The sequence below is a fragment of the Prorops nasuta genome, unplaced genomic scaffold (assembly GCF_024137725.1).
Source record: "Prorops nasuta isolate Cenicafe-Biocafe unplaced genomic scaffold, Cenicafe_Pnas_1.2 PNAS00007, whole genome shotgun sequence".
In the NCBI taxonomy this organism is placed as follows: Eukaryota; Metazoa; Arthropoda; class Insecta; order Hymenoptera; family Bethylidae; genus Prorops; species Prorops nasuta.
The window spans coordinates 6,513,390-6,585,478 of record NW_027116804.1 but is presented as its reverse complement, the minus strand read 5'-3'; the positions used below and the strand labels follow the sequence as shown (position 1 = coordinate 6,585,478).

Sequence of the window (72,089 nt, the reverse complement as noted above, 5' to 3'; positions counted from 1 at the left end):
AGAATTTTGTCAATTATATTTGTATTGTACCAATCACTAAAACTATCAGTTTTGTATAAAACTGCATTGCGGGTAGAGATTTGTTTAATATCACTTATCTCTTTACAAATAAATTGTCAGTTAAAGATGAAATTTATCTTAACACTTTACCGACCGGTAGCGGTTCGAACATACTATGCCCTTTCACCGCCCGCTCAGCCGCAGATCGTCCGAGACACCGGCTCGGTTTCGGTCTAGAATGACGCGCGGGAATATATGCGCTTTTCTTAAACTCTGGTAAAATTGACCGCTTCGTGTTATTGTAGGGTAACGAAATTTAATAAAATCTTTTACTTTAATTATATTAGTGTTAAACAATATTTATTTTATATATTACAATCGTTTTCAGTTTATTATTTACATAAAATATACCATAATCCATATAACAATATTTGTTGAAAAAAGAAGTTGTTTAATATTTTTTTAAACTATGATAGCGCTCGAAACAGTCACCTTTGTGTAGTGGGACGTTGCAGTATTTACAAGCGAAACCTGTTCTGCTTAGCTTTTTTTTACTTGCACAAACTCTGCATTGTTGTAGGGGTTTTTTACATTTACCGCTGGTCACTATATTTATTAGTTTGTTTTTCGAAATTTGCCAGTCTTCCGGGATAATCAAATCGGGATGTGGTTCTTGAGGTTGTGGATTCGGAATTAGGTAGATCCGTACCTTGTTCTTCAGTTTCGCAATCTTCTATCAATGAAAGTGCCGCTTTGTGCAGAAAATTTTTATATGTAATTTTCTTTCCGTTCAGAGTTGTATATACTCTAAAGGAGTTAAAAAGTGCACAATTAATGAAGAACATTACGACACGTTTCGTCCATTTTTTTGTTTTCCTAAAAATAGAGTAATAGGACAGATATTGATCTGCGCGATCCACGCCCTTCATATATTTATTATAATCTATTATTGAGATAGGTTTCTGTATGCGGCAATCTGATGTCCTGCTTCGGTTTCTAGATTCCGCCATTTGTGCAGAATGTATTGTCGATATAATGTTTACATTTCTTTTGCCATTATTCCATACTTGTAATAAAATATGGCCATTTCTAAGAAATTTATGTTGGCCTCTTGAAAGCTTGACCGTTTGAAGAATTTCAGGAAGACCTCTGTTCTTTCGAATCGTCCCGCACACTCGCAATTTATTTTTTAAAAACATTTTCGCTATGGTGACACTATTATAATAATTATCCTGATATGTATGGTGCCACATGTTCTTATACTGTCCAATGACCGATAATACTGTCTTTTCTAATTTTTTTCCATCAGCAGCATACACACAAAAGTTGGATACGTATCCCGTACGAGCTTCAGACAGTACTCTAACCAGTATTCCGTATTTTGTAATTTTTGCCGGATTATATGTTTTAATCGACAGTCTACCTCTCCACGGAATTATACATTCATCTAGAGACAATTGTTGATCTGGTTTATATACGTTGTTAAATTTTTCCTTGAAATAATCAATGACAGGCTGGACCTTCACCAGCCTATGCGAATTGGGAGAAATATCGTTGTTATTACAAAAATGCCAGCTTTGCATTATTTGTAAAAATCTGTTCCTGCTCATAACCTTCGAGAAGAACGGCGTTTCTATAGATGGGTCTGTAGACCAATAATCGTAGAGAACGTCCTTCTTTACTTGTCCCATAAGAATGATCAGGCCCAAAAATTTCTTCATTTCAGTCACCGTGACGTCTTTCCATTTTTTCGTTTTTGATGTAATTTTATATTTTTCCACAATTTGATAATGATATCTATTAGACTCCCTCACGAAGTGCTCAATCAGGTCACTTCCAATGAATAAATTTACAATATCCATTACGCTTTCGGAGGAACTTGGCATAATTTTTACGCCAGAGCTGCCTTCGAATGGTTCCAAAATTATACTCCTGTCGTTCGTTGACCATGTATCGTTATTGTCTTCAACATTATTGTTCATGTCCTGGTCTTCCGAATCAGTGTATATTAGCGGTACAGGACGTCGCTTTCGAATGACTATATCACTGCTATCACTTTCGTCATCACTAATTGCTGAACGGCAGTCAAGACAATCTGACAGGTTGTCGAGATAAAACTCACCGAGACTATCTTTTCGATTCATTTCTAAGGGCTAAAAAGCTTAGAAAAAAGCACCGATTATTTGAATAACGAATTCGAAATGCTTGCTGCTTGCTACTTGTCAATCTGACCTAACTGAATCTAACAGAAAGATGAAAATCGATTAATCGACGACCGGTCGGTAAGCGCTGGGAAGCACGCGTCGAATAATCGACGGCCGGTCGATAAGCGCTGAGAACAAAACGTCGATTAATCGACGGCCGGTCGGTAAAGTGTTAACTGCGTTCACGTTATTAAACACTTTTTCTTTGTAGGTCTGTACTAAGTCTTTTGCAACTGTTAGAAAATCAAGTGGTTCTATATAATTATAATTTACAACCATTTCGCTACATATTCGAGATTTAAATGAAGACTCGAGATCTTTCCAAATAAACTTTCTCACTCCAATTGATTTCTTATTTTTTGCCGCATGCAGAAGTAGACGCTGGATAGTTGTTATTTCAGTCAGGTTTTTGTGTACTGTATCGGGATCTGCAGATCTATTAGCATCTATTAAACTTCGAATATAATCACGACACTTGCGTACCCACTCATGATAATTATGCTGATATCCTAAATCAGGATTCTTGAGAGCATGATTCAAACAATAACTCTTATCCTTAGCTGCTCTAAGTAGAAGACACTGTATTTGTGCAATTTCTGCAAAATTTTTCTGCAGCGTGCCTATAGGTGCGTTGCGATTAGAGATTCTGAGTTTATGAATATATTCACGACACTCGCGTACCCACTCGCGATATTCTTTTTGCGTTTTCAAAACTCTATTTCGTCGAGACATCTTTTGTTCTTTTCTTTGAGAGGACTAAACAGGAACTGAGGAAAAGTGGGTGGGAAACTGAGCTCTCTTCAGATAAAGGATCTCCGAAACACTTCAGGTGGTAAGAGAACATTGAGGACAGGTAACTACATGTTAGAAAATAGATGCAAGCGTTTTTCAGTTATACATATATTCCATTATTTTTGCTCATACATATATTTCATATAATAGACATTTTTTAAGGCACATACACCTTCATGATTCAAACATGCTGGAAGATGTGAATTATGCAAGCTATCTTCTAAATCAAAATCCCCCCACATAAAATTATCTACATTAGTTATTTCTAAATTACAAATATCTCTTAACCAATTTGTTTTTTCAATTCCTTTAACAAAAATCTTATCCTCATCATCATTGATATACTTCCTTATAATATCTTTATATTTATAGTAAGGTGAGTAGCCATCCGCCCAATTTAAGCCGTGATAATTTAGAAAGAACCAGCTAAGAAGAAACATTATATTAAAGAAAAATAATATATATTTTTTCTTTTTCATATACTTACTCTGTCCGCTTTCGCTCCTCTTCACTTAGCCATGAATATGAATAGGGAAGCGAAAATAAAATATGGAACACTTTTTGTTCTTGTACAACAGCAAATTCTTTGATTATAAATGACTTATCCGTCAAACGGGATCCTTGAATATCAACGAACGTTGGTGCCATTATGCCTACGTTTTTTATACTAAAATAATTCTATTTAAATATGCATGTTTCATGAAAATTTCCCCCTCTCTTCAAGCTAATTGTTCTTCATCCCTCCTACTATCCTGTCGGAAATAGTTAGGCTACGTAAGGTAACTAACCATCGACTTCGAAGGGTGAAAAAACCTTCCCTAAACTAGGGCACCGTAGGATAACTTAGGTCCCCGTAGGATAACTAACCAACGGTACCATAGGGTGAAAAATACCCCCTCCCTAACCAAACTCGGTCCCGCTATAATACCTTCCAACTGTGACATAGGGTGAAAAATACCCCCTACCTAACCAAACTCGGTCCCACTATAAGACCTTCCAACTGTGACATAGGGTGAAAAATACCCCCACCCTCCCTAACCAAACTCGACCCCACTATAAGACCCTTTCCTTCCTCATCCCCACCACTACCATACTAAGAGAGTCTTATCCCCACCCATCCCCCTTCCACACCACAAAACAGCTTCCCCCACTCCCTGCCATCGGAACCGCATTGCTACTCTACTTCTGCAAGTAATTATATTTGATCCTAAACAAAAATACCGGCAACACAAATGATTGAAATCACTTATAAATTCGACAAATAATCAAGCAGTAAAATAAAGCACTGAGATCGAATAATTTAGGGAACTAAAAAAAGTGATTGAATAATTAATTATTATATAATTTTTCTAAACATACTACTTGCCAGGACGGGCCAAATACTGTAATGTATATTTAAATCTTCGTTACAGTTGCATTTTGAAGTATCTACTACTATACACTTTTGGCCCGTCCTGGCAAGTAATATGTTTAGAAAAATTATATAATAATTAATTATTCAATCACTTTTTTTAGTTCCCTAAATTATTCGATCTCAGTGCTTTATGTTACCGCTTCATTACTTGTCGAATTTATAAGTGATTTCAATCCTTTGTGTTGCCGGTATTTTTGTTTTGGGATTTATTGTCTATAAACTTTTTTTTGTTGGTATTTTATTGGGATTACTATTTTTTCAGGTTTTTGTTTAGGGTATATTTTCCGCAATTATTAGTTTTGTTGGGATTTTAGTTGCATTGGGATTACTATATTTTCAGGTTTTTGTTTAGAGTATATTTTCCGCAATTATTGGTTTTGTTGGGATTTTTGTTGGAAATACAATTTTTTTGGAAAGCACTAAATTACTTGCCGTTTTTTTTTACACGAAAGTGTTTTTCGGGGGGATATATATTGACAGCACGTAGAAACTGAATAGCCTTTTTCTATTACACAGATGAAGTGTCATTAAGAGGCTATAATCATTGCAAGATATTTGTTGTCGAATTAAATGTTGGCTTTCAGAAAATATATTATACAACTTATTATGAAAAGGTATTAATAATAAGTTATATAAACATATCAAATAAGTACTTATGTGTATTTATCTTAACGGGATCCCTCACGCCTACTTTATCGATAGTTCTAGTCTATAAACAATTCATTTAATATAAGTCAAATGCGAAGCATATTGAACAATTGGGCGTTTGTTGGACAATGTGCCAGTCATAACGAGTCAAACGAACTTAAAAACACTCAAATTAGTTGAAAAATAACGCTGTACCATTGTGCCGCGTTCTTGAAGAGAGGTTACTTTTGGTTATTTCCACTTCAAGAACGCGGGACAGTGGTACAGCATTATTCTTCTTCCGATTTGAGTTTTATTAAGCTCGATTGACTCGTTAGAATTGGCACCTTGCCATAAAGAAGCCCGTTATTGCAATTTGCTTCGCATTTTACTTTTATTAAACGAATTGTATATTGACTTGTACTGTCGGTAAAGCACGTGTGAGGGATCCCGTTAAGTTCTATAGGTAGTATGCAATTTGGCCCAAAAAATTTTAGTAGTTCATAGCCTACTCTATATATTATGTGAATATGGTGAAATTTGTGGAAATATAATCGGAAATAGCAGAAACTGTGTAGTTGCGCTAAAAAATGCGCTGATAAGTCTGGTTATGTTATGATAATGTCATAGCATAAAAACCTGTCAAAAAATTGGTTAGGAGGAATAAGAAAAATGAGGAAAATGTAACGTTTATAGTAAAATAATAACAATAATAACGTTTCTCAGATAAGTATATTTTTGTTATTAAAAATGTTTTAATTATTTATATATAAAATTTTGATGCTTTGTAAAAACTTTTCAGGCTTGAAATGAAATGATAAAAAATACGGAGCTGCCTGATTGAATTGCACATTGGAATATATTTTTTACATTGTGTCAACTACTTTATTGGTAATTATGTGATTTACAACAGTCTACCTTTCAACATCAGGCATGTCCAAAAGTCTTAATCTACGGTATACGTAAAGAAAAAGAATAGATATAACATGTCACATAAAGTGTTATTTATTGGTAATGATTGTTGCTTCGGTAAAATGTTTCGTTAATCATAATTTGTTAGTATTGTATGCTCGTTGCTCGTTTGAAAATTTGAGATATAACGTACCTAATTTAATGAAAAATCAGCTATTCATATAAATAAACATCATTCGCATTACCCATAGAAAAAACTTTATTTCATATGTGCAAGTGATTTTAACAATAAACACACTATTCCCAAGGAAATTAGTATTATGAATTAAAATAACCTAAATGTAATAAAATGTTTGAAACATTACTACTTTTAAAATAATATGTAATGTTTCTCTACGCAATCATATATATATATATATAATAGTAACGTGATGGAAACACGTTACATAAATGTACATATTTTTTAGTTCTCCTCTCTCCCCCTTAGTGCCTCCCGCGCCCCCCAGTATGCCTGCTGAGGTGTGAGTGTAGAATGATAAACCTTCCGTGGAGCTACCATGTAGTTTTCCGCAGAAGGAATATTGTAAGTGTCGCCCACGGAAGGAGAGTGTATGTTTTTAGGAAATGGTATGATTGGGCGAATGTTTGTAGGATTAGTTGTAAATAGGCTTATTCGAATTAAGAATATTTTATTTTACTTAAAATTAGCCTTAAGAAGTCTCCTCTGCTCTAACATGAGCTAGAGAACTGTTGTTCTGCTATCCTTTACTCTCCCATGCCCCAATGCCTATAATGCCCTGTCACTCTAACCTTCCTGCCGAGCGCGACTGTTTACGCGAGGCTCCTACCGTCTCCCTACCGCATATCCCCGCTGAGCGCCCCACCAGTTCCTTCCCGTTACCGCGCCACTACCGACCCATCATTGCCGACCCCGCACCGCATCGCCCCGCCCGAGCAGCCACCAAGCCAGGTAGCAGACGACGCCGCTGGAAGACAGATTGAGAAACCCAGGGAACAGTGCGAATGCGGATCATAGTCAATATTACATATGATAATTGGCTCGATGATCGAGAGCATGCGCTGTTGCCCTGCTGATTGCTAATGTCCTAGGAATTAGGAAACGGACCCGGACCCTTGGACAAACGAGGAATTAAGGACCGGGCCACTTCTGTCGGCAGTGAGGACTGTAAGATTTTTTCCTGCTATCGTACGAGTCGGTTGGACACCGATTGCGCTGCGTGATTAGCAGACCGCACGTCGAGGACTGTGAGGTTGATTGGGTCGTCGCGGGATTATTGAGGAGTACTAACTTCTCAATCCTGGACCCAATCTTTACATTGGTTTCGTGCGGAGTTTTAGAAGAGTGTCGACGCGGGGGGAGGCCGAGAGACGTCGCCGGAGCGGTTGAGTCCTTTTTCCCCGCTTTTCTCTCTGCCGTCCACCTTCCCAGTTAGTGCCCTCCCTTTCGCTGTCCCTGCCGATCCCTGAATTTGACCCTGCCAACCTCCCTCAAGTCCTCCCTTCCGTCTTTAGTGATAGGACAATTGGGTAACGTATAATAAGTGTGCCAGAGCATCGCGGGAGGCCCCTAATTTGAGTTATTTTATTAGTGTTTGAATAAATTGTTCTGTTCCCGGAATGATTGTTTAGATTATTATTAACCTGGATCGATTCCACCGGTTACAATATATATATATATATATATTGTAACGTTGTGGAAACACGTTACAGAAATGTACATATTTTTTAGTTCTCCTCTTCCCCCTTAGTGCCTCCCGCGCCCCCCAGTATGCCTGCTGATGTGTGAGTGCAGGATATTGAATATTCCGTGGAGCTACAATGTAATTTTCCGCAGAAGGAATATTGTAAGTGTCGCCCACACACGGAAGGAGAGTGTATGTTTTTACGAAATGGTATGATTGGCAATTGGGCGAATGTTTGTAGGGTGTAGTTTATTTAGAATTAAATATAATAATTCCTATGTTAAAATTATAAGTATCTTATAAGAAGGATCCTCTGCTCCAACATGAGCTAGAAAAACTGTTGTTCTCCTGTCCTTTACTCTCCCATGCCCCAATGCCTATAATGCTCTCTCACTCTAACCTTCCTGCCGAGCGCGAATGTTTACGCGACACTCCTACCGTCCCCCTACCGAATATCCCCGCTGAGCACCCAACCAGTTCCTTCCCGTTTCCGCGCCGCGCCGCTAGCGCGCCGAGCTGCGATCTCCCCTGACCGCGCCACTACCGACCCATCATTGCCGACCCCGTACCGCTTCGCCCCGCCCGAGCAGCCTTCAAGCCATGTAGAAGACGACGCCGCTGGAAGAGAGATTGAGAGACCCAGGGAATAGTGGGAATGCGGATCATGGTCAATATTACCTATGATAATTGGCTCGATGATCGAGAGCATGCGCTGTTGCCCTGCTAATTGTGAATGTCCTAGGAATTAGGAAAAGGACCTGGACCCTTGGATAAACGAGGAATTAAGGACCGGGCCACTTCTGCCGAGAGTGAGGACTGCCAGACCTTTTCCTGCTATCGAACGAGTCGGTTGGAAACCGATTGCGCTGCGTGATTAGCAGACCGCACGCCGAGGACGGTGAAGTTGATTGGGTCGTAGCGGGATTATTAAGGAGTACCGACTTCTCATTTCGGGCCCCAGCCTTTACATTGGTTTCGTGCGAAGTTTTAGAAGAGTGTCGACGCGGGAGCAAGCCGAGAGACGTCGCCGGGGCGGTTGAGCCCTTTTTCCCTGCTTTTCTTCCTACCGTCCACCTTCCCATTTAGTGCCGATCCCTGACTTTACCCCTGCCAACCTCCCTCAAGTTCTCTCTTCCCTCTATAGTGATAAGACAATTGGTGTAACGTATAATAAGTGTGCCAGAACATCGTGGGAGGCCCCTAATTTGAGTTATTTTATTAGTGTTTGAATAAATTGTTCTGTTCCCGGAATGATTGTTTAGATTGTTTTTAACCTGGATCGATTCCACCGGTTACAATATATATATATATATATATATATAGGTATGTCAAACGCATAGTTTGGGCCACCCTGTTTTTTTTGGTCTAAAATACGTAAAATTATACCAGAATACTGATTCCAATGTTAATTCTCGTGTCTAAGCGTTAAATTAAGTGAATATGTACATTTCATCAATAAAACGCATGCTCTGAGGACAATCCAAGTGAATGCATAGTTTGAAGACATGACCTCATACTATACACTATGTCAAATATGGCATGTCTTCAAACTATGCGTTTAACATAAACGGTTTCATATATCGGATGCATACTTTAAGACCAAAAATCTATCTAACGCATATTTTGAAACCATAAAATTTATATAAGAAGTATAGTTTGAGGACATACAATTTGTTAAATATTAAATCGGATTCAGATATACATCGTATATTTTAAGACCAGCTTAACCAAAGCGATAGTTTGGGGACATGAGCTCATACTATACACTATATAAAGTATGATATGTCCTTAAACTATACGTTCAATAAAGTACTTATGTACATGTAGCGCATATTTTGAGACCGAAAGTCTATCGAATGCATACTTTGAAACCAAAAAATTGTTTAGAAGAAGAATAGTTTGGGGACATTATTATTTTCTAAATTTTAATCCTGCATGAAATATAAAACATATAATATAAGATTAATTCAATTAATCCGAAAGTTTGGGAACATGAATACATACTTGCTCAGCTCTGTACGATGCTCCGTTCGCGAAATATAACATTTTCAAGTATTTTTTAGTTAAACAATTTGTAACTTAACTAATGGATTTCTCGGCTTCCATACATCCGATTTTGACGAGATTGGTTTCGATAGATTTGTCGTGGCACATATTTTCATCGTCAACCAAAAAATATGACCCACTAATTTTATCGCCTAATCGGTTAGAATACATCGAGACAAGAAAAATGAGACCTCGCTCAGCTCTGTACGATGCTTCGTTCGCGAAATATAAAATTTTCAAGTATTTTTCAGTTAAACAATTTGTAACTTAACTAATGGATTTCTCGGCTTCCATACATCCGATTTTGACGAGATTGGTTTCGATAGATTTGTCGTGGCACATATTTTCATCGTCAACCAAAAAATATGACCCACTAATTTTATCGCCTAATCGGTTAGAATACATCGAGATAAGAAAAATGAGACCTCGCTCAGCTCTGTACGATGCTCCGTTCGCGAAATATAACATTTTCAAGTATTTTTCAGTTAAACAATTTGTAACTTAACTAATGGATTTCTCGGCTTCCATACATCCGATTTTGACGAGACCGGTTTCGATAGATTTGCCGTGGCACATATTTTCATCGTTAACCAAAAAATATGACCCACTAATTTTATCGCCTAATCGGTTAGAATACATCGAGACAAGAAAAATGAGACCTCGCTCAGCTCTGTACGATGCTTCGTTCGCGAAATATAAAATTTTCAAGTATTTTTCAGTTAAACAATTTGTAACTTAACTAATGGATTTCTCGGCTTCCATACATCCGATTTTGACGAGATTGGTTTCGATAGATTTGTCGTGGCACATATTTTCATCGTCAACCAAAAAATAAGACCCACTAATTTTATCGCCTAATCGGTTAGAATACATCGAGATAAGAAAAATGAGACCTCGCTTAGCTCTGTACGATGCTCCGTTCGCGAAATATAACATTTTCAAGTATTTTTCAGTTAAACAATTTGTAACTTAACTAATGGATTTCTCGGCTTCCATACATCCGATTTTGACGAGACCGGTTTCGATAGATTGGTCGTGGCACATATTTTCATCGTTAACCAAAAAATATGACCCACTAATTTTATCGCCTAATCGGTTAGAATACATCGAGATAAGAAAAATGAGACCTCGCTTAGCTCTGTACGATGCTCCGTTCGCGAAATATAACATTTTCAAGTATTTTTCAGTTAAACAATTTGTAACTTAACTAATGGATTTCTCGGCTTCCATACATCCGATTTTGACGAGACCGGTTTCGATAGATTGGTCGTGGCACATATTTTCATCGTTAACCAAAAAATATGACCCACTAATTTTATCGCCTAATCGGTTAGAATACATCGAGATAAGAAAAATGAGACCTCGCTCAGCTTTGTACGATGCTTCGTTCGCGAAATGTACAATTTTTAAGTATTTTTCAGTTAAACAATTTGTAACTTAACTAATGGATTTCTCGGCTTCCATATATCCGATTTTGACGAGACCGGTTTCGATAGATTTGTCGTGGCACATATTTTCATCGTCAACCAAAAAATATGACCCACTAATTTTATCGCCTAATCGGTTAGAATACATCGAGATAAGAAAAATGAGACCTCGCTCAGCTCTGTACGATGCTTCGTTCGCGAAATGTACAATTTTTAAGTATTTTTCAGTTAAACAATTTGTAACTTAACTAATGGATTTCTCGGCTTCCATACATCCGATTTTGACGAGACCGGTTTCGATAGATTTGTCGTGGCACATATTTTCATCGTCAACCAAAAAATATGACCCACTAATTTTATCGCCTAATCGGTTAGAATACATCGAGATAAGAAAAATGAGACCTCGCTCAGCTCTGTACGATGCTCCGTTCGCGAAATATAACATTTTCAAGTATTTTTCAGTTAAACAATTTGTAACTTAACTAATGGATTTCTCGGCTTCCATACATCCGATTTTGACGAGATTGGTTTCGATAGATTTGTCGTGGCACATATTTTCATCGTCAACCAAAAAATATGACCCACTAATTTTATCGCCTAATCGGTTAGAATACATCGAGATAAGAAAAATGTGACCTCGCTCAGCTCTGTACGATGCTCCGTTCGCGAAATATAACATTTTCAAGTATTTTTCAGTTAAACAATTTGTAACTTAACTAATGGATTTCTCGGCTTCCATACATCCGATTTTGACGAGATTGGGTTCGATAGATTTGTCGTGGCACATATTTTCATCGTCAACCAAAAAATATGACCCACTAATTTTATCGCCTAATCGGTTAGAATACATCGAGATAAGAAAAATGAGACCTCGCTCAGCTCTGTACGATGCTCCGTTCGCGAAATATAACATTTTCAAGTATTTTTCAGTTAAACAATTTGTAACTTAACTAATGGATTTCTCGGCTTCCATACATCCGATTTTGACGAGATTGGTTTCGATAGATTTGTCGTGGCACATATTTTCATCGTCAACCAAAAAATATGACCCACTAATTTTATCGCCTAATCGGTTAGAATACATCGAGATAAGAAAAATGAGACCTCGCTCAGCTCTGTACGATGCTCCGTTCGCGAAATATAACATTTTCAAGTATTTTTCAGTTAAACAATTTGTAACTTAACTAATGGATTTCTCGGCTTCCATACATCCGATTTTGACGAGACCGGTTTCGATAGATTTGCCGTGGCACATATTTTCATCGTTAACCAAAAAATATGACCCACTAATTTCATCGCATAATCGGTTAGAATGCTTCGAGACAAGAAAATTGAGACCTCGCTCAGCTCTGTACGATGCTTCGTTCGCGAAATATAAAATTTTCAAGTATTTTTCAGTTAAACAATATTTAACTTAACTAATGGATTTCTCAGCTTCTATACGGCCGATTTTGACGAGACTGGTTTCGATAGACTCGTCTTGGCATATATTTTCATCGTCAACCAAAAAATATGACCCACTAATTTCATCGCATAATCGGTTAGAATGCTTTGAGACAAGAAAAATGAGACCTCGCTCAGCTCTGTACGATACTCCGTTCCCGAAATATACAATTTTCAAATATTTTTCAGTTAAACAATATATAACTTAACTAATGTATTTCTTGGCTTCTATACGTCAGATTAAAGTTAGACTAGTCTTGCTGGACTCGTCTTAGCCTATAGTTTCATATTTCGCTAAAAAATATGGTTAAAAAGACTTTATTGCAAAAACGGTTAGAAAATGCCATAACAAGAATTGTGATTCAAAAATGACTTCAAATACTGCAATCTGATACTGACAGTATCCAACAGTATTTCGCGGAAACAGTTCGAAACATGAATTAAACGTAAGAATTTCCTTAACCCCAAAAAATGCTTTACGTATATTTTATGGTAGTGGACTCCAAAGAATACGGTTCTTATACATTCGTTTGTATCTTTCGAAATTTTCGGCGTACATGAAACTAAATAGAAATACAACAAAGAGCTTTTTAAAATGCATTAATATATAGTATTTTTAAACTTGGACCTCAAAACATGCTTTTTTAACGGTAGATTCAACAACACAATTACAAACTAAAGCTGTTTCTCAATCAGTTAATTATACAATTGTAAAAGTTTTTAAAATATTTTCAGTATATCTATTTCATATTCATAATATTTTCTTCTGCCATAATTCAATAAAACATGTAAATATAAACTAGTATATAATTTGTATATTCAATGTCATGTAGAAATGCCTTATTTCTTATTATTTTGTAAATAAATGACGACTGCTTATAAAGCAGAATAATAATATATATATTATTAATTTATAATAGTTCTAAAATCATAAACATACAATGAAAACATGTTATTAACTTGCATTATTCGTAGATTGATGGAATTCGATGTGTAGAGGCTAACCACGTTCATTTACCCATGCGCCTCACCGGTTTTCGCCGCTCGAACGACGTTTCTGGCCGTGCGCGTCGTGATAAAATATTTTTTTTCACTATGAACACCAAGAGAGAATACGCGTTTTATATTTTTTCCTAATAGAGGACATTCCAGGGAACATTTCTTATAATTTTTTATAATTGTCAGAGCATGACAACATATTTGTTAATTCAAACGTTTATTTTAATTATTAATAGTTTTAACCATTTATAATAAATTATTTTTTTTATATTTATCTAATAAAATATAATTCTTCCTGAGTATACTTGATTTAGCTAGAGTCTTCTATCTTTATTCGTTTAGAAGATATGAATTTTCAAAGATTACGTGTTTTTGCCAAAATCAGCAAAAGTGCAAACTTTGATAAGTCGTATCTCCGGAACGAAAAAAGATTTTCGACTCTAACTAGTGCCAAAAGTCTTTTATTTTCTTATAAATTAACATATATTAAAAAAAAATATCGGTTTTGTACTCTGAAATCTGTCTGTTATGACGTGGAATGTCCCAACTAGACTATTACTTTCAATCGGATACCCTGAATAACGGCTTCTAAAGATGCTGGAAAAATGTACAACATGTGTTTTTACTATTTTTGACCAATTAAAAGCAAGTAAATTGTTTCTTCTTAAAGCTCTCTGATATAAATAAAATTGAGTTCTCAAACTAAACGATCACTCAATTTGAAAAATGTCCTGAAAATATGCGTTAGGTTCATTAATTAATGTAATTTTTTAATTAAATGCATATAAATAAAATTTCTTCCATATATAGCTTATTAAGGGTCTGTTTAATAAAATTACCGATGAAAATGCTAGTGTCCCAAAGAATACATTCCCTATATATTTTATATACATGTATATAAAATTGAGGCTTCAAACTAAACGATCACTCAATTTGAAAAATGTCCTGAAAGTATGCATTAGGTACATTAATTAATATAATTTTGTAATTAAATGCATATAAATAAAATTTCTTCCATATATAGCTTATTGAGGGTCTGTTTAATAGAATTATTGATGAAAATGCTAGTGTCCCAAAGAACACATTCCGTATACGTTTTTATATATGTATATAAAATTGAGTCCTCAAACCATGCGTACGATAGATTATCCTAATGACCTCAAATAATGCGTTCAGTATATAGATACTTTGAGACCAGGTCTCAAACTATACAAATGTCCCTAAAATATGCGTTCAGTTAAAAAAGTGTCCCCAAAATATGCGTTTGACATACCTATATATATATATATGAATATTAGATTATAATGTTTGTTGAATATTTTCATGGTTTTAGGATTAAACTATAAAGAAGGTTGAAAGAAGTGAGTACGATGGAAACAATATTATTATACATCCACTTAATTATAAATTATATTGGTAAGGATGTTGTTTGCGTCAGTAATTTGTTAAATATGCATGAGGTTTGCATTTGCGGCTTAATAAAGATTCATCTATAAGTATATAAAGTAGAAATTGGCGGCTAAAGTAAGTCCTAATCATAAGTTTTGAAAAAGATATCCAAGCAGCAGTTAATGCAATGAGCAGCTGGTAAATCATGCAGTATTGCGTAGAGCAATTTACTGATATATGGTTATCATAAAAATACTTTATTATATATTGAAATGATTAGTTAATATATTTTTCTTCTGACTGCATTAAGAGTACAAGACATTTTTTTGTAGATTAATGCTTTGTGCATCGTTGGCTGGGAATGATCTTTTTCTGTCATATAATTTCATTTGTAGTAGCATGTGTGTGAAGCAGATTATATATTTTATCTTAGTATTTGTTGTTTAAATATAATTATTACACACTTCATTCTTACGCAGCTGCTCATGGGTATCACATGCATAAATTCTGCACTTGTACGTGTAGGTCTATTTATTTGCTGAATTAAAATCATCCGAAGCAAGTTACTGTTTAATGTAAACAATTTAATTGAAATTCAATCCATCAATATTATCTGGTATTTCTATTTTCATTAGTAACAATAAATATTTTACAGATCTATATGATTGTAGGAAGGGGAAGAGCTGTAGGAGGATAAGTCAGCTCTCTACACTAGCCATATTAAATGTTTGAATCAATTGGAGTTTAATCATATTACTGCTTATACACTAACAAATTGACACTTAAACATGCAGTATTACTCGGAATATTGGTACGTCAGGACTAACAACATAGGATCGTGACTCCTGATTTTAACAACCATTGGAAGCAGTGAAGCCAGAATGGGTCTAAAATGCTCCCCCCTCTGACCTCCCAGCTCATATAAAAGTACGGGCTAGGAGGTCAGAATGGGGGGTCGGTTTAGACCCATTCAGGCCAGTGATGATAGAAAGCGGTTATTCGTTCCCCCCACTATGCAACCATAGGCTCACTACGACACCGAAAGCCTTCTGGAAATTGTGGCATGCGTGAGACATCCTTACTCGTGTCCCTTAACGCTGATCACATATACCATCACAGCGATGCATACGTGTCTCGGCTTCCATCGCTTGACTTCGGCAAGCTTCGTTGAACGTAAGTACGAAAGAGAGCGGTATACTTTTCTCGGACCTCTCTTTCTCGCGCTCGATCTTCGTTCATTTAGCCAACGAGCAAAGCCGTGCTAGCCGAAGCAAATTAAGAAATGTCTTTTCTGGCAACTATGATAAAAAAGCTGGTCACGTTGAATGAATATTAAAATAATATTTATAAGCAGCCATTAACTAATTAGTTTTTATAATAAATAAGGAAATGCCATAATTTTACGTAACATTGATTAATTTAGTTGAGACTCATATGTTACGTATTATTGTTAAAAATATTTCATTTTCTTAATTTATTATTCAATCTAGTAGATTAATGGTAATAAAAAAAAAATTCAATATGAAAACCAAATTTAAAAATAATTGCACGAGTCTTTGTGAATCGAACCCGAGCCCGCGATAACAGCAGGCAATCGCCTTACCATCTACGCTATGGCACTTATTTGGCAGCTTAGAAGCAAAGTCGCAAGTCGCTTATTAAAGCGATGGAACCTTTCTCTATTAAGTTTAATTTCTAGAAGAAAGTATTAATTATAATCTTATATTTATTTACTTCGTATGTGTTTTCATAATAAAACAAAATATTTTTTTTACATATTTCTAAACATTAATGACTTTAACAGCTGTAGCTTCAAAAAGTGACTCTACCTTGCGGAGAACAGTTTTGAAAGCTGCAGAATTAAAAATAAGTAACCCAAGAATCGTATTTGGTATTTAATATGTGATTCCTATTGCAATCTATTTAATTTAAAATACCTCATTAATAGAAAAACGATTAAATGTTCTTAACAAGTAAAAGCACGTAGCTGACAAAGGTTAAGTCGATATTTATAATAGATAATATATGAAAATAAACAAATAAATAAATAAATTGTGATCGATTTTTTGCATTTTCAAATAATAGTATCGCATAATTAAAATAGGTAGTGCAAAAGTGAATAAACTAGTCTAAAGGATTGATATCACCATTTGGGCAAATCATCGAATAGTTCCTCCCGACCTTTCTCCTTAAATTTTTACAATTTCTGAGAAATAAGCATCGTTTGCTAATTTTGATTTTCTCCTTCCGTACGAACATTAAGGTACGGGTACACGGCGCGTGAAGTGCCTTTTTGAGCCGGAAAAATTGCTTTTATCGAAAAAAGTTGTTTAGACGTCGTAGAAAGTAGACATTTAGGGCTAAACGTAGATATGCTTATTTCTCAGAAATTGTAAAAATTAAAGGAGAAAGATCGGGAGGAACTATTCGATGATTTGCCAAAATTGCGATATCGATCGTTTAGACTAGCTCATCCACTTTTGCACTACCTCTTTTAATTATGCGATACTATTATTTGAAAATACAAAAAACCGATCACAATTTATTTATTTATTTTCATATATTATCTATTATAAATATCGGCTTAATCTCTGTCAGCCACGTGCTTTTACTTGTTAAGAACGATTAATCACTTTTCTATTTATGAGATATTTTAAATTAAATAGATTGCAATAGGAATGACATATTAAATACCAAATACGATTCTTGGGTTACTTATTTTTAATTCTGCAGCTTTCAAAAATGTTCTCTGCAATGTTAGAGTCACTTTTTGAAGCTACAGCTGTTAAAGTTGTGACGAGACGCTTGCTTTGGCGCTGCCCCATGCACGATACCGCGTGGTGGGGTGAGCTGTGGCGTACGTACCGATACCGCGGCCTATACTATAGCGTGCGCCAAGTATAGAGTCCTCCTCATGCCCCTCCTTAACTTCCCAAAACGGCCGCTCCGCAGCGCCGATTCCGTTTTCGGCGGCTCGACTGGGTATATAAGACCGAGCTCCGACCCAGTTGAGCATTCCGTACCCAGGAGCTCTCCGGGTATATTCTTCCCAACCTTCCTACGCAGGAGTTCTCCGCGTATACCTATCCTTTGCTCAGGAGTTCTCCGAGCACTTCCTGGCGCAGGAGTTCTCCGCGTCGTCCGCACAGTTCCTTGCCCGATGCCCATGCTAACGGCCGAGTCCAGGAGTTCTCCGGACCAACGGCCATTTTTCTTACAGGGATTAATGCCGTTTTATTTACAGCTTCCCCGTTGACCGCCATATTGAAGTCCGCCATATTGGCTTCCGCCATATTGGCTCCCCGGGCCCTCCCGTAAGGCCACCTACCGCCGCGCCGTCTACCGGTCCGTTCCCGAAAGCCCCGCCGAGTGGCTACCGAGCGAAGCGCCGCCAGCGGGCGATAATTATACTTGCGACATAGCGACCGACACATAAGCGTACACACCTGCAGCGGCAAGACACGAACAACACAAACATAAATAGGTTAAGGTTATTATGTACAAAAACATTGTAAATACTCTTGTTTCTTTTATTTATCATAAATAAACAGTTTTTGTTATCTACATTAAACTCGTCCATATTTATTTTGATCCTTCTCGGTCAAGCGAACCGAACGGTTTTTGCGACGACTAAACTCGTCAACAAAACGCGTTACAAAGTCATTAATGTTTAGAAATATGTAAATAAAATATTTTGTTTTATTATGAAAACACATACGAAGTAAATAAATATAAAATTATAATTAATACTTTCTTCTGGAAATTAAACTTAATAGAGAAAGGTTCCATGGCTTTAATAAGCGACTTGCGACTTTGCTTCTAAGCTGCCAAATAAGTGCCATAGCGTAGATGGTAAGGCGATTGCCTGCTGTTATAGCGGGCTCGGGTTCGATTCCCGAGGACTCGTGTAATTTTTTTTTATTACCATTAATCTACTAGATTAAATAATAAATGAAGAAAATGAAATATTTTTAACAATAATACGTAACATATGAGTCTCAACAAAATTGATCAATGTTACGTAAAATCATCGCATTTCCTTATTTATTATAAAATGTAATAATTTAATAGCTGCTTATAAATATTATTTTAATATTCATTCAACGTGGCCAGCTTTTTTATTATTACTGCCAGAAAAGACATTTGTTAATTTGCTTCGGCTAGCACGGCTTTGCTCGTTGGCTAAACGAACGAAGATCGAGCGCGAGAAAGAGAGGTCCGAGAAAAGTATACCGCTCTCTTTCGTACTTACGTTCAACGAAGCTTGCCGAAGTCAAGCGACGGAAGCTGAGACACGTATGCATCGCTGTGATGGTATATGTGATCAGCGATAAGAGACACGAGTGGGGATGTCTCACGCATGCCACAATTTCCAGAAGGCTTTCGGTGTCGTAGTGAGCCTATGGTTGCATAGTGGGGGGAACGAATAACCGCTTTCTATCATCGCTGATTCTGGCTTCACTGATTAGAAGTATGATGTAGCTAACACGGTTCCTTTAAACACTACCATACGCTGCATTGGCATAAAAGTAAGAGTAGTTGTAATAGAATTGCTTTGCATACTTTTTTGCAAGCAACTTTTTTTTCTAATTAACAAAGACTACCATATTAGAGCTTTTAATTTTATTTGAATTTCAAATTTATTATGGTAAATCTTCTATAGGTTTCTTGGGTAATTGTGCTTAAGTTTCAAAACTGCATTTTTAAAAATTATTAAAGAAATTATAGCTTCCATATAAACTATGTATAGTAAAATAATAAATCAATTTTGTTTTGCTTTTTAATAATTTTTTAATTCTGTCTATTATATATTATATTTTAAGTATTAAGCAGCTATAATATTATTGAAATTGTTAAACTTTCCGGGATAAATTTTAAGGATGTAACGTTAAACCCAGATGAGGTAGCTGTTAACAGAGCTTACAAGTGGAATGGTGGAAATAAGAAGAGCAATGGGTGATAAAACAGAGCATGCAATAAGAAAATATTTGTAGGAGATGAAAGAGATTTAGGAGAAAATAAGACAAGGGAAATTGTTAGATAATTAAAAGGAAAAAGGAAAAGGGATGGAACAACTTTAAATGGGAATGATGAAGAAAAGTATGAGTAATACAGAGTATAGCGAATTTGGGATGAAAAGTAGGAATGAAGGGACAAGGGTATATAGTGGCCAGATGAAGTGAACGGAAACAAGAAAGAATGGAAAATAGAATAACGAAAGGGATACCAAACTAGAGTTTAGAGGATAGGATTATACGCGAAAGTATAAAGTTATACGGATGCGATGGGTGAGAAAATAAAAATACAACAAAAATTTAGGCTCGAATTTATAAACCAAACTAAGCTCGAATTTTAGCATAGAAATTACTTAAGACAAAGAGCGAGCTTAGAACTGTATTGAAGGTTAAAGTGAGACAATTGATCTTACCTGAGACCGTGTTAAGCTTAAGTTTCGTTTATAAATTCGGACCTTAGGTAAATACAAAGCACAGAAGGACAGAAAGGACATAGTAATGTGTTTGTAAAATTCAATACTACGAGTGTAAGATATGGAACGTTTGGAAAAAGTATTTTTATTACAGATCTAAAATGAAACATTAATTATTATTGATCTATTAAGGAAAGACGATATATTAGCGAGATTATAGGAGGTGGTAATAATGCATGTATACAGGGTGTAACGAAACGACCGCCTTTTCTCGTAACTGGAGGTTCGGGTTGACCATCCAAATGCACGTGTAAAATTTTGTTCGAATCGTTCAAGGGGTTTAAAAGTTATTTCCATTTAAAACTCACCCTTTTTCTGTCCTTTTCGAACGACTTTAACTGTGCATAATAAAGTGGAGAAAGTGAAAAAACAATTGACGAACACCCCACTAGAATGTAAAAATTATCGATCTCGCGCGATAATACATTTGCTATTTATTTAATTAATTTGGCTATTAGATTAATTTTAAAAATAGCAAAATCCTTTTCATTACAATTCCAAATCAATTCAATACAAGTATCATTGACTGAATTGATGGAAAGAGGGAGAAGATAGAATGAAAAGGAAAGTATCAAAAGCTAAGATGTCACGCGACTGCACTGATAATTTAATAGGAAACACATCAAGGCATTTTCTTTCTACAAACGAAGGTAAAAAGAATGATTTAAAATCAATTCATTGATGACAGAAAAAATTAAACTTACCCATTTAACGTTCTCCAAGTTCCTTTACACCGAAGTTTTTGAAAAAGCTTCAAACTGGCTTCTCAATGATTTCCAGAATGTACACTATCATTGATTTTGCATTTAAGAACTCGCGAATTTAAGCAAATTAGGTGTTAACCTACGTTTCTTCAAAACACCGGTTAATTTGACACTTTTTGAACTGTTTGAAGTAGGCTGAAAAGAGAGACACAGAGAGATAGAATAATCAATAATTCGTTTCGACCACTCTTAATCACCCTACTTCAAACAGTTCAAAAGTGTCAAATTCACCAGTGTTTTGAAGAAACGTAGGTTAATACCTAATTTGTTTAAATTCACAAGTGTTTAAATGCAAAATCAGTGATAGTGTGCTTTCTGGAAATCATCGAGGAGCCAGTTTGAAGCTTTTTCAAAAACTTCGATTTAAAGGAACTTGCAGAACATTTAATGGGTGAGTTTAGTTTTCTCCTTCATCAATGTATTGATTTTGAATCATTCTCTTTAGCTTCGTTAGTAGAAAGAGAATGCCCTCATGCATTGTCTATTAAGTTATCATTGCGCTCGCGCGATATCTTAGCTTTTGATACTTTCCTTTACATTGCGTCAACTCGCTCTTTCCATCAAATCAGTCAATGATGCTTGTACTGAATTGAATTGAAATTGTAATGTAAAGGATTTTGTTATTTTTAAAATTAATCTAATAGCCAGATTAAAGAAATAAATAGCAAAAGTATTAACGCACGCGATCGATAATTTTTACATTCTAGCTGGGTGCTCATCAATTGTTTTTCACTTTCTCCACTTTCCATTATGCAGTTAAAGTCGTTCGAAAAGGACTGAAAAAGGGTGATTTTTAAATAGAAATAACTTCTAAACCTCTTGAACGATTCGAACGAAATTTTACACGTACACTCAGTTTGTCACCCCAAACCTCCAGTTACGAGAAAAGGCGGTCGTTTCGTTACACCCTGTATATTGTAACATTTTCATTTCATTTACTTTCATACGCCAGAAGGTGATAAAAGGAAAAACTGTTTATGTAAAATTGATATTTATGATTTAATGGTAGAACACTCTGTTTATTGTTGAACAAATTATCTAATAATTATTTCCTTTGCTTTAAATGGTAATTAACATTTTATTTACTTCAAATTATTAGTGTTAGTCCTTTTTGAAATCCATGGTTAATTGTCCCTATGCTTGAGCACTGAACGCAATTAAGTTTCAGATCTGAAATTTATATACAAAATTATTCGTTTCTTCGGGTATTTTTTAATATATAATCAATAAGAGAATGCTTTGATTTATACTTTTATTTTGTAACATTTTCTTAATCCGGTTTATTGTTCCTTTGCGTTTTAAGATTGAAATATTTAAAAAAGTATTGAAAATGCTTATTTTATCATTTCGAGAAGAACTTCTTAGTCCCTTCTCCACTATGGCCCATCCACCATCATTTTCTGCATTTAGCCATGCTTGAAAAGTATTATAGTATGGTCTGCTGTGAATGAAGTTTTTGCCAAATCATCTATCAATTTGAGCCATTTCAATGTAGTAGATTTTTATGATTTCAATTAATTTTGCTGAAATTGAGAATTACACATTTAACGAAATTTATAAAAATTGTAGTATCTAGTATTTAGAACGGTAATACCCCTAATAGCACAAACAAATATTTAAAAAACAACCTTCATTAAAACGTTCTATAATTAGCAACATTTCCTGTGAATATACTGAGGAAGTACCCTGAATGGCATGTACTATTTGGAATAAATAGTAATCTATTTTGAAGATAAATTTTAGCCATTTTGCATACCAAGAAACTTTCGTAGAAGGGGCTTTGAACCAATTTTTCCGTTCAATGTTTTGTGGTATCTTTCCTGGCTGTTATTAGTATTATCTTTAATTTTATATATTGATAGAATTTTTGTATCTATGGTTCTTATCCAAAATCTTTTAAAATATTTAAAATATTCTTTGAAAATATCGTAAAGTATAATATCCTTCTTAGTTTCATCTACAATTGCTTCAAACATTTCCGGAATACTATTTGATGGTAAATAGGGTAAGTGGCATATCCTTCTAAATAGTACGATTCCGTTTGTGTGAATTTCTGCTGATTTACAGTGTAAGTATTAAATATCCTATGTTCTCTAGCTTTTTTTATTAGGCTCTATTAGGTACCATGCATGAAACAATAAAATTTAATTAAATGGAATAGTAAAAATATATTACTGCAGAGATACCCCATTTTTAATGGAGCTATATATGCATCATATCCAGGGAAAGGTTTTTAGAAATCTAAAAACATTATATTCCGAAGCCATATAGCTTCTGTATAAAACAAATTTCATAATTCATTTAAAATGGAATACCATGTATATAAATGCTTATAAGAAAAATCAATGATAGGAATAATGTGGTATTTACCTGCACATAGTGAAAGTAGCATCCTGTTATGTGACATTGCTTAAAAACTGTTTTAACGGCATTATGCAACCCAATTTCAAAATCACATATAAAATGTATAATTGCTTCCATATCTTTCATTATTTTATCTTTTATAAATTGTAAAATCTGTTCATAGGTTTTTTCGTATTTATTAGGAATGAAGACCCAAAAAAATAGTATAAACTATAATTAGAAAAAATAGAAATATATATAGTTTCTGTAAAATAGATTTTTTTCTCAGCCAATAATGGACAAGATAAAATTATATAACACAGCGAGAAAATAGTATTATGTCGATATCAATTTGATTTTAAATTGAAATCAGTAATATAAATATGTCAATTCAATACCGAATTGATGTCGAATCAGATTCTTTTCTCACTGTGAATTAGTATTTTTCATTTTTAATTTAAAATTTTGGTGTAATGCTGCAAAAGAGAAAATATGCGTTTTCTTTCATAATTTTGTAACTCATACATCATGCCTTATTCAGGTACAGTTGATAACAGTAGAATTAAATACTTGACAATTCTCTACAAATTATGTTATGAATGATTAAAAATAAAATTAACGGGAAGGTCTACACCGACATTACAGAGCGGTTCCACCTAAAATCTTAGTTTTTAACAACAGCGTTGTTTATGGACCGATTTTCAAATTTGCGGTAGCTTTGTATCCGGTAAAATAGCAGCTTTGGGATAAAACAAAGAAATATTGAAAAATAACAAAAAAAAATATATGAACATTAATTAATAGATATAAAAATTTAATTAAGCAATAATTTAAAGATGTTGCTGTTTCATCCCAAAGGCGATACTTTGCTGATTCCAAACTGCCCGCAAAATCGAAAATCGGTTAACAAATAACGCTGTAGTTTGAAAACTAGTAATTTAGATTCAAATTAGTCCAAAGAGACGTAATGTCGGTAAAACAGAACACTTTTTCCAATATTATTTTTAGCCAAAAGAGGGCACTGTAAATTCATAATTTTGTAAAGAAAAGCATTCAAAACAAAATACGGCTTCCTAAAATTATTATTACATACACTATTTAATAATGCTGAAACTGATGCTTCACAAAAAGAGAGCGATGCTTCGTTCATTACACATTGAGCTAAAACCACAACAAAGACGCTCGGACTAATAATTTAGATGCAAAAAATGGATGAATCTATCAGAGCGACGTTTGGGAAAGGATAAACGTACTGATTTCTGCTTCCTATTTTTCTAGCAAAAAAACTCAAATACATTCAACGATATAAGAAAATATAATGATAATGATCAAAGTATAGATGCTGTTGTATAAATATTAACCTATAACATTTTTTGCGAGTTTTCAATGCTCAACTGAAGACAGAAAGAGTACACCGCATGCCATATTACGTCTGCCCTTCTGCAGTCAACGCTCTTTTCGATTAAAACATTTTGTGCAGCAAACCTATTAGTCCGATCGAGATCATCTTTATTTTAGCTGAAAGTATGGTTAACTGGGAACCTGTCATATTTTTTCCATATTTTTTCCATATTTTTCTCATAAAAAATGAGCCGGTACTATCGAAATTAGAGCAACGTTGTTTTGCCCCACCCCACTTTCCCCTCCTACATGCGTGTACGGACACCGTGAAGCTGAGCTTCTTGGCTATTGCGCGGTATGAGGTAAGGGGAATGCTCCGTTCGCTACTGGGCGAGACGGATGGAGACGCGAGGGGAATGCAAGTTTTGGATTAAAACATTTTTTGCAGCCAAACTATTGATCGGATCGAAAATACCTTTGTTTTATACCATAGTCTGTCTAAAGAGGAACATGTCTAATTTTTTTCAGACTTTTTCCTTTAAAAATAAGCCCGTAGCACGAAAATTCGTTTTCCGAAACTTGCATTCCCCTCGCGTCTCCATCCGTCTCGCCCAGTAGCGAACGGAGCATTCCCCTTACCTCATACCGCACATTAGCCAAGAAGCTCAGCTTCACGCTGTCCGTACACGCTTGTAGGAGGGGAAAGTGGGGTGGGGCAAAACAACGTTGCTATAATTTCGATAGTACCGGTTCATTTTTTAAGAGAAAAATATGGAAAACATATGACAGGTTCCCAGTTAACCATACTTTCAGCTAAAATAAAGATGATCTCGATCGGACTAATAGTTTTGCTCCACAAAATGTTTTAATCGAAAAGAGCGTTGACTGCAGAAGGGCAGACGTAATATGGCATGCGGTGTACTCTTTCTGTCTTCAGTTGAGCATTGAAACCTCGCAAAAAATGTTATAGGTTAATATCTATACAACAGCATCTATACTTTTTTCTTTATCATTATATTTTCTTATATCGTTGAATGTATTTGAGTTTTTTTGCTAGAAAAATAGGAAGCAGAAATCAGTACGTTTATCCTTTCCCAAACGTCGCTCTCATAGATTCATCCATTTTTTGCATCTAAATTATTAGTCCGAGCGTCTTTGTTGTGGTTTTAGCTCAATGTGTAATGAACGAGGCATCGCTCTCTTTTTGTGAAGCATCAGTTTCAGCATTATTAAATAGTGTATGTAATAATAATTTTAGGAAGCCGTATTTTGTTTTGAATGCTTTTCTTTACAAAATTATGAATTTACAGTGCCCTCTTTTGGCTAAAAATAATATTGGAAAAAGTGTTCTGTTTTACCGACATTACGTCTCTTTGGACTAATTTGAATCTAAATTACTAGTTTTCAAACTACAGCGTTATTTGTTAACCGATTTTCGATTTTGCGGGCATTTTGGAATCAGCAAAGTATCGCCTTTGGGATGAGACAGCAACATCTTTAAATTATTGCTTAATTAAATTTTAATATCTATTAATTAATCTTCATATATTTTTTTTTGTTATTTTTCAATATTTCTTTGTTTTATCTCAAAGCTGCTATTTTATCGGATACAAAGCTAACGCAAATTTGAAAATCGGTCCATAAACAACGCTGTTGTTTGAAAACTAAGATTTTAGGTGGAACCGCTCTGTAATGTCGGTGTAGACCTTCCCGTTAATTTTATTTTTAATCATTCATAACATAATTTGTAGAGAATTGTCTAGTATTTAATTCTACTGTTATCAACTGTACCTGAATAAGGCATGATGTATGAGTTACAAGATTATGAAAGAAAACGCATATTTTCTCTTTTGCAGCATTACACCAAAATTTTAAATTAAAAATGAAAAATACTAATTCACAGTGAGAAAAGAATCTGATTCGACATCAATTCCGTATTGATTTGACATATTTATATTACTGATTTCAATTTAAAATCAAATTGATATCGACATAATACTCTTTTCTCGCTGTGTTATATAATTTTATCTTGTCGATTATTGGCTGAGAAAAATATCTATTTTACAGAAACTATATATATTTATATTTTTTTCTAATTATAGTTTATACTATTTTTATGGGTCTTCATTCCTAATAAATACGAAAAAACCTATGAACAGATTTTACAATTTATAAAAGATAAAATAATGAAAGATATGGAAGCAATTATACATTTTATATGTGATTTTGAAATTGGGTTGCATAATGCCGTTAAAACAGTTTTTAAGCAATGTCACATAACAGGATGCTACATTCACTATGTGCAGGTAAATACCACATTATTCCTATCATTGATTTTTCTTATAAGCATTTATATACAAGGTATTCCATTTTAAATGAATTATGAAATTTGTTTTATACAGAAGCTATATGGCTTCGGAATATAATGTTTTTAGATTTCTAAAAACCTTTCCCTGGATATGATGCATATATAGCTCCATTAAAAATGGGGTATCTCTGCAGTAATATATTTTTACTATTCCATTTTATTAAATTTTATTGTTTCATGCATGGTACCTAATAGAGCCTAATAAAAAAAGCTAGAGGACATAAGATATTTAAATACTTACACTCTAAATCAGCAGAAATTCACACAAACGGAATCGTACTATTTAGAAGGATATGCCACTTACCCTATTTACCATCAAATAGTATTCCGGAAATGTTTGAAGCAATTGTAGATGAAACTAAGAAGGATATTATACTTTACGATATTTTCAAAGAATATTTTAAATATTTTAAAAGATTTTGGATAAAAACCATAGATACAAAAATTCTATCAATATATAAAATTAAAGATAATACTATTAATAGCCAGGAAAGATACCACAAAACATTGAACGGAAAAATTGGTTCAAAGCCCCTTCTACGAAAGTTTCTTGGTATGCAAAATGGCTAAAATTTATCTTCAAAATAGATTACTATATATTCCTAATAGTACACGCCATTCAGGGTACTTCCTCAGTATATTCACAGGAAATGTTGCTAATTATAGAACGTTTTAATGAGGGTTGTTTTTTAAATATTTGTTTGTGCTATTAGGGGTATTACCGTTCTAAATCAAGAGACACGGTAGTGTCTCGACGGCAAGTACATAAAAGTAGGTATAGACGTGTCTATACCGCCGTCGAGGCACTACTGTATCTTATACAGCAAGTTTGGCTGTCTCAATTTTTAAATAGCTTTTTTCCGTAAATGAAACACTGTCATGATTTCAGCAAAGCTTTTCTTGAAATGGTTTGGAACAAGCTTTTATTTGAGCCCATAAACATCAAAATTGGTTCACGCACAATCCAGAGATCTCATAATCTGTTAGCTATATATATAACGAATTTAATTTCTTTCCGTCATCTTCTTCTCCAGCCAGAATGTATGTCTCGGGCTGAAGTTAATCGCTAAAGAAAATGACGTAATTTTTACAAACGCGACGTCTAAATAATCGATATAATCGATAACTAATATGGCGACTACTGTTAGCTGTCAATTGAATGTCAATTGAATTGTAAGGTTTACCGGTATAACCTTAATATTTTTATAAAAATGAATTGGCTGTAATGATAGTGTAATAGTGTAATATAATCAAAACTACGGATAATTTAAGGGAGAAACATGAAGGAGCCAGCAAGATTATCAGATAAGTCACATTGTATTCAAAAATATGTATAAAATTTAATGTTCGGTGGTACTTTGTGGGATTTTTTTTATTGCAAGTTATATAAAATATTCCTTATATGCATATTCCTTGTATGCAGCTCTGATTTGAAGTCCTACCAATGCCATATGCTCCAACAATTCTTGGAAATATCCTGTTATTGAAGAATGTAGATTGAGGAAGCTTGTAAATGAAACAGAGAAGGATGAGGTTGTTACGTTAACTCATAATCAAGACACATGAAAGTGTCTCAACAGCAATTAACATAAACGTTTTTCAGTAAAGTAAGTGCATTGTAAAAAAAATTTGTTTTATTAAAACTAAGTTATATATAAGGCCCATTTCATAGTTTGCAGTTTGATGCCAAACCAGTGCCAAATAATGTAACAATTCTTGGAAATACCCTGTTATTGGAAAATGCAGATTAACGAAGATTGTAAATGAAACAAATAACGTAACAATTCTTGGAAATACCCTGTTATTGGAGAATGGAGATTAAGGAAGGTTGTAAATGAAACAGAGAAGGATGAGGTTGTTACGTTCACTCATAATCAAGACACATGGTATTGTCTCAACAGCAATTAACATAAACGTTTTTAAGTAAAGTAAGTGCATTGTAAAAAAAATTTGTTTTATTAAAACAAAGTTATATATAAGGCACCATTTCATAGTTTGCAGTATGATGCCAAACCAGTGCCAAATAATGTATCAAATCTTGGAAATACCCTGTTATTGGAGGATGCAGATTAAGGAAGATTTTAAATAAAACAAATAATGTAACAATTCTTGGAAATACCCTGTTATTGGAGAATGCAGATAAAGGAAGATTGTAAATGAAACAAATATCATATATGCGTACAAATATTTCAGACTAAATTATAGTAATGCTTGTTTTGAAAATATGAAGCATTCCGATGAACCCAGTGTTGCCAGAAAGTAGACCGTCGGTCTACAGAATTTCCCCCTCCACTTACCACCACAGATGCAGGCTCGTTTGCGTGAGCCATCCCCGCTTCTACCGCTTCTAGATGGTCACGAGCACAAGCGAAGCGTCCATACATGTGTCGACTGGCTTCGCTCGCTCTCGGCTATCCTCGGATTAAAAAGAGAGCGGAGATACTTTCTCGGACCTCTCTGTCTTTCTCGCTGTTAGCGTCTAGCAGAAGTTCGAGGCAAAATCTTTCCGCTTCGCTTTGCCGAAAATCTATGAATCTTCGATGTTATTTACATTTGCAGGACAATGCCTTTATTCATGTTTTTCAGCATATTTATTTATAAGCATTGACTTATTTAAATCAATAATAAATTAAGGAAATGCGTATTTGATATATAATAATTATCTTAACTACAAATTCTTCGTTATATTTCGTTTATTTCCGTAAGATCTGCATTTCTTTAATTTATTATTGATTTTTGTGAGTCAATGGCCATTAAAAAAAAATTTAATCATAAAAAAAAAAAAAAAAGCACCGAGCGGGAATCGAACTCGGACCCACGAATTGCCACGCGGTTACCTTACCGCCTGAGCCACGAGGCTTCTTCGATGTCTTATAAACAGAAAGTCTTCATACGGACTTGAAATACCGTATAAATAAACGATCAACTGACAGCTTTATTCATTATTATTCTGTCATAAGGGAACAAATATTGAAGAATAATTATATGTTGAATTGTTTTTAAAAGCTTTTCCAATAGCCAAGAACGAAGATAAATAATCAACGCTCGTAGCATTGGCATATTATAAGTGCGACAAGGAGCGGCTATCGAATCTCTCTGTTTTTCTCGCTTGTTAGCGTCTAGCAGAAGATTAGAGGCAAAATCTTTCCGCTTCGCTTTGCCAAAAATCTATCAATATTCGGTGTTATTTACATCTGCAGGACAATGCCTTTATTCATGTTTTTCAGCATATTTATTTATAAGCATTGACTTATTATAATCAATAATAAATTAAGGAAATGCGCATGTGATATGTAATAATTACTTTAAATACAATTTCATCGTTATAATTCCGTAATATCTGCATTTCTTTAATTTATTATTGATTTTTGTGAGTCAATGGCCATTAAAAAAAAATTTAATCATAAAAAAAAAAAAAAAAAGCACCGAGCGGGAATCGAACTCGGACCCACGAATTGCCACGCGGTTACCTTACCGCCTGAGCCACGATGCTTCTTCGATGTCTTATAAACAGAAAGTCTTCATACGGACTTCAAATACCGTATAAATAAACGATCAACTGACAGCTTTATTCATTATTATTCTGTCATAAGGGAATAAAAATTGAAGAATAATTATATGTTGAATTGTTTTTAAAAGCTTTTCCAATAGCCAAGAACGAAGATAAATAATCAACGCTCGTAGCATTGGCATATATTATGAGTGCGATAAGGAGCGGCTATCGGACCTCTCTCTCTCTCTCTTTCTCTCTCTCTCAGTCGCGTCTTTGTTTTCCTTCTTCCTTTAGGGGAAAGCACGTGCGTTTATTACCACAACAATTCTTACCTCAGAAATATTATGTTCTGTAATGTATTTATATGTACATATAGATCAATACGTATTATGTACATAGGCAACGCTAAAATTAAGTATTAATTTCTCTAAACATAAGACTCTCTATTAAAACCATTTACTAAATATGCTTGAGAATCATATATTGAAATATAAGTAAAATTACATTACTTATTTTCATTGCGAGCTTTTTATTCCCGAACAGCTATTCGGCACTCGCAATGTAAACATACACGAGCGACAGGTAGGAAGCGATTAATCAAAACAAAGAGTTTTTATGACTACCTAGATCTATGCAGTATTTAAAGGATTACATATACTTATTTCTATATATATGTAATAATTATACATAATATGGAAAGACTTTTCTCTCTGTGCAAGGAAGAGCTAATCCAAACAGCGTGCGAGAGAGAGACCGCTGCTTAGTGCGCGGGAAAAGGACAGCGTGATAAACACGCAGTGTTTATTACCTGAAGCAAAAATTAAAGGCCGTTGAACCCAGACAATATAGGCCAAGTCGAACAGCTGATCTCTGAAATAGATCGAAGAATTAAGAACCTTCTTTTTATTAAAGTGATTTCGCGAGTAATAGAAGGTAAATCATCTTTTAATTTATCCACTGCTCCGAATATATAGCAACTCCTACACCGCACTCACTCCTCAAACGATGTTTCTGCTCTTCCTTTCTCTCCTACCAATCACCTTCGGACACACCTGTATCGAAGAATCCTAACATTTTCGGGACTATTTGCTCATACCTTGAGGACTTATTATAATTGATAAGGTGTGGGAATTTGGTATTGTGATGTGTGTTTGAAAGAGGAATCGGCACTAAGTAAATATGAACTACAATAATTTCATTTTAGATTTTTATTTAATAAAAATGGAAATTTTTATACACTACGGTGTTACCACCAGTCCCCTCCCAATTCCCCCTTCCACCTCGTCCTCTTCCTCTTCCTCCTACTCCTCTTCCTCTCACTCCTCCTCCTATCACTCCTCCACCTCTCACTCCTCCTCTCACTCTTCCTCCTCTGCCACCACCCCTCATGTGGTCCCAATGACGGCGCGCTTTCCCGCCATCTGTTCCTCTGACTGTAACATAATTTTAAGATTGTTAACATTATATTTAATCAAAAAGTGATATGTTTTTTGCAAAAAGGAATGTTAGGGATTGATTAATAATGAAATATTACCACGAGGGACTGGCCTTTGCGCCACTGCTCCTGAACCAGCCGAAGGCTGCCGCTGTGGCCCAGGGTGGAGGCGGTGCTGTCGTTGTTGTTGCTGTTGCTGCTGCTGTTGCTGCCGTGGCTGCTGATGCTGCTGCTGTTGCTGCCGTGGCTGTTGTTGCTGCTGCTGTTGCTGCTGCTGTTGCTGCTGCCGTGGCTGTTGTTGCTGCTGCACCAACACCATTTGCTGGTGCAGCACGTGCTGCTGCTGCTGCCGGACCAGCGCTTGAAGGGTTCCTTCGATGGAATCCAAGCGCTGGTCGTAATACTGTAGCGCAGCTGCATTGGAAGTGGCACCGTCTATATAAATATAAGAAATTTAATTAAATACAATTAATTAAAAAAAATCTACATTATGAAATATTTAGATTCATAATTAAAGTGTACTTACTTCACTGAAGTCGCTGTTCGTGAGACATTCTGTAAAGAAAGAAAAAATTTGAAATTAATAAAAGGAGTTAAATCCGTGACACTTCATTATGTATGTATTGGATGTGTCGCTCATTATAATTAATCTGATAAGCATAGATAAAATAATTAAATGTTATAATACGATTGACATAATTTATTATTACAAATACCTTCCTGTATATGAATTGAAAGTGATCGAATTTTAAGCATTAGAATGGTTAACGAATTTATCTAAGAAAGTTTGGTGAATAGGGGAAGGTCATCAAATTTATTTACTCTTCTCACAATACTAATCTTAATTAATTATTAATAACTAATAAAAATTAATATAATAAGTACTGTAAGAAATATCCTTTAACAATGAACCTTTTATCTATGCTCTCAAATTCCCGAATAGAGTATTTTACATATTAATAAACTACTTACTGTGCAAACTGCCTGATCAGACGATCCATTATAACTGATCGATTATGAAATAGGACTTTCGGACGATGTCAATATGATACAGTTCCTCACAAAGTTGATAGTTAAGGCCACGCTCTCAATGTTTAGGTTTACTGTCGAAATGTAGCTACTGCATACTTGTCAGCCATAGATGTAAACAATCACATAAGTTTGAAGAAAATATCTGTAGATTCGTTCAGTCGGTTTAAATCACTGATATTTAAACGACTTAAAATTTCGAGGTGATAAAAGTAGTGAAGATTAAAGTGAATTTTTGGTGTTTAATTTGTGTCCCAAAAGCAATTTGTTAAATAAAATTGTTTATTGTTCGGTGCATAATTGTGGAACAGCAGTTATTTACAACGCCGAAGGGTCACTTCCTTACTGACATCAGGAAATTTGGATTAAAAAATCTTCAATTGTGAGTACTGAAATATTATTATATTACGTTGTAATATACAAAAAATTTGGTATTTAAAAACTAACAGTACAATCAAAATCGGGAAAAATGGATTCAAATGATAATCCAAAAAAAACGAAAGCAATGTTTCGCAATGATTGGCTGGACTATGATCCTTCTTGGAAAGTGTGGTTGCAAAAAGCACAAAATGATGATTCCAAATTTTATTGTCTTGCGTGTGACAAAGAATATGTAGGTGATTTATCACAAGTCAAAAGGCATGCTTCGCGTCAAATACATTCAAATAATGTTAAACGTCTGGAAAAGCCTGAAGACTTTGATGCAGAATCTCCTACTTGTTCAACAGATGAGCAATTTAATTTCAATGATAGGGTAAAAGCAGCGGAAATAAAAGTAGCAGCTTTTTTTGCTGAACATAATCTTTCATTCTTATACAGTGCAGAGTTATTGAAATTGTTTCAAGATATAGGTAAAGAACCAAATGTTTTGCAATCTATGTCCCTTGGTAGAACCAAAGCAACTAAGATTGTGAATAACGTTCTGTGCACTTATGAAACAAAACGAATAGCTGATAATTTAAAAACTAATAAATTTTCTGTGTTTGTAGATGAAACTACAGATATAACAAATGAAAAGAAAATGACATTGCTTACACGATATGTGGACAGAAAATCGTTATGCGTTCAAATAGATTTATTGCAGTTAATTAATTTAGATGCAAGTGATTGTTCTGCAGATAAACTATTTACCGCATTCAGTAATGAATTAATTCGTCATGAAATACCATTTTCACAGATTACTGGATTGACCTGTGATAATGCTTCAGTAATGATCGGAAAGCATGAATCTTTTCAAACGAAGCTATTGCAAAAATGTCCACAATTAATAACAATGCCTTGCATTTGTCACTCCTCTGCACTGGCAGCTTCTCATGCTTGTAAAACTATACCACTACCACTAGATAACTTTATTAAAAAACTAGTATCTTTCATCAATTTGAGTAGCAAAAGAACTGCTATATTTGATGATTTATAGATAGCATTGGAAAATGACAGCAAAAAATTATTGAAATACGCTGAAACTAGATGGCTTTCGCGCCATAATTGCATAAAGCGTATATTAGAACTGTGTTCAACATTACATCAATTTCTATTAGAACAAATGGCTGAGAATGTAAATCAAGCAGAGGAGCTTCTTGTCATAATGCAAAATAGCGAGACAAAAGCATATTTATTATTTTTGGAACCTGTACTGGAGAGATTTAATTCTTTCAATGCTTCTTTCCAAGCTAAAGAAACAAAAATCCAATTGTTGCATGAATCATCGATAAACTTTCTGATGTTTTTTGCAAATAAATTTTTAAAACCAGCAATATTGCAAAAAGAGATATTTTTACCAAATTTGCATAATATTGATTTTTCAAAAAAATCTAATCAACTTGACCTTACGGAAATAGACGTAGGTTCAGAATGTGCACATTTTTTGGAAGATGAAATAATGGATTCGAAACTCACAGTGGAACACGCAGAAGTAATTAGACAAAATTGTTTATGTTTCTTAATAAAAGCAAGTGAGGAAATCCACAAAAGGTTTCCCCTATGTAATAAATTTTTAGAAAATTTAAATATTCTAAAGGCAAATATAGCACTATTTCATGATGATCGAGAAAAAAGTGGTGTTACATTATTACATATATGCCGTCAACTAGGTACTTTCGATGAACGTTCTATTGCGAAAGAATGGATATATCTTTATCGCAAAGAAAGTTCAGAAGTTAGAAGTTATTGGTCGAAATTACCCTTTGATGAAATGTGGATAGCAATATGTTCGGTAAAAGATAATAATGACGAATTGAAATATCCACAATTGCGATCATTGTTATGTTTGGTGAGATCTCTTCCTCACTCAAATGCAGAAGCAGAGAGATGTTTCTCAATAATACCTGATTGCAAAACTAGCAAACGAAATAAAATTGGTGCTGACACTTTAAATGCAATATGCGTTTTAAAATACGCACTTAGGTGTAGAAATGAAACACCTCTCACAATGAACATCACAAAGGGTCACATTGATTTAATGAAAAGTAATAATTTATACTCCTCTACACCAGAAAAGAAAAAGAAAAAGATACATTTACAAGCTGCTTCAGATGTGCATAATGAAGAAGTGGATGAGGATGAAGAGAACATATAAAAAAGAATGAAATAAACTGTAAAGTCTGCTTCGAGCGACTATTCTGCAAAGCTGAAACATGTAGAGTCTGCTTTGAGCGACTACTTTGCAGAGCAAAAATATATAAAGTCTGCTATGAGCGACTACTCTGCAAAGCAGAAATATGTAGAGTCTGCTTTGAGCGACTACTTTGAAGAGCAAAAATAGATAAAGTCTGCTATGAGCGACTACTCTGCAAAGCTGAAATATGTATAGAGTCATTAGAGTCTGCTTTCAGCGACTACTTTGCAGAGCAAAAATATATAAAGTCTGCTATGAGCGACTACTCTGCAAAGCTTCATTATGTAGAGTCTGCTTTGAGCGACTACTTTGCAGAGCTAAAAAATGTAGCATTCAAACAGGGGTTTTTAGTGGGTAAACATACGGAATAGCCGAATGGAGTCCCACATAACCCTATAAGTTCACAGGGTATGCATAAAGCATTTTCCCCTTAAAAAAAAAAAAAAAAATAGTCCCGAAAATGTTAGGATTCTTCCATACAGGTGTGTCCGAAGGTGATTGGTAGGAGAGAAAGGAAGAGCAGAAACATCGTTCGAGGAGTGAGTGCGGTGTAGGAGTTGCTATATATTCGGAGCAGTGGATAAATTAAAAGATGATTTACCTTCTATTACTCGCGAAATCACTTTAATAAAATGAAGGTTCTTAATTCTTCGATCTATTTCAGAGATCAGCTGTTCGACTTGGCCTATATTGTCTGGGTTCAACGGCCTTTAATTTTTGCTTCAGGTAATAAACACTGCGTGTTTATCACGCTGTCCTTTTCCCGCGCACTAAGCAGCGGTCTCTCTCTCGCACGCTGTTTGGATTAGCTCTTCCTTGCACAGAGAGAAAAGTCTTTCCATATTATGTATAATTATTACATATATATAGAAATAAGTATATGTAATCCTTTAAATACTGGATAGATCTAGGTAGTCATAAAAACTCTTTGTTTTGATTAATCGCTTCCTACCTGTCGCTCGTGTATGTTTACATTGCGAGTGCCGAATAGCTGTTCGGGAATAAAAAGCTCGCAATGAAAATAACTAATGTAATTTTACTTATATTTCAATATATGATTCTCAAGCTTATTTAGTAAATGGTTTTAATAGAGAGTCTTATGTTTAGAGAAATTAATACTTAATTTTAGCGTTGCCTATGTACATAATACGTATTGATCTATATGTACATATAAATACATTACAGAACATAATATTTCTGAGGTAAGAATTGTTGTGGTAATAAACGCACGCGCTTTCCCCTAAAGGAAGAAGGAAAACAAAGACGCTACTGAGAGAGAGAGAAAGAGAGAGAGAGAGAGGTCCGATAGCCGCTCCTTATCGCACTCATAATATATGCCAATGCTACGAGCGTTGATTATTTATCTTCGTTCTTGGCTATTGGAAAAGCTTTTAAAAACAATTCAACATATAATTATTCTTCAATTTTTATTCCCTTATGACAGAATAATAATGAATAAAGCTGTCAGTTGATCGTTTATTTATACGGTATTTCAAGTCCGTATGAAGACTTTCTGTTTATAAGACATCGAAGAAGCCTCGTGGCTCAGGCGGTAAGGTAACCGCGTGGCAATTCGTGGGTCCGAGTTCGATTCCCGCTCGGTGCTTTTTTTTTTTTTTTAAGATTAAATTTTTTTTTAATGGCCATTGACTCACAAAAATCAATAATAAATTAAAGAAATGCAGATATTACGGAATTATAACGATGAAATTGTATTTAAAGTAATTATTACATATCACATGCGCATTTCCTTAATTTATTATTGATTTAAATAAGTCAATGCTTATAAATAAATATGCTGAAAAACATGAATAAAGGCATTGTCCTGCAGATGTAAATAACACCGAATATTGATAGATTTTTGGCAAAGCGAAGCGGAAAGATTTTGCCTCGAATCTTCTGCTAGACGCTAACAAGCGAGAAAAACAGAGAGGTCCGAGAAAGTATCTCCGCTCTCTTTTTAATCCGAGGAAAGCCGAGAGCGAGAGAAGCCAGTCGACACATGTATGGGCGCTTCGCTTGTGCTCGTGACCTTCGAGAAGCGGTAGAAGCGGGGATGGCTCACGCAAACGAGCCTGCATCTGTGGTGGTAAGTGGAGGGGGAAATTCTGTAGACCAACGGTCTACTTTCTGGCAACACTGGATGAACCTTCATTTACGTAGAGTACCAGTTGACTAGTGTTTGGATTTAAGCTAATTATACAATAATAGATGTTTACAAAAGACGCAAAGACACCCAAATATTACAGATCTTTAGTCTCAAGGAAGTTAAGTCACCAAGCACTAAAGAAAATGGAGAAAGAGCAACATCAAATACTGGTAAGTAACTGAGATGCTTCATGTTTCTTCAAAAATTTATTTTCTTTGAAGATTGAGATTGTTAAATGATGAATTTGATTTTAGGTTTACTCGTAGTGTCATCATTTATTATTTTACAGTCACTGTGCAAGTGTATTATAGCAAATAGTAATACTTGTGCTTTGACTTAAATACATTTGGTACAATTGAATTAAATATCCAAGGAGGAAGGTTCGCATACATACTGTCTATTGGAGTTGAATCAACAATTGTGCTTTTCACTCCTGCATTCTGGTACTTGAAACAGGCAAAGATGAAAGCATTGAAAGATTGGCAAAGTAAGAATAAGCCAATATTCAGAAAAACGTCATCCATTGCACAGCCATAATTTAAGGATGAGAATCATTGGATGAAATTCTGTAAAATTGAGTTAATAACTGTTGATTGTTTTCCTCTGTTACCTATACTAGTATTCTGCGCCAAAGGTAGTATACTGGTCATTGGTATGGATGAAAAAATGAACGTTTATTCTCAATTGAAGCAAAGTCCAAACAATATGGTTTCCACTCCATTTTGTAGCACCTGAAATCCGACCAGTTTCAAAAGTGCGTAGAAATTTGCGAAATGAACATCTGAGGACTCTGGCACAGGAAATGATATAAGGACGACTCGCCAATGTATCTCCCATGCCACCTTTGTCAAGAGTTAGCAGCATAAATCTAACAATGATTGGTGTTAAAAAGAAACGTGGTATACAAAACGACAATGTCGGCTTTGATTATATGCTTAATTGTAGATTATTCAAAGCTTTGCGAATTGCTTGTCCAGCCTTGCCCCAGTATCATCTCAAGCAGTTGATGAAACTAGTGAAGTCTGGCAAGGTCAGATGGTGGTAGAAAGTCAAATGTCGGTAAGCAAATAAGATGCTTCATGTACCTTCAAATATTTATTTTCTTTTAGGAATTATAATTCTTAAATGATGAATTTGATTTCAGGCTTACTCATAGTGTTATCATTTAGTATTTTACAGTCACTGTGCAAGTGTATTATAGCAAACAGTAATACTTGTGCTTTGACTTAAATAGTTTTGGTACAATTCAATTAAAAATCCAATGAGGATTTTTCGCACACATACTGACTATTGGAGTTGGATCAAAGATTATGCTTTTCGCTCCTGTATTCTGAGACTTGAAACAGGCAAATATAAAAAGTATTGAAAGATTGGCAAAGTAAGAATAAGCCAATTTTCAGAAAAACGTCGTCCATTGCTCAGCTACAATTTAAGTATGAGATTTATTGGATGAAATGATATAAAATGCAGTTAATAGCTGCTGATTGTTTTTCTCCATTACTAATGCAAGTATTCAAGACGAGAGGCAGTATACTGTTCATTGGTATGGATGAAAAAATGCACGTTTATTCTCAATGGAAAAAAACTCAGTCTAAAAATTAGTTGTTTCGACTGCATTTTGCAGCACCAGAAATCAGACCAGTTTCAAGTGTATAGAAATTTACGAAACGAAAATTTGAGGACTTTGGCACAGGAAATGTTATGAGGACGACTTGCCAATGTATCTCCCATGTCACCTTTGTCAAGTGTTAGCAGCATAAAGGTGACAATGATTGGTGCTAAAAAGAAACGGCGTATGCAAAACGACAATGCCAACTTCGATTATATGCTTCATTGTATCTTATTTGAAGCTTTATGAATTGCTTTTCCAGTCTTGCCCCTGTATCACCTGACGCAGCTGAGGGAGTTACTGAAGTTTGGCAAAGTTAGATGTTGGTAAAAAGTCAAATGTTGATAAACAGAAAATGTGAATTAATTAAAATATATACATTTTATTTCATTATTTTTATATGTTGAAAGTATGTTTATTGATTATGAAAAAATTCCAGTCTTGCCCCTGTATCACCTGAAGCAGCTGAGGGAGTTACTGAAGTTTGGCAAGGTTAGATGTTGGTAACAAGTCCAATGTTCATAAACAGAAAATGTAAATTAATTAAAATATATACATTTTATTTCATTATTTTTATTTGTTGAAAGTATGTTTATTGATTATGAAAAATTTAATCATACTTTTATTATGGTGAAACTGAAAACATTAAAAAACTAGCCTGAGCATTAATTATAAAGTTCATTTATGCAAAATACATTACAAATATCAATAAAATCAATTTGTTGACTGTGATATTTTTTCAATATAAATATATATATTTTTATTAGTTAAGCGCTGCTGTTTCAAAAAATGAGAAGGGTGGAAATTTTCTTTAAAATCTGTAGGTATTAAAAGAATAATTTAATTTTTTAAATATTATACTCTTACAAAACGTTATGAAATCCCACAAAAAGCAGACTTCGCCTGTAAAAAAAGGCGGCAAGTACATAAACCATGTAGCATAAATAATATAGTAAAATTATCTATTTAAAAAAAGTAGTGAAATCCAAATATTAGGCAAGTATATTTTTTCACCTTAGCAAAAGTTAAATTTTCGAAAAAAAAAAGGAACAAAATAGTTACTTGCCGGGCCCGTAATATCCATGCACAGTGAGAAATAGAATCGTATGTGGATCGGCTAACTTCACTCTGTATTTTAACATGACATTTGCTATACTACGCTATAGCTGAATCTCACACATGATTCAATTTCCCACTGTGCATGGACATTACGGGCCCGGCAAGTAACTCTTTTGTTCCTTTTTTTTCGAAAATTTAACTTTTGCTAAGGTGAAAAAATATACTTGCCTAATATTTGGATTTCACTACTTTTTTTAATTAGATAATTTTACTATATTATTTATGCTACATGGTTTATGTACTTGCCGCCTTTTTTTACAGGCGAAGTCTGTTTTTTGTGGTATTAGATACTACAATTTTTATAAATTTCGTTAAATGTGTAATTCTCAATTTCAGCAAAATTAATTGAAATCATAAAAATCTACTACATTGAAATGGCTCAAATTGATAGAGGATTTGGCAAAAACTTCATTCACAGCAGACCATACTATAATACTTTTCAAGCATGGCTAAATGCAGAAAATGATGGTGGATGGGCCATAGTGGATAAGGGACTAAGAAGTTCTTCTCGAAATGATAAAATAAGCATTTTCAATACTTTTTTAAATATTTCAATCTTAAAACACAAAGGAACAATAAACCGGATTAAGAAAATGTTACAAAATAAAAGTATAAATCAAAGCATTCTCTTATTGATTATATATTAAAAAATACCCGAAGAAACGAATAATTTTGTATATAAATTTCAGATCTGAAACTTAATTGCGTTCAGTGCTCAAGCATAGGGACAATTAACCATGGATTTCAAAAAGGACTAACACTAATAATTTGAAGTAAATCAAATGTTAATTACCATTTAAAGCAAAGGAAATAATTATTAGATAATTTGTTCAACAATAAACAGAGTGTTCTACCATTAAATCATAAATATCAATTTTACATAAACAGTTTTTCCTTTTATCACCTTCTGGCGTATGAAAGTAAATGAAATGAAAATGTTACAATATATACATGCATTATTACCACCTCCTATAATCTCGCTAATATATCGTCTTTCCTTAATAGATCAATAATAATTAATGTTTCATTTTAGATCTGTAATAAAAATACTTTTTCCAAACGTTCCATATCTTACACTCGTAGTATTGAATTTTACAAACACATTACTATGTCCTTTCTGTCCTTCTGTGCTTTGTATTTACCTAAGGTCCGAATTTATAAACGAAACTTAAGCTTAACACGGTCTCAGCTAAGATCAATTGTCTCACTTTAACTTTCAATACAGTTCTAAGCTCGTTCTTTGTCTTAAGTAATTTCTATGCTAAAATTCGAGCTTAGTTTGGTTTATAAATTCGAGCCTAAATTTTTGTTGTATTTTTATTTTCTCACCCATCGCATCCGTATAACTTTATACTTTCGCGTATAATCCTATCCTCTAAACTCTAGTTTGGTATCCCTTTCGTTATTCTATTTTCCATTCTTTCCTGTTTCCGTTCACTTCATCTGGCCACTATATACCCTTGTCCCTTCATTCCTACTTTTCATCCCAAATTCGCTATACTCTGCATTACTCATACTTTTCTTCATCATTCCCATTTAAAGTTGTTCCATCCTTTTTCCTTTTTCCTTTTAATTATCTAACAATTTCCCTTGTCTTATTTTCTCCTAAATCTCTTTCATCTCCCACAAATATTTTCTTATTGCATGCTCTGTTTTATCACCCATTGCTCTTCTTATTTCCACCATTCCACTTGTAAGCTCTGTTAACAGCTACCTCATCTGGGTTTAACGTTACATCCTTAAAATTTATCCCGGAAAGTTTAACAATTTCAATAATATTATAGCTGCTTAATACTTAAAATATAATATATAATAGACAGAATTAAAAAATTATTAAAAAGCAAAACAAAATTGATTTATTATTTTACTATACATAGTTTATATGGAAGCTATAATTTCTTTAATAATTTTTAAAAATGCAGTTTTGAAACTTAAGCACAATTACCCAAGAAACCTATAGAAGATTTACCACAATAAATTTGAAATTCAAATAAAATTAAAAGCTCTAATATGGTAGTCTTTGTTAATTAGAAAAGAAAAGTTGGTTGCAAAAAAGTATGCAAAGCAATTCTATTACAACTACTCTTACTTTAATGCCAATGCAGCGTATGTTAGTGTTTAAAGGAACCGTGTTAGCTACATTATATTTCTAATGGTTGTTTAAATCAGGAGTCACGATCCTATGTTGTTAGTCCTGACGTACCAATATTCCGAGTAATACTGCATGTTTAAGTGTCAATTTGTTATTGTATAAGCAGTAATATGATTAAACTCCAATTGATTCACACATTTCATATGGCTAGTGTAAGAAAGCTGACTTATCCATCTACAGCTCTTCTCCTTCCTACAATCATATAGATCTGTAAAATATTTATTGTGTAATGTTATTCCCGTCAGTGTGAGGGGCCACTCACACTACGGGTTTTCCCATTACCTTCGCCCGTCCTTTTCTATCGGTATCAGGGCGCCAGTTGGTCAGTTGGGTGGCCAACAACCCTACGTTATCAATTGGGTCCTTCGACCCCATTCTCTATGCATCTTATATAGCCCTGCGGCCATGCACATGGACGGTAGCGGTAGCCAGGGTCGCTCAGTATGCTAGCTCGTGGAGAGAGGGGAGGGTTCCTTACGGAAGTCCGAGCCTCGCAGACCTACCTGCTGAGGGGCATACATTCATCCCTCACCACCCACACCCAGGTGGTGGTGAGGAGTGCGGGAACATGCGGTATCAATTGCCAAAGCATAGAGTATTGCCAGGAGCGGACCACCACGGAGGCAATGTTCACGGCTCGTCCAGCCATAGCGCAAGCCTATGGGATTACGGAGGGCACCGGGACACATTCCAACGGGCTAACTACGCCCCTGCACAACCCACTATGCATTGGCCGGTATCCAGTCGTGATGTACGTGCAGGCTGGCCTATAGCACACGCCTCACGTACGCGAACCGACCCATGGCTGTCTGAGTGCCGCGTCACGCGCTCACCAGCACGCACGGACACATCAACACAGTCCCATGGTCGCGTTCCGACTGCCTGCTATGGCAGTCTGCGCACGACATTCGCGCAGCCTGCTTGACCCGCGTAACCAGCGTTCAAGCCAGACTCGATGTTCTATTTCCCCTCCTCGTGGGGACTTATAGACACTGTCATTGTTTTAGGACTCCCCGAGGCCGCTTCTCCTTATCTCAGGTTGCCTGGGTTGTTTGGCATGGCCCTGCCTTACTTCTCAGGACAACCTGGACATCGTTTACTGGAGCGCCGGTCTTTTCATCCGGGCCTCTGCCTGTCAACGGGGTCTATCCTTGACGTTAGCTATAATCCACTCGTGAGCCTATCTCACGAGTCGGTAACGTAGGGATTAATAATATCCACTGTTCGGTAGCTTTTATGTTCTTTATTCGGTATCTCGTATACGTAACGGGGAACTTCGTTACATACCCCCCTCCGTAACGGAGGTTTCGACCCGAAACCGAAATCGCCCGAACACGAGTTCGTTTTTCGCTGCCACGCCCAAGCGTGCAGTGATGCACTTCAGTCTGGGTTTACTCTTGCGGTAGCTCAGGCTTGTATGGCTTGATGTCTGCCGTAGACATTTTGCCAGTGACGTTTACTGCCAAATCAGACAATTCTACAACTGTCTCCGATAACTTCTTCGCAATCATAAACGGTCCACCGAATGGTTTGTTCAGTGCAGCCGATATGTGTTTTGCGGCATTCGAGAGCTGTCGGTTGCGAACTAAGACTAACTCGCCAACCTCATAGTGCTTTTCACGACGACGTAGATTATACGGTCTTGCCTGTCGTTCGTGCGCTTCTTCGAGAGCATACTTGAAAACTGTTCTAAGTGTTTCCAAGCGTTTCATGCGTGCCAACCACTTTTCTGTCGGTTGCTGCATGATTTCGGTATCGCCTTCTAATTCACGTCGCATCGACCTTGCCGATTCTGGTTCTCTACCCAGATTAGCAAATGCAGGTGTAGCTTGCAGTGAACCATGGTGGGCAGTATTAAATGCAAATCTAAATGCATCCAAATGCTGATCCCACTCTCGATGATCAGAATCGAGAAAGGCCCTTATCATCATCTTCAGGCTTCTATTCACCCTTTCGGTGGGGTTTGCCTGGGGATGATATGGAGGTGTCGTGGTTTGCCTCATACCCGTTAATTGTAATAAAGCAGTTATGTCTTTATTTACAAATTCGGTACCATTGTCGGTAACTAAAACTTTTGGTGTACCCCATCTATGAATCACCAAGTTTTCGATAGCTTCTGCAATCTGTTTGCCGTTAGCGCGTCGAAGTGGAGCTACTTCGATCCATTTTGTGTATAGGTCTTGGATTACCAACACATACGAGAACCCTTGTTTACATGGCGTCAGTGAGCCCATAATATCTGCCGATATTACAGTCCACGGCTGTTCAACAATTCGACGTCCCATGAAGCCGACGGGAGCTTGTTGTTCTACCTTGCAACGCTGACATTCGTCGCAGTGACTGACGTAAGCCGTTACATTTTTGAACATACCTGGCCAGAAGTAATTTATCGAAAGGCGTCGATATGTACGATCGATACCTTGATGGCCGGCTTGCGGTAACTTATGGCATTCTTCAAGCACTTTCTGCCTGTACTCCCTGGGTATCACCAGTTTCCAAGCATCAAGATCTTCGAGCTCAGCATCTGCCAAATCTGAACGTCGTTGATGATACATCAACTCTCCATCTAATTTCCAATCAAGAAATTTTTCTGGCGTTCTTTCGATATCCTTTACGCGCTTTAAATACCACGCATCCTTGGTATCGGCGTAAGACGGTAGCAAAGCATTTAAACTTTCCGGTGCTCTTGACAAAGCATCAGGAACATGATTTAAAGCTCCTTTACGATGTACGATCGTAAAATCGTATTCCATCAAGGGGAGAGCCCAACGAGCAAGTCTTCCAGATGGATCTTTTAAATTATGCAACCATCGGAGACTGCTGTGGTCGGTAATTACAGTGAAGTGATAACCCTCAAGGTAACATCGAAACTTCCTTATCGACCACACCACTGCCAGGCATTCTTGCTCGGTTACGGTATACTTTCTTTCGGGATCCGTAAGCGCTCTACTCGCGTAGGCGATTACTCTTTCTTGACCTTCGGTAACTTGCGTCAAAACAGCACCTAAGCCAACATTGCTAGCATCGGTCTGTAATGCAAACGGGATCGAAAAATCTGGACAGGCAAGCGTTGGCGCGCTTGTTAAACATCCTTTCAGCGTGTCGAATGCTGACTGCTGATTGGCTGTCCATTCCGATGACTGATTTTTCTTTGTCAATTTCGTTAGCGGTTCAGCAACTGTCGCAAATTCTGGAATGAATCTTCTATACCAAGATGCCATTCCCAAGAATCTACGAATTTGCTTTAAATTCTTCGGTATCGGGAACGTGATTACGGCTTCTGTTTTCGCCGAATCCACGCGAAGACCTTGACTGGCTACGATAAATCCGAGATATTTTACTTCCGTTCTACAGAAGAAACTTTTCTCCTTATTTATCGTTAGCTCAGTTTGCCTTAACTTTTCGATAACTTTATCCAACCATAATAAGTGTTCGTCAAATGTTTTGGTGACAATGATAATGTCATCCAAATAGACGAATACATGTGGATAAAATTCGGGACCCAATAATTTATCCAGAGCACGCTGGAATATTGCGGGAGCATTAGTTAATCCATAAGGCATTCGCTTAAATTGAAATAAGCCTCTGCCTGGAACAATAAAAGCCGTGATACCACGTGACTTTTCTGCTAGCGGTACCTGCCAATACGCTTGACTCAAGTCGAGCGTTGTTAAATAATTGGCCAGTCGTAACTCATCTAGGATCGCAGCCATGTTCGGTAATGGGTACGCATCCTTTTTAGTTACAGCGTTAACGCGCCGGAGATCCACACAAAAGCGGAGCTTGCCATTGGCTTTCTTCGCCATGACTACCGGGCTCGCCCAATCACTTTGCGACGGTTCGATAGTGCCATTGGTTAGCATATCGTCAACCTCTTGCCACATAGCTTGGCGGATTTTATCCGTGCACCTATGAGCTCGCTGTCTGATTGGCTCGTGATCTTGCACGTCAATTATGACTGCCGGTAACTTTGAAATTCCAGGTTTTCCAGAAATGGGGGGCAGTTTAATTTCTAGAAACTCTTGTAATTTCTTAGCGTTATCATTATCGGGAACCATTAAGCCGTTATTCACCACTACACAGTTTAGTGATTCGGCATTCGAGAACCAATGTTTATTTTGAGGTTTTTCCTTGTAAGCCCATTCTCCCGTGGAGAAATCCACGACAACATGAGCATCTTGTAGGAAATCAAGTCCCAAAATAAAATTACTCGACAAGGAAGGCATCCATAGTGTGTCAACTATAGTTGTCTTCCCCTCAAGAAATATCGGGATCTTGGCGGACTCAATTACTTTACATGTGTAATTGTTGCCAACGGTAACTCTTAAGGGTTCTATCTTATTGGCTTGTATACCAATTGAATTAAACAATTCAATGGCTACTTTGCCTGCAAACGTGCGTGAGGCTCCCGAGTCCACCAGCGCACGCAGCTTTTCCCCTTGTACGGTGATCGTGGTGTAGAATGCTAGTTTCCTAGATCTATCGCCAAACGTCGTAATTACTATATCAGTAATATCACCGACCGGTAACTTATCGACCGATTGATCATCGTTCGAATTTTCGGTAGCAACCACTCGAGCGCTTGTGTCCTCTGAGTGTTTGTTTACATTCTCCGTCTCCAACATAACATGTTGGCCTGAGAAGTCGCGGGAGCGATAATTATGGTTAATATTCACACATTGCTGTACTGAATATTCTTCGACATAATTATCCGGGAATATATTATCTTGGTTTTCACCCAAGATTTTCGGTATCATGTTTTTCCGCTCTTGGAGTGTCGTAACATTCTCGGGAAATTTTACTAACTCCTCTTGGCGTTTTTTGAACAGCATTTAGGGCACTCCGCTGTAGAAACCCCTTTGCTGCCACATCAGTAACAGAACATTGTTCTCTGCTCTTTACACGCACTCCAACCGTGTGTCCGGCTTTCCCGCAATTAAAGCAGGTAGTGCTCGGGCCCGGTTGTTTACGTTTTGAGCCCTGCCGGCTGTTATTGTTGCCAGCTGCCTTATCTAACGAAGGTTTCGACTTAGAACTGGTTCCTTGTCGGTTCCTTGTTGATTTAAAGGCTTTCAAATGCTCTTCGTTATCATTCGAATCTTCCGTTGTTGATTCGTCGGTATCAGAGCTGGATGTTTTATCCACTTCTAGGGCACGCACACCGTGTCGCCTAGACTCTCGGGATCTTCCATGACTGCCGGTATACGCCAACTCAGGAACTAAACTTTCCTCAGGCGCGGCAGGTGGACGGTATTTTAATGACGGCCTATAAGCGGCTTCGAAATTGAGCGCCAAACGCTCGAATTCTCGATACGTCATGTATTTGTGTATAGCAATGCCTCTTCTATACACCGGTAGCATATTTTTGTGCGCAATAGCGATTCGGCTCCAATCCGATCTTTCTCTGCCTATTTTCCGAATATACGACTGTATAGACTGCAAATAGGCTCGCAGAGATTCGTTAGCACCCTGAGTTCTTGTTAGAAGCTCAGTCTCCAGTTCTTCCTCCCATGTTTGTGACCTGAAATAAGACCTTAAGGCGGACTTAATATCAGACCAGGTTGAGAATTCATTATCCTCAAACCACATCCTCGCCACACCTGTTAGGATATGGGGAAAGACGTCAACCAGGTCGGAATCTCTTACCCTGAGAAGGTTCAGGACGGCATCGGTTCGAGAAATAAAACTCTCAACCGCCTCCGTTCCATCGCCCGCAAAGGTCAAGTTTGGTCTCTGGAGAGATTCGAGAACACGCCAACGGGGCATACAGTCATCCCCTTGGCCGGTAGCTTTTCCAGGTTTTCCCTTCAGGACCCTCGTCCTGTAGGCCCCCTGGAATATCTCAGCCGAAGCATCGTCTGATGTCGGTTGAGATTCGAGATCATCGCTCGGCCTTGTCACTGTCAACAAAGGTTGACCCTGATTGGCCGATGCCGGTAGAGCGGCCGCGGTCTTTCGCGGTCGGCCTCTAGCGCGCTTTTCGGTAGCAGAAGCAGCTGCCACTGCTGCTTCATCGGGAACAGTCTTATTTTTCAGCAGCTTGTCAAAAGCCTGCTGGACTTGAGAAATGAAATCTTGGAAAGACCCTTCCAGTTTTTCCATTCTCTCGTCTAGACTCGAGATCTTCTTCTCCAGTTTTACCTGGGAAGCATCGGTAGCTGTCGGTTCTGCGAACTCATCAGAGTCGCCCGACCCGGTACTCCTTTTCCGTCCCGTGGACTCAGCCATCTACGTATCAATAGTGCGTTGTTCGTGTGCTCAGTGCAAGGGTTGTCGCTGGAGTGATCCGGCAAAATTTTGTTTTGCCCCGTGAGCCGTCCGTCGGATAGGTTACCCCCACCCGAGCTTTGGGCATGCGCAGACGATCTAAGTGATTCTCGTATTCTCACTTATCGCTTCTGCTCGATAACAGTCGCCTTTCGATTAATCGAATTTCGATCTAGGCGTTCGATAGCCCTGCTTCATCTACGGGCCGCTAGATGGCAGCACTAGGATCGAGTTCATCGACCTCTAGTACCGTCGATCACGGCCGACGGCAGCACTTCGACGAATTATTGATTCGTCTTGCCGTCGATTACCGCTAGATGGCAGTACCGGTATCATTTTCCGACAGAGGGTCCACGTGTGGTCTCTGTCTCACCTCGTCCTGAAAACATTGGCCTTTACTGGCTCAAGCTCATCAATTTCTGTTTTTGTTTTGGATGGATAGGAAAGGAATGAAAAGGAAGGAAAATAGGATGGAAATTGATGGGAAATTCACCGAGGTGTACGGTAGCGTGCGGGATCGTACGATTTCTCGTACCGGTAACATTCGATAACTTGCAGGAGGAGTATTTCTAGGGCTCGACTACCTGCGAAACCCTATCCATAGAAACCTCCTTACGAGCCGCCTTCGTCTTTAGCGGCTTCGAAGGTTTTTCCTTCGGTGGGGTCACCACCTGGGGAACTCCCTTCGGAGTCGCCTCGGAAGGCCGTGGTTGGGCGTGTACTTTCCCACGCTCGGATCTGCGTTTTGCCGCTATCACCTTACGTGGTACGTTCGTACCCGCATTCGCCACGTATGGACCGATTGTCTGCCAATGCGGCCCACAGGCAGGGCAGGTGCGCAACGTTTTCCCGGTGCGCCCACACCCCTTACAGAAAGCATCTGTAATAGGTGTAGGGCATTCGGAAAACCGATGGCCCTTACCCTTGCAATTCCAGCATACACGTATGCCGAAATTGCCGGTAGCGCGCGTGGCCACCGACTCGGAAGGCTTCGCCTTCTTCACCGGTGGTGCCGGAGTCACCTTAGGCGGCAACGGTTGCCTTGCTCCTTTTAGAGGCTTAGCGGACGCCATCGCTGCGTACGACGGCCGCTTCGTCTCCGGAACAGCTACCGCTGTCTCCCGTTGGGCCTCCCTAGCCCGCTTACGCTCCACTCGGGAGAGTTTGCGGACCGGGGTGCTCAACCCAGGTGCCTCGGCCACCTCGACCGCTGCCACGACTTCGTGGTAGAGGCCTAGGTCCGCTCGGAAGAGAGCAGCCAGCAACTCCACTAGACTACGTCTAGGAAGACCCTGATTGCTCCCCTCCATAGGCGTCGGGGTTACCGAACGCATCCTGCAGTGTCGCTGCATTAATTCGCTGAGTACATGCGTACCCAGCTCCTCATGCCCAGACTCTACAGGCTGTTTCGCCAACCCCTCGGTAACAGGTGGGCTACCGCCCACCTCGGTAACAGCAACGCAGGTTGCAGCCGAAACGTCAACCTGCGCCACGGGAACAGGTGCGGGATCGGATGCGGGACCCTCTACAGGGCCCGCAGGAGATGGGGATGCCAGAAGGGCATCCTCATCAAAGGGGTCCTGTGCCCGTCGGCGGTTCCGCCGGCAGTCGTGGTCGAGGGCGAGGCGTTCAAGGAAGCCATTGTAATGAGGCGGAGAGAGAGAGATCGAGGAAGGCTGAAAGAGAGAGATGGAGAGAACAACAGTTCTGCTGGAATCCAGAGTAGGATGAGGTGTGAGGCGACTTGCCGGCTCGCGGAACGTTAGCGAGGCGTTATCATGTGTTGCCAAATTTCCGATTCTGCGCTTAATTCGGTAATTATATTTGGCAACATCTCGCTAGCTGGCTAATTGTGCTGCTCTGACAGTTAGCCGGTCATGCTCCGCCAGGCAGCATGGCTCAGCTCAGCCGGTCAACTTGTTTACCAACAAGCGCTCAGCTGTCACTTGTCAAGTCAAGAAGCCTTTTCGGTAACGTTAGATTTTAACACGGGCGATTATAATATTAAATTATATTTGCGCCCGTGATACTCATCCTATTTTCCGTTAGCTTAGCATGGGTTGCTCGAATTCTACGTGAACACGTCAATTCGATCAGGCTATCAATTCTTAACAGAATTTGATCCCCTTTTCAACCAGATGATCTTTTCATGCTTTTTCAGCGTTTCCGAACCTCCAGAAAATAGTGGGCCACCTATTCCCTGAAAACTCCAACACTTCCGGTAACTTCTCGGACTTGTGGATTATTCGTTCGCCGAATAATTAATCTATTATCAGAAACCACGTTGGGCGCCATTTGTAACGTTATTCCCGTCAGTGTGAGGGGCCACTCACACTACGGGTTTTCCCATTACCTTCGCCCGTCCTTTTCTATCGGTATCAGGGCGCCAGTTGGTCAGTTGGGTGGCCAACAACCCTACGTTATCAATTGGGTCCTTCGACCCCATTCTCTATGCATCTTATACAGCCCTGCGGCCATGCACATGGACGGTAGCGGTAGCCAGGGTCACTCAGTATGCTAGGTCGTGGAGAGAGGGGAGGGTTCCTTACGGAAGTCCGAGCCTCGCAGACCTACCTGCTGAGGGGCATACATTCATCCCTCACCACCCACACCCAGATGGTGGTGATGAGTGCGGGAACATGCGGTATCAATTGCCAAAGCATAGAGTATTGCCAGGAGCGGACCACCACGGAGGCAATGTTCACGGCCCGTCCAGCCATAGCGCAAGCCAATGGGATTACGGAGGGCACCGGGACACATTCCAACGGGCTAACTACGCCCCTGCACAACCCACTATGCATTGGCCGGTATCCAGTCGTGACGTACGTGCAGGCTGGCCTATAGCACACGCCTCACGTACGCGAACCGACCCATGGCTGTCTGAGTGCCGCGTCACGCGCTCACCAGCACGCACGGACACATCAGCACAGTCCCATGGTCGCGTTCCGACTGCCTGCTATGGCAGTCTGCGCACGACATTCGCGCAGCCTGCTTGACGCGCGTAACCAGCGTTCAAGCCATACTCGATGTTCTATTTCCCCTCCTCGTGGGGACTTATAGACACTGTCATTGTTTTAGGACTCCCCGAGGCCGCTTCTCCTTATCTCAGGTTGCCTGGGTGGTTTGGCATGGCCCTGCCTTACTTCTCAGGACAACCTGGACATCGTTTACTGGAGCGCCGGTCTTTTCATCCGGGCCTCTGCCTGTCAACGGGGTCTATCCTTGACGTTAGCTATAATCCACTCGTGAGCCTATCTCACGAGTCGGTAACGTAGGGATTAATAATATCCACTGTTCGGTAGCTTTTATGTTCTTTATTCGGTATCTCGTATACGTAACGGGGAACTTCGTTACAATTGTTACTAATGAAAATAGTAATAGCAGATAATATTGATGGATTGAATTTCAATTAAATTGTTTACATTAAACAGTAACTTTCTTCGGATGATTTTAATACAGCAAATAGATAGACCTACACGTACAAGTGCATAATTTATGCATGTGATACCCATGAGTAGCTGCGTAAGAATGAGGTGTGTAATAATTATATTTAAACAACAAATAGTAAGATAAAATATATAATCTGCTTCATACACATGCTACTACAAATGAAATTATATGACAGAAAAAGATCATTCCCAGCCAACGATGCACAAAGCATTAATCTACAAAAAAATGTCTTGTACTCTTAATGCAGTCAGAAGAAAAATATGTTAACTAATCATTTCAATATATAATAAAGTATTTTTATGATAACCATATATCAGTAAATTGCTCTACGCAATACTGCATGATTTACCAACTGTTCATTGCATTAACTGCTGCTTGGATATCTTTTTCAAAACTTATGATTAGGACTTAATTTAGCCGCCAATTTCTACTTTATATACTTATAGATCAATCTTTATTAAGCCACAAATGCAAACCTCATGAATACTTAACAATTTGCTGACGCAAACAACATTCTTACCAATATAATTTATAATTAAGTGGATGTATAATTATATTGTTTCCATCGTACTCACTTCTTTCAACCTTCTTTATAGTTTAATCCTAAAACCATGAAAATATTCAACGAACATTATAATCTAATATTCATATATATATATATATATATATATATATATATATACAGGGTGTAACGAAACGACCGCCTTTTCTCGTAACTGGAGGTTCGGGGTGACAAACTGAGTGCACGTGTAAAATTTCGTTCGAATCGTTCAAGAGGTTTAAAAGTTATTTCTATTTAAAAATCACCCTTTTTCAGTCCTTTTCGAACAACTTTAACTGCATAATGGAAAGTGGAGAAAGTGAAAAACAATTGATGAGCACCCAGCTAGAATGTAAAAATTATCGATCGCGTGCGGTAATACTTTTGCTATTTATTTCTTTAATCTGCCTATTAGATTAATTTTAAAAATAGGAAAATCCTTTATATTACAATTCTAATTCAATTCAGTACAAGCATCATTGACTGATTTGATGGAAAGAGCGAGTTGACGCAATGTAAAGGAAAGTATCAAAAGCTAAGATATCGCGCGAGCGCAATGATAACTTAATAGACAATGCATGAGGGCATTTCTTTCTACTAACGAAGCTAAAGGGAATGATTCAAAATCGATACATTGATGAAGGAGAAAACTAAACTCACCCATTAAATGTTCTGCAAGTTCCTTTAAATCGAAGTTTTTGAAAAAGCTTCAAACTGGCTCCTCGATGATTTCCAGAAAGCACACTATCACTGATTTTGCATTTAAACACTTGTGAATTTAAACAAATTAGGTATTAACCTACGTTTCTTCAAAACACTGGTGAATTTGACACTTTTGAACTGTTTGAAGTAGGGTGATTAAGAGTGGTCGAAACGAATGATTGATTATTCTATCTCTCTGTGTCTCTCTTTCCAGCCTACTTCAAACAGTTCAAAAAGTGTCAAATTAATCGGTGTTTTGAAGAAACGTAGGTTAACACCTAATTTGCTTAAATTCGCGAGTTCTTAAATGTAAAATCAATGAAAGTGTGCATTCTGGAAATCATCGAGGAGCCAGTTTGAAGTTTTTTCAAAAACTTCGGTGTAAAGGAACTTGGAGAACAATAATGGGTAAGTTTAATTTTTTATATCATCAATGAATTGATTTTAAATAATTCTTTTTACCTTCGTTTGTAGAAAGAAAATGCCTTGATGTGTTTCCTATTAAATTATCAGTGCGGTCGCGTGACATCTTAGCTTTTGATACTTTCCTTTTCATTCTATCTTCTCCCTCTTTCCATCAATTCAGTCAATGATACTTGTATTGAATTGATTTGGAATTGTAATGAAAAGGATTTTGCTACTTTTAAAATTAATCTAATAGCCAAATTAATGAAATAAATAGCAAATGTATTATCGCGCGCGATCGATAATTTTTACATTCTAGTGGGGTGTTCGTCAATTGTTTTTTCACTTTCTCCACTTTATTATGCACAGTTAAAGTCGTTCGAAAAGGACCGAAAAAGGGTGAGTTTTAAATGGAAATAACTTTTAAACCCCTTGAACGATTCGAACAAAATTTTACACGTGCATTTAGATGGTCACCCCGAACCTCCAGTTACGAGAAAAGGCGTTCGTTTCGTTACACCCTGTATATTAGGGTGGTCGTTAAAAAAATTTTTTTTGACCGATCATTAAAAAACACTAGTATTTGATGAGAAACTACAGTGGTTGAAACCTGCGTCCTGACAAATGATGGAAACACGTGCCTCATTGCGATCAAATATAATTTTCGAAGAATTTTACAGTTTTTCGCTGATAACTCATTAAATATTCGATTCTATGAAAAGAAGCATATAACCTTTTCTCTGCAGAATTAAATACTACATAATAAAGTTTTGTATACATTTTTCTTCTAGAATGCATACTAATCGAGATATTGCTGAAAAATCGATCCTCTTTTTCGTTTATACACATTATATTGACATATGCTCATATGAGTAGTTATTCTTATTTCGCTGTAGTTACACATTTTAATTTCTCTTAATTTAATAAAATATGTTAATTGTACGGTAAACTAAAAATAATTATTCATATAAACATATCAATATAATGTGTATAAACGAACAAGAGGATTGATTTTTCAGAAATATCTCGATTAGTATGCATTCTAGAAGAAAAATGTATAGAACCTTTATTATGTAGAATTTAATTCTGCAGAGAAAAGGTTATATGCATCTTTTCATAGAATCGAATATTTAATGAGTTATCAGCGAAAAACTGTAAAATTCTTCAAAAATTATATTTGATCGCAATGAGGCACGTGTTTCCATCATTTGTCAGGCCACAGGTTCCAACCACTGTAGTTTCTCATCAAATACTAGTGGTTTTTGGGGATCCGTAAAAAAATTTTTTTTTTAACGACCACCCTAATATATATACACTACCGTTTTTCTTGATATGAGCAAACGAAGGAGGAGCAATGTTCTTTTATCTATTTAATTGTGTTTGAGTCTCCATCACTGTTTTATTTATACTGATTCCAACGTCGACGTTTAACAACTTTAAAAAGTCTTATACAAAGCGTTTATTTTCATGATCATTAATTTTTATGTACTCGGCCATGAGAATGTTGCCGATTTGTTTTATGACAGTTGCCATATTAGAAGCAACGGCTGGTCTTTCGTACATTTTTTTTCATCGTCTAGTTTTGCTAGTACGTTAATTTCTGCGATACAATTGTCCAAATATTTTGGATTATAGATAGATTTAAAGTCGTTAATAGTTTTGTTTATGGTACGTATAATAATTAAGAAACGACCTAGTAATCGTAATCTATCACGAATCATATTGTGTTGATTTTGATGTCTATATTTTGTGCAAAGTTTAGTTCCATATATAATTATTAATTCATCAAATCGTATGATGCCAACGACGTCATTATTTCATAGTACTGGAAATATTACTTTGCTTAATGTATCGCACGCAATAACATGTAACCTTCCTAATAATATATTTCCTAACATAGACATTTTTCTATGATAAGTTGAGTCAACTCCTGTACATTTTCGTATATGGGCACTAGCAGAGTTTTTAGCAAAAAATCCTTTGCATTTAACATATACCTTGAAACCTCTGACAGTTCTCTGCCATTCTTCATTAGGTCGACGACATACGATCAGTTCTCCGTTATTATGCTCGGCAAAGGTATTGAATCTTAAGTTTCCTTTTTGGCGTATTATGTTTAATAGATATCTCCGCTCTAAATTATTTTTGGTAGTTTCATAATTTTTTCCACTTCATCCTCATTTGGGTGTTTATTTCCTAGACGGCGAGGCAATTGTGCTTGCAATGTCGAGCAATACAGGCAAAAGTTCTTTTTACTATATCTCTTACTATTGGATGCTGCTAGGAACATTTTTCTATTGTACCAAATGGCTCCTTATATGTTTAAACTGGTATTAAATGTCAAATTTTTGGAAGTATTTGAATTTCTTTTTTTTTTAATATTTTCCTTATCGACATTGCTATAATCACTACAACATTCACTAATCGAATTAGGTTCATAAGGCGGGTCTGCTACGTCGTCATCTTCGTTTTCAAATATGTTTACATCATTTTTCATTTAGATCTAGAAAAAAGTGTTAAAATAAACATAGTATATGGAGGTATATCATCAAAAGAGAAAGATTCCAAAATGTAAATTTTGTGATAACAGTCGTAAAAATTTTGAAATTTATTATCATTACCCATATTGTTCTGTTCATATTTCACAATTTCACTTGAACTAGAAGCTGATAAATTGTTTACCGCGATTGATGCAGATTCTATATTAGGCAGCTTTTCTGAATTTGATGAATTAGCAACAAGTGCTTTTTCGCTTTCTTCAATAAGACTGGAAATTTCTATTAACTGTAAAGATAAATTTCTTAAAAATATTATTTTATGTATAATTTTATTTAGTAGAATTGATACTAATTATTATTACCATGATTATCACATACATTCAAATTATTTTCTTGATTGATATGTTCATTATTATTAAATGAAGCATTAAAATCTTGAATTTGCAATGAGTTCTCTAAATATTTTAAAGTAATGTCAGATAAAATACGTAAACTATCTGTAATTTAAAAACGCATTAAGAATTAATAGAAAACATACGATAATATTATGTTTTATATATTATTTACTGTAATTATTCTAATTTATACTTAATCAGAATAAGTAATGTACTTAAAACTAATCTTTTTACACATACATGGAGTATTATTATTCAATATTGGAGTAGAACAAAGCTCCTCAGCAGACAATGCATTCTTAATTATATATAATATTTCTTGAATATCAGTTTTCAATTGAGTATCAGTTATCTCCTTACCTAATACAAATACACAATATTTTCTTATGATAATTAGGCAAATCGTGATCATCATTATATTTTACTCGTAAATAAATAATTTAATAAGATATTAATTAATACAATTTATATACAAACCTGGTGAAATATTATTCACGATTGGAATGATGCAAACTTGCCCAGCAAACGTTATATTATCCTTACATACATTCTCTTGGATGTCACTTTACAAATGATTCTCTTCTTTCAAATTTATAAGATTTCCAATGGGTTTGTTATGTACTAGGTTACATAAAGTTTTATTATAAAATTTGATAAAAAACAACAATTTATTCATTTTTCACGTAGGAGAAATTAATACACCAGCTAAATAAAGAACTTCGTCAACCTTTACTAATAGAATTCAATGTGGCTTCTAGTAATTCTGCTTGTAATATCTCAATTTGGTTGTAATTTGAATCTGAGTGTGGTAAAGTGTCATTTGGCACTTTGTCATTGAAACCTTCTTTCAAGCAGCATATTTGACCTAATAAAAACCCACAAAATGATATAAAAAAGTTTGTAAATGTACTTATAATGAACAATTTCAGTATATAAGTATTTATTCAAATAGATAATTAAACTTATAATGTTTTACATAGAATATTAAAAGGAGAGTAACAACATATCACTTGCAACTACAATATTTAGCAATATAATTATATTTATGATGAACAAGGTAATACAACAATTTAAAATTACTTTACTCAAAGATTTTATGCATCAATTCTAAATAGCATTTCCCAAAGCGTATGACCCATCATTTCAAATTAGCCAATAATAAAAGTTATCAATGAATATGTGAAATCCCATAAAAAACAAGTTTTGCTTGTAAAAAAAGGACGGCAAGAACATAAGTCGTATATAGCATGATTAAAATATAGTAATATAAAATATTTTATTTAAAAAAAAATAGTGAAATGCAAATGTTAGGCAAGTATAAATTTTTATCAAGGGCGAAAATTGAAATTTGGAAAAAAGTAAATAGTAATACAAAAATTACTTGCCGGGCCCGTTGTATGCAATCGTATTAAAAAGCCACATTTTTCACTTACGACAAGCAACGCTTATATTGCAAAATAGCGACTTACACATGAATATACGGGCCCGGCAAGTAATTTTTGTATTACTATTTACTTTTTTCCAAATTTCAATTTTCACCATGGTAAAAATTTATACTTGCCCAACATTTGGATTTCACTATTTTTTTTTAATTAAAATATTTTATATTACTATATATTAATCATGCTAGATACGACTTATGTACTTGCCGTCCTTTTGTTACAGGCGAAGCTTGTTTTTTTTGGGTAAAAGTATACTAAAGCTCTGATTAAAATTTGGTTACCCTTCAGAGTTTCAAGCACGAGAAATAAACGATTTAAAATACCACGTGTGCTTATGAAGAAATGCACTTTTTGTAACATAAAAAAATTTTGATAAAATTCAGAGTAATGTAAAAATTTATTTCCGATCCATGTCCGCTTTAAAAAATGTCATTCAGAATCTATAACAATAAAAATTAAACAATTTCTGACATAAATTTATAACTAGCAGAAAAGAATCGGAGGTATGGCAATGTCGCTACTACTTCACACGACTCGAGTTACGTGCGTATTCGAAATTGTACGCACTTTTAAAATAATTGATTGCCGTTAAGTTAGGGTACATACCATATAGGGTATATAATGTTAGCAACAATTAGAATAAACCAACAATTAATAAAAAGTATACATTTGTAAATAAAATGAAACCTTTATTTATTGTAATAATTTGAACTAAATAAATTACGAAAAATAACATTGAAAATAGTTTATCCATAACATATTTTGATCATGCTTTATTATTTTTATTGTAATGTAAATCTAAATATTCGGTTATTTTGCAAATAACTTTCTTATTTTTAGTGACATTAACACAGCCTTTTGCTAGAAGTTGATATACTCCATCAAATTTTTCTTTCTTATGAGCTGCTTCAATCATTTCATAAGAAATATTAGCATCTTTTATGTTTTTCTTCATACAAAGAGAAATAATGTTCAAATTTTATCAGCTCAAGAGACATATTATCTTTATTAACTTTTTGCTTTTCCTTTTCTCGTTTTTTTCCGCTATCATATTGCAAATAACAATTACATTCTTTATCGTTTCCTCAGATGCATTGAAATATAATAAAATATCTTGCAATATTTTTACATCTATCACAGCATTATGTACATTTTCACAATTTATTCCTAACATACTTGCAAGGTTTTCTAATTTATTTGTGCCTCTTCCCTTCTGCTTATTGCATTTAGAAATTGTTGACAATGTATCGCAAAATCCTTTGACAACTGATTGAAAACGATCCATCATGAGAACTTTATTTATCGCTAGAATCAATCTGTCATAATGAAATTTGCAGTTATGTGCTGTCAAAATACATTTTTTGCTAAAGCGATATAAAAATTCATAGAAACCAATCATGCCTTCTGTTAATCAGATTGTATTGACAATCTGACCTTTCAGCTCCAATTGACCATTCATTATACGTAATTAGGCTTGCTATCCCGTCCTCTTTTTCCCGCACATCATTCTCTTTCAGGGGAATTCTAATGAAATTCAATAGGGGTATTTATAATTTTAATAAACATATAATAATTTCATTGCTCCTATAAAACTATTTTCAAAATAACAGTCTTTATTTCAATTTGTCTAACGTGTCCGGAGTTATAAATGGGAACCTTATACGTAATCCATGAACAGCACTGGCTTCTTCTTTCAAAACTTGCGTTGGTTTTATCTATGTAGCAAATTCAATATCGCCGAATCTTGCAGCAATTTGTAATATATCCGTAGTTTTATTAAAGCCATTTGTTTCCAGACCAAAGAAAACTATTATTTTGTCTGTAATATCAGAAATGCTAGCGATGGGAAGATATACAGGGTGTAACAGCAATGATGTTTTTAATTTTAACCACATATTCTTGGGGCTAAACTAAGTAGAAAAGTCCTATACTATAAGGGCAGGAAAAACATAATTGCTGAGATAAATCAATTTTAAACCGATAAATCAGGGCTTTGATTCAACGGAAAAATTACTTTACTTTCAGTTCCATTGAGAGTTCCCCTTCAAGAGACAAAAAAAGTTTGTACTTCTCCGCCGATCCGTCTTGTCGTACACGCATATACACACACGCACGCAACTACGCCGATTAGTCTTATTAGCTCCTAATGTCCTACATTTCTGATCCTGGTGTTGATGAAATTCATTTTCTGCCTTTTTTTAAAAGGATCCTCGACAACATCTATTTACATAGTTGCAAAGTCTAAAGAATAACAAGGCGTTATTTGTAAATTAATTTTTAATGCGTTTTATCTCTGCGGTGACACGACATATGAATTGTTTTAAGGTAGTCAAGAACTAAGTATTATATTAAAAAAGCTATCATAAAAAATTGTATTTTTCCTGTTTTTGGAAGTCTCACTGTTTTTTGAAATAGAACAGTTTGTTGCATCATTGGAAGATAAAAATGACTCGGAAATAGATTTTCAAGTAAGGCTTTATTTTTCTCTGGAAATTTCAATCTAAGTGGAGAGGTTGAGGGATCCCTTTAAAAGAAATAAGCCTATTTTCATTTTCTGAAGTGACAAGCCAAAAAATTAAGAAGATTATTTGTTAATTTTGTAGATTATTATTCATATTCTTTGCACGCTCTTAGGTACGAAAAGATTTCAAAGATAAATTAGTAAATGCTGTGACGATTCATTGTATTCTTCACAGAAAAATTCGAATATTATTTGTTACACACGAGTCACGGTAAAGGAAAGGGTAAGGCGCCACCTGCCTGTACTCGCGATAATTGCTCGTATTATGCTAAATCACGGGTCGATAGCTGATCTATTCGTGCATGCGCCGAACTGATCATCTTACGTGCTGTGGTCGCCTGGGACATATCAAATTTGGGTCCCGTCTGGTTAAGACGTGTGTCAGTCTTTATTTGGTTTTTCCTCATGTGTTAATTTGTTTCCCGTTGCGTATATGGTAAGGGTATTGCCCTGTAGTCAATTTCCTTTTTTTATGAATTGGTGAGTGAATACAACTTGGTAGTAAAGAGGAAGTATAGCTAGAATGCAGTGGGCAACCTAGTAGTGGACTTCTTGCATGGACGCATGTAGCAGCATCCCCCCATTGTCATTCGCAAGTAGCTTTTGCTTCCAGGTAAACTTGGTTTTCTCTTGAGAAGAGGCCAAAGCTCGTTACTACCTAGTCCGTTGACTTATCTCGAGTTTCGTCGGGCGTAATACGAGTCGCTTTCTTGTTTATGATTTAATAATTATTGCGTTTATTACCTTTTAGGGAGCGGTTTTAAGAGCAATAGGTTAATGTTTAATGGGTTGCGAATCGCGTAGGGATCCCCTGTATTCTAGGAATACGTTGTAGGACGGGGTGTAGTCCCTCGTCGGAGAAAGGCGATCCAGAGCCTTCTCGAAGTTTTCCCGACGTGTGCCCGTTCGAATCTCCTTGCCCTAGCCGTTTCACCGTTATTTTAAGTAAAATTTACAAAGCGTCTTGGTCCACGCATGAGACGAGTCTCCAGCCGGCCAACCGCGGAAGTACATTTAGAGAATTCCCAGCGAACTGGCGCCCAATACCATATCATCGGAAAAATATAATCGACTAAATTAAGTTAAATGGGAACATAAAACTCATGTATAATTTCATCTTGTTTGCGGGAATAAAATTGTGACTTTTATATATTAAAAATTGTACCGACATTTCATTTAATATTTCCTGGCCACAAAACCTCCATGTGTCTTGTCGTCCGTTTCTGGTCCCTGCCCTCCCCTGGCAAACCAAGGCCGAATAGAGTTTCGTAAATATTCTTTTTAGGTAATCTTTGGAGTAAAAACACTACTTAAGGCCGATCCGCGAAAGGAGACGTTACAATGCATGCTTTTCTCTTCATTATATTACGATTTGCTGGGTGAATTGCAAAATATTTCTTTTTGTTGACCATATCAACTTCTAGTCAGTATAAACTAGAATCTGCCCTAGCAATTGGTTAATTTTACTGGCAAGTCCATTTAGGCAGACACTATGCAAAAAGTACTAGGCAAAGACTATGGGCTATCTACGGCATAAAGAAAAAATTATTTTTAATTTTTTGGCTTGTCACTTCAGAAAATGAAAAAAAAGGCTTATTTATTTTTAAAGGGATCCCTCAACCTCTCCACTTAGATTGCAATTTCCAGAGAAGACTAAAGCCTTACTTGAAAATCTATTTCCGAGTCATTTTGATCTTCCAATGATGCAACCAACTGTTATATTTCATAAAACAGTAAGACTTCCAAAAACAGGAAAAATACAATTTTTTATAATAGCTTTTTAATATAATACTTAGTTCTTGACTACCTTAAAACAATTCATATGTCGTCTCACCGCAAAGATAAAACGCATTGAAAATTAATCTACAAATAACGACGTGTTATCCTTTAGACTTTTCAACTATGTAAATGGATGCTGTCGAGAATCCTTTTAAAAATAGGCAGAAAATGAATTTCATCAACACCAGGATCAGAAATGTAGGACATTAGGAGCTAATATGAATAATCGGCGTAGTTGCATACATGTGTGTATATGTGTGTACGACAATACGGATCGACAGAGAAGTACAAATTTCTTTTTTTTTTTGAAGGGGAACTGTCAACGAAAGTGAAAGTAAAGTAATTTTTCCGTTGAATCAACGCCCCGATTTATCGGTTTAAGATTGATTTATCTCAGGAATGATGCTTTTCCGGTCCTTATAGTATAGGACTTTTCTACTAAGTTTAATCCCAAGAATATGTGGTTAAAAATAAAAGCATCATTGCTGATACATCCTGTATATATTGCGAAGCTGTATTTTAAAAGAGTATATTACGAATATACTCTTTTTCAAAATACTGTACATCGATTTATACAGAAGAAAATGTGTTTTAAAAAAGTCGACAAACGTATCGTTTGACATACACTACCACTCAAAAGTCTGAATACACTACAGTGAAAATCGACCCATCTTTCAACTATTATATCTTTATACCAAAAAGTAGTACAGAAGTGTAATAGGCTTTAATGGAAAGGTTATTTAAAGGTCTTTCGATTGGTGTGTGATAATACTAATTTAAGGCACTTTTGCATATTAAATCAGTAATAACTTAAAGATAAACAATTTAAATATTTGTCCATTTTGCAATTGCCCTCAAAATAGAAGGGAAAAATCATATTAATATTTAATATACAAGGTTTTGAAGATTATTTCAATAGTTTTTGAATGAATCTAGGAAGAAATTGATATCATTATTATTAAAAAAATTATGATGCTTTTAATATACACTAACGTTCAAAAGTTTAAATACAGTAAAGTGAAAACCGACCAATTTTTCAAGTTTTTCATCTTTATTCCAAAAAAATTTATAATCAAAGTGAATAATCATAATTTCTCGCCCATATATCAAATTTTTCCTTTAGGAGTTTTTGTGTAAAATTATTGATTTCTAAGTTATATGAAAGTAGTGGAGATTGACAATTGTTTATTAAAACCGCCATAACTCTTTTAATAATAAAGACATCAAATTTGTTCTAGACCCATTCGAAAGCTATTGAAAAAATCTTCTAAACCTTATATATTAAATATTATTATTATTTTTTTCTTTTATTTTGGACACAATTGCAAAAAGGACAGATATTTGAATTGTTTATCATTAAGTTATTACTGATTTAATATGCAAAAAGTTCCTTAAATTGGTTTTATCACACACCAATCGAAAGACCTTTAAATAACCTTTCCGTTGAAGCTTATTACACTTCTGTACCATTTTTTGGTATAAAGATATAACAGTTGAAAGATGGATCGATTTACACTGTAGTGTATTCAGACTTTTGAGCGGTAGTGTATATATATATATATATATATTGTAACATCTTATTTTGCGGCCTGGCCGAATCCGTGCTTTCGCAAAGGTTATTTCCAGAAAGAGAAGTCGCACGATTACTAGGCCTCGGTGTGCCAGGGGATAGGCAAGGACCGAAACAGACGCACAAGGCACACGGGAAGGTTTGATGGCCAGTTATTTAGATGAAATGTAGGAACTAAAGAGTTGAGATACAATTAATTCTCTTTAATGATAATAGATCGTCCGCAGGCACATTTATATGACATAATAGGGTATTCCCCTTTTGAATAGGTTGATTAACCTCTATTATGCAATTGTAATGAGGATTGGGCGCCAGCCTGCGGAATTGTTGACGGTCCCCTCCGTGGCTGTCCGGCCTGAGACTCTACCTAAGGGAGGTGCCCGACACTCCGTACAGTTTATCTAAATATAGAGAAATTAATAATGGGCCGCGCGGTTCCCCGATAATATCAATGTAGCTCCGATAGCTCGAGTGGAACGTCGGGGCGCATCGCCTTTTATCGCGTCTCGAGGAAACACAGTAATTAATATATACTACTAATGAATCTGGCTCATCCTAAGGAAAAGCCAGGTCTACCTGTGACTATAGGATCTCATGCGGGGTCGTGCGAACATTCATGGGAGGCTACGTTAGACCATCCCCTGGGGCATCATGCAGGCTTTGGTCCAAGTGCATTCGCTGCCTCGTCCTCTATGTCCGGGTATACTCCTCACCACTTGTACATGACTCGATACACTTATTATACTAAGGGCTACCCTTAGGGAATTCCCTTACCTTTAGCGTGATGCGCAATTTTCACTCGCGGCAAAGGAAAGAAAAAAAAACGACGGAAAGCAGGTCCGGGCTCAATAGCTCCCAAATTACGAGTGTCGTCAGGTTATGCCGACACGCGACACGAGGCGAACGGCGCATGCGCGCATCGATTTCCTATTTGATCCGCGATATAACGCAATGATCACGGAAACAGACAGATGGTGCCGCCCCCCCTCTTTCCGCAACAGTAGGTAGCGCGAGAAAGGAGCATATAAGGGACAGAGTTGCACCTCGTCACAATATATATATATATATAACTAAAAAGAGTTTTAACATATAATATTTTAAAATACAAAGCTATTCTTCAGCCCTTGCTACCTCCATCGTTGTCTCCTCATCCTCCTCCTCCTGCTCCTCCTCCTCTTCCTGCGGAATTACCCCTGCCTCTACCTCAATCATTCTGATACCGCTCATCAACATTTGCATACACCGCGATACTGTAAAAAATCATCAGATTTTAGAAAAATGTATGATACAATCTCATTTATAATAACTTACTATTTTCATATTCCATTCCATCCGTCTCGATTGCTTCTTCATTTACCACTCGTGATAAATTTTGCATAATTTCACCCATTATTTTTGTAATTATAGGAATTACTGGAGAATTCTGTCTATACGCTAAATTAATAACCATTTGATATCAAGAGACACTATAGTGTCTCGACGGCAAGTACATAAAAGTAGGTATAGACGTGTCTATACCGCCGTCGAGGCACTACTGTATCTTATACAGCAAGTTTGGCTGTCTCAATTTTTAAATAGATTTTTCTCCGTAAATGAAACACTGTCATGATTTCAGTAAAGCTTTTCTTGAAATGGTTTGGAACAAGCTTTTATTTGTGCCCATAAACATCAATATTGGTTCACGCAATCCAGAGATCTCATAATCTGTTAGCTATATATATAAAGAATTTAATTTCTTTCCGTCATCTTCTTCTTCTCCAACCAGAATGTATGTCTCGGGCTGAAGTTAATCGCTAAAGAAAATGACGTAATTTTTACAAACGCGACGTCTAAATAATCAATATAATCGATAACTAATATGGCGACTACTGTTAGCTGTCAATTGAATGTCAATTGAATTGTAAGGTTTACCGGTATAACCTTAATATTTTTATAAAAATGAATTGGCTGTAATGATAGTGTAATAGTGTAATATAATCAAAACTACGGATAATTTAAGGGAGAAACATGAAGGAGCCAGCAAGATTATCAGATTAGTCACATTGTATTCAAAAAAATGTATAAAATTTAATGTTCGGTAGTACTTTGTGGGATTTTTTTTATTGCAGGTTATATAAAATATTCCTTATATGCATATTCCTTGAATGCAGCTCTGATTTGAAGTCCTACCAATGCCAAATGATCTAACAATTCTTCGAAATATCCTGTTATTGAAGAATGTAGATTGAGGAAGATTGTAAATGAAACAGAGAAGGATGAGGTTGTTACGTTAACTCATAATCAAGACACATGTTAGTGTCTCAAAGGCAATTAAGATAAACGTTTTTCAGTAAAGTAAGTGCATTGTAAAAAAAATTTGTTTTATTAAAACAAAGTTTTATATAAGGCACCATTTCATAGTTTGCAGTTTGATGCCAAACCAGTGCCAAATAATGTAACAATTCTTGGAAATACCCTGTTTTTGGAAAATGCAGATTAACGAAGATTGTAAATGATAGAAATAACGTAACAATTCTTGGAAATACCCTGTTATTGGTGAATGGAGATTAAGGAAGGTTGTAAATGAAACAGAGAAGGATGAGGTTGTTACGTTCACTCATAATCAAGACACATGGTATTGTCTCAACAGCAATTAACATAAACGTTTTTAAGTAAAGTAAGTGCATTGTAAAAAAAGTTTGTTTTATTAAAACAAAGTTATATATAAGGCACCATTTCATAGTTTGCAGTATGATGCCAAACCAGTGCCAAATAATGTATCAAATCTTGGAAATACCCTGTTATTGGAGGATGCAGATTAAGGAAGATTTTAAATAAAACAAATAATGTAACAATTCTTGGAAATACTCTGTTATTGGAGAGTGCAGATAAAGGAAGATTGTAAATGAAACAAATATCATATATGCGTACAAATATTTCAGACTAAATTGTAGTAATGCTTGTTTTGAAAATATGAAGCATTCCGATGAACCTTCATTTACGTAGAGTACCAGTTGACTAGTGTTTGGATTTAAGCTAATTATACAATAATAGATGTTTACAAAAGACGCAAAGACACCCAAATATTACAGATCTTTAGTCTCAAGGAAGTTAAGTCACCAAGCACTAAAGAAAATGGAGATGGAGCAACATCAAATACTGGTAAGTAACTGAGATGCTTCATGTTTCTTCAAAAATTTATTTTCTTTGAAGATTGAGATTGTTAAATGCTGAATTTGATTTTAGGTTTACTCGTAGTGTCATCATTTATTATTTTACAGTCACTGTGCAAGTGTATTATAGCAAATAGTAATACTTGTGTTTTGACTTAAATACATTTGATACAATTGAATTAAAAATCCAAGGAGGAAGGTTCGCATACATACTGGCTATTGGAGTTGAATCAACAATTGTACTTTTCACTCCTGCATTCTGGTACTTGAAACAGTCAAAGATGAAAGCATTGAAAGATTGGCAAAGTAAGAATAAGCCAATATTCAGAAAAACGTCATCCATTGCACAGCCATAATTTAAGGAAGAGACTCATTAGATGAAATTCTGTAAAATTGAGTTAATAACTGTTGATTGTTTTCCTCTGTTACCAATACTAGTATTCTGCGCCAAAGGTAGTATACTGGTCATCGGTATGGATGAAAAAATGAACGTTTATTCTCAATTGAAGCAAAGTGCAAAAATTAATGGTTTCCACTCCATTTTGTAGCACCAGAAATCCGACCAGTTTCAAAAGTGCGTAGAAATTTGCGAAATGAACATCTGAGGACTCTGGCACAGGAAATGTTATAAGGACGACTCGCCAATGTATCTCCCATGCCACCTTTGTCAAGAGTTAGCAGCATAAATCTAACAATGATTGGTGTTAAAAAGAAACGTGGTATACAAAACGACATAGTCAGCTTTGATTATATGCTTAATTGTAGCTTATTCAAAGCTTTGCGAATTGCTTGTCCAGCCTTGCCCCAGTATCATCTCAAGCAGTTGATGAAACTAGTGAAGTCTGGCAAGGTCAGATGGTGGTAGAAAGTCAAATGTCGGTAAGCAAATAAGATGCTTCATGTACCTTCAAATATTTTTTTTCTTTGAGGAATTATAGTTCTTAAATGATGAATTTGATTTCAGGCTTACTCATAGTGTTATCATTTAGTATTTTACAGTCACTGTGCAAGTATATTATAGCTAACAGTAATACTTGTGCTTTGACTTAAATACTTTTGGTACAATTCAATTAAAAATCCAATGAGGATTTTTCGCACACATACTGACTATTGGAAATGGATCAAAGATTATGCTTTTCGCTCCTGTATTCTGAGACTTGAAACAGGCAAATATAAAAGCATTGAAAGATTGGCAAAGTAAGAATAAGCCAATTTTCAGAAAAACGTCGTCCATTGCTCAGCCACAATTTAAGTATGAGATTTAATGGATGAAATGATATAAAATGCAGTTAATAGCTGCTGATTGTTTTTCTCCATTATCTATGCAAGTATTCAAGACGAGAGGCAGTATACTGGTCATTGCTATGGATGAAAAAATGCACGTTTATTCTCAATGGAAAAAAACTCAGTTTAAAAATTAGTTGTTTCGACTGCATTTTGCAGCACCAGAAATCAGACCAGTTTCAAGTGTATAGAAATTTACGAAACGAAAATTTGAGGACTTTGGCACAGGAAATGTTATAAGGACGACTCGCCAATGTATCTCCCATGTCACCTTTGTCAACTGTTAGCAGCATAAAGGTGACAATGATTGGTTCTAAAAAGAAACGGCGTATGCAAAACGACAATGCCAACTTCGATTATTTGCTTCATTGTAGCTTATTTGAAGCTTTACGAATTGCTTTTCCAGTCTTGCCCCTGTATCACCTGAAGCAGCTGAGGGAGTTACTGAAGTTTGGCAAAGTTAGATGTTGGTAAAAAGTCAAATATTGATAAACAGAAAATGTAAATTAATTAAAATATATACATTTTATTTCATTATTTTTATATGTTGAAAGTATGTTTATTGATTATGAAAAATTTAATCATACTTTTATTATGGTGAAACTGAAAACATTAAAAAACTAGCCTGAGCATTAATTATAAAGTTCATTTATGCAAAATGCATTGCAAATATCAATAAAATCAATGTGTTGACTGTGATATTTTTTCAATATAAATATATATATTTTTATTAGTTAAGCGCTGCTGTTTCAAAAAATGAGAAGGGTGGAAATTTTCTTTAAAATCTGTAGAAATTAAAACCATAATTTAATTTTTTAAATATTATACTCTTACAAAACGTTATGAAATCCCACAAAAAACAGACTTCGCCTGTAAAAAAAGGCGGCAAGTACATAAACCATCTAGCATAAATAATATAATTAAATTATCTAATTAAAAAAAGTAGTGAAATCCAAATATTAGGCAAGTATATTTTTTCACCTTAGCAAAAGTTAAATTTTCGAAAAAAAAGGAACAAAAAAGTTACTTGCCGGGCCCGTAATATCCATGCACAGTGGGAAATTGAATCGTGTGGGAGATTCAGCTATAGCGTAATATAGCAAATGTCATGTTAAAATACAGAGTGAAGTTAGCCGATCCACATACGATTCAATTTCCCACTGTGCATGGATATTACGGGCCCGGCAAGTAACTTTTTTGTTCCTTTTTTTTCGAAAATTTAACTTTTGCTAAGGTGAAAAAATATACTTGCCTAATATTTGGATTTCACTACTTTTTTTAATTAGATAATTTTACTATATTATTTATGCTAGATGGTTTATGTACTTGCCGCCTTTTTTTACAGGCGAAGTCTGTTTTTTGGGGGTAAACTCTGTCATTATCTGCCCATTATTCTCATCTTTCATCAGCCCAGGGACTTTTTTATTTACTAGAGGTAAATTGTACTGATTGTTGGGAGAATAATCGCTTGTATCGAATCTAGCAAGGTTCTCCCTCATAATAGTGTAAATATCATCACACTCAATGCTGTATATTAGACTATCCGTATCGGTATATAACGCTTTACATTTGCTACCGAACGTAGGAAGCATATAATCATAATGAAAATCATACAAACATGTTTTCGAAATATCAAGAATGCTCATACCTACATATATAGGATTATCGAATTTAGCTGCTAATTTTGATAATTCAATCGCGACCAAATTCTCACTGAATATAGTGCGACTGTGAAAATTAGGCTTAGCAATCATTGCTTCAGCACCATATCTTCCCTCCCACCTACTCACGAGTCTCACATCAACTCTATTTCTAACATTCTCCATAGTCTTACCGAACACCGCATTGTTCATTAATTTGAAAAGATTTTTCTGAAACCCATTTTTAAATGCTGCATGCAAACTAGTGTTCGGATCGATATATTTACGTAACCAGGTGGACTGCTGAAATCCTAAAACGCGGTGAATGTGTTTTAAGACAATACCATTACGCATACATTGCTGTAAAGCACGATAGTGCATAACATAGCGTTCCTTATTTTCTAATGTTGCAAGTAGCTTCTTCTGACGTGTACCCGGTGGGGCATCACGTACGGGACAAAATTGAAGGTCGGAATGTTTATCGTGAAGCATGCTTGGATACTCTACATCAACCTCTAAAATATAACCCTCGGGTGAATCTATCGGTATATTAGAGATATCCAAGTTATTAACATTTTCAATCCAGCGAAATCCGTGAGTAGGTAGCGGTTGAGACATTGCCCACCCATACAAATTATTTACATCGTAGTACATTAAATACTTAGAAGGTTCCTCGGGATTGTAGTTTTGCATGTACCGATTGTTAGCCTTTTCATAGCGGTGCGAGCATTGGCTTAAACCACCACGTATGCCCCGTTCTACGAAAAGCAGCATTTCTACGTCAGTGAAAAGTTCTAATCTTATTCCTGTATGTTTGAGCATTGCATCCCAAGTGAAGCCTGGGAGTGTATAATAATGAGCAGGATCCAAATTATAAGTTTGCATGCAGCTATCACGAAAATTTTCGAAAACGTCAGCCAACAATAGTTCATCAGTTTTCAAATAGAGATCGCTATACTCCCCAAGTGTTCGCATTTGAAATTTTGTCCATACCTCCTTAGCGTGATTATACGCACCCTCACTAATATCACTATCGGATAATCTATTATGGAATATCTCGCGTGGAGGTAAAGCAGTTTCTTCCAGACGGTTCAGACTATCTATGTAATCGTATGGAAAAATACCTTTCCTTGTCAGAAGGTTAAATTGTTCTATGTTTAAATATGAGAATTCTGACTCTAAATTTTTTAACTGTGATCTCGTTAAATATGAACTCAATTTGTCTAAACTAGATGCCATAAATTTGAAAGAATCGATAAACCTTAATTGTATATTATATTTACGGATGAATTTAGTGAATGAAATATACTTCTCCTTATGTACAGGTAACAAGTGTACTGAACCTTAATACAAGTTAGCGATTGTACCGAAAATAAAATGTACATCATAACCTGATAAATTATGAAAAATTACTGGTATTACATGAGAATCCTTACAGTTTAAATTACAATTATCATGAGCAGGTCCCCTATATTTACCAGTTAAATGATCATAATCGCGAACACGTATTTGATCTGGAAGAAACGACTTTTTACATATATGACAGTTGGGTTCAGTATAACCCAAAAAAAACACTTTCGTGT

At 35.9% G+C, this 72,089-nt stretch overlaps 3 protein-coding genes across 3 annotated transcripts; 2 read left to right on the top strand and 1 right to left on the bottom strand.

The window, feature by feature from the left end:
- Window positions 1-593: 593 nt before the first annotated feature.
- Window positions 594-2,144, bottom strand: LOC136775005 (piggyBac transposable element-derived protein 4-like). The gene has a single exon (XM_066729482.1). The coding sequence runs from the start codon at window positions 2,142-2,144 to the stop codon at window positions 594-596; it is 1,551 nt and encodes a 516-aa protein (XP_066585579.1).
- A 24,934-nt stretch (window positions 2,145-27,078) lies between these two features.
- LOC136775004 (uncharacterized) lies at window positions 27,079-27,990 on the top strand. Its single transcript, XM_066729481.1, has 3 exons — window positions 27,079-27,198; window positions 27,456-27,813; window positions 27,974-27,990. The coding sequence occupies exons 1-3, from the start codon at window positions 27,079-27,081 to the stop codon at window positions 27,988-27,990; spliced, it is 495 nt and encodes a 164-aa protein (XP_066585578.1).
- A 5,696-nt stretch (window positions 27,991-33,686) lies between these two features.
- On the top strand, window positions 33,687-35,978 carry LOC136775003 (protein FAM200A-like). The gene is made up of 4 exons (XM_066729479.1): window positions 33,687-34,580; window positions 34,635-35,129; window positions 35,235-35,765; window positions 35,817-35,978. The coding sequence occupies exons 1-4, from the start codon at window positions 33,687-33,689 to the stop codon at window positions 35,976-35,978; spliced, it is 2,082 nt and encodes a 693-aa protein (XP_066585576.1).
- The last annotated feature ends 36,111 nt before the right edge of the window (window positions 35,979-72,089 follow it).

Excerpts from the sequence above, each read along its gene's own strand:
- LOC136775005 (XM_066729482.1), bottom strand. The coding sequence starts at position 2,144 with ATGAATCGAAAAGATAGTCTCGGTGAGTTTTATCTCGACAACCTGTCA.
- LOC136775004 (XM_066729481.1), top strand. The coding sequence starts at position 27,079 with ATGAAAGATATGGAAGCAATTATACATTTTATATGTGATTTTGAAATT. Across the intron at positions 27,199-27,455 it reads GCTACATTCACTATGTGCAG|AGCCTAATAAAAAAAGCTAG; the intron begins GTAAATACCACA and ends GGTACCTAATAG.
- LOC136775003 (XM_066729479.1), top strand. The coding sequence starts at position 33,687 with ATGGATTCAAATGATAATCCAAAAAAAACGAAAGCAATGTTTCGCAAT. Across the intron at positions 34,581-34,634 it reads ATAACTTTATTAAAAAACTA|ATAGCATTGGAAAATGACAG; the intron begins GTATCTTTCATC and ends GATGATTTATAG. Across the intron at positions 35,130-35,234 it reads TCACAGTGGAACACGCAGAA|GCAAATATAGCACTATTTCA; the intron begins GTAATTAGACAA and ends AATATTCTAAAG.